This window comes from Triturus cristatus, chromosome 1_2 (genome assembly GCF_964204655.1).
Source record: "Triturus cristatus chromosome 1_2, aTriCri1.1, whole genome shotgun sequence".
Classification (NCBI taxonomy): domain Eukaryota; kingdom Metazoa; phylum Chordata; class Amphibia; order Caudata; family Salamandridae; genus Triturus; species Triturus cristatus.
The window spans coordinates 1,029,208,962-1,029,281,050 of NC_140580.1; positions in this window are offsets into that span (position 1 = coordinate 1,029,208,962).

A 72,089-nucleotide genomic window follows, 5' to 3' on the forward strand; every position below is an offset into this window, starting at 1 on the left:
TTTGCAAAAGTGACTGTTTTACTCTCTGGCAATGTCAAATAAATAAACCTTTCATTATCAACAATAGAGCCACTTATATTATAACAATTATCACAACTATGTTCCCATTTATAAGAGAGACCAAAAAAAATGTCAATGGGAACTCCTTCTTCTTCCACTACCTGAAGAAAATACATCAAAAATTCATGTGCATCTTGCTGTTCATTTTGAGAAAACTGTGTTCGTCCTGAACATACATCTAAAAGTTTTCTAATGTCAGTAGCACTTTCTATTTGAGTTTTATCTTTACTCACCTTTTGAAAAAGGAGACTCAGCTCAGAACAGAATCTTTTTCCCTGATTTACTATTATCTGCTCTTGCAAACTTTCCAGATAAAATGCAACATTCAGCACTACATTTGCATAGCAGTTGACACCAGAGCTATTTTCAAAATGACATCCTACAACCTGTTCTTCATTTTCCTTATTCTTTTTGCTTGCAATTACATCACTCCTCTTTTTTTTCCTCTTCTCTACATCTTCACTACAGATATTCTCATTTTTCCTTTTACGAGAAACTACACGTTTCTCCAACACAGGATACTGACCTAAATGAGGAGCATAGCTTCTTCTTAATCTATTATACTCCTTTACACAATTTGTATCAGCACTAACTTTTGATTCTTCAAAGTCTATCATGAATAAACCTGATAATGTTTTGACTCGTGACAAAGCAACATATGCCATACCTTCTTTGAACACAGTTGAACCAATGTTCACAAATGCACAATCTACAGTCAATCCTTGAGACTTGTGAATAGTTACAGCATATGCTAGAGAAAACGGAAACTGCTTCCTACGTACATATAAGTCTTTCACAAGCATAAAACGAACTGTACAACGACAAATATCTTTAACTTCATCTATCTGATCAAATTTTATTTTTAAACATTCAATTCCTTCTTTTTTCTGATAATTAATAAAACCCACAACTCTTCCCATCGCTCCATTAACTAAACCTTTCTCAACATCCAAATTTCTCCTTAAAAACACTCTACAGTTCATGCAAACATATAGATTTTTTTCTAATCCAGCTGTTTTGGAGATGTTCTTCTCTAGTGAGTCCAATTTATTTTTCAGTTTGCCTGTTACTGTGACAGTAATTCTTCCATCCTCAATTTTGTCCACTGCTTCCAATTTCCTGATCTCTTCCTTTTCCAATTTCAAAAGCTCCTCATTGAATATTGAGCATTCACGTAGAGTTGGCATTAAGCAGATGACACTTTTGTTTTCTGCAATATTCTTGTATATTTTCTCTGCAACTATTTCTTCCTTTGGAAATAAATTATGTAGCAGCCGACTCTGTAATGCTTTTTTGCCAACTTCTGTGAGTAGTCCAATTCTGATATCTTTCAGAATACTTCCATATTCTTCATCGTTTGCTTGCCTCATATTAGTTGTAAGTTCCTTGTACTCAAAGAAGGACCAAATATTTGTATTTCCGATGCTTCCCAATGACTTCTTCGTGTCTTCATGTGTCACAGTATTAAACACTGGTTGTCCTTTAACTGGAGTAAGTTGCAAAAGATCTCCAAAAACTATGACGTGTTTTCCACCAAATAACACGTCATAGTCTGTCTTCAAAATTTGCTGCATTCTTAAATGCACAAAGGCAAGCATTAAGTTTGATACCATGCTCACCTCATCAATAATGAGAACTTGCATCTTCTTCAATACTCGTGAAACTTCCAAGGATGCTTCTCCAGTTAGCTTGTTGAATTGTATTTTGTTCTCATGCTCCACTGGTAACATTAGCAAACGATGTAAGGTGATTCCTTTTATGTTATATGCTGCTAACCCAGTTGGAGCAGTAACCACACAAGACAAAGTAGAATCCGTTTTTTGCTTTAGGTAGCTTCTGATGACTTTAATTAGGAAACTTTTTCCAGTGCCAGCTTGTCCGCTTACATACATCCTGATTGGATGAAATGATGTGCATGAGCACTCTTTTTTTACATGTAGAAATCCGTGATCAATTTTGTTTTTGATCTCTTCATAAATTTGTTGCTGCTCTTGATTCAGTTGTCTTTCCAAATTTTCTAAGTCTATAAATTCTTCTTGAGCTTGATTCATAGCCGTTTCCACTTCATTCATGGCTATTGATGCTTCATTTTCAACGATTGGTTGTCCTAGGGGATCTTGACTGTGTGTTCCTGAACTTTGGCTGTCCTGAGAACTGTCTCTAGCTATTTCTGCTGCAATTGTAGTTTCCTGTTCAATTTCTTCATTTAACATTTGCAGATAAGTTGTGAATGTATTGCATTGTATGCTGTCTTTGCAAGCATTAAATGAATCCTCATAGCTTTGAAATTCTCCCAGTAGTTCATCCTCTGTACGCCATGGTTTAAACAACTGTAAAAGAGCCAAGTAGTAAAATTCTTTCTTGTCGGTAGTGTCGCAACTCAGCTTCCGGTGATTTATCAAACTTCCTTTGGTTTGCTTCACCAAACATCCTTCTTCACCAACAACTTTATATTTTCCATTATTAATGTCTTCTGCAGCTTTCCGTGAATAAATGTAGTTCTGCAACACTTCATAGAGACACATGTTCTCCAGATGATGACTTCTCTTGGGATAATATGTGTCCAACATGTTTGTTTTCAATATATCTGTATTTTCTGGGTCATTCTCGGCCAAATATTCAATTTCTCCAACAGATTTCAGTACCCGATTTCTCATTGCTGCAAGGCCTAAACTTGCCCAAATTATTCTTCTTGACTTCGAGTAGAGACTTGCAGAAGATAACCTATCTGAACATTCGTAGGATCCAATTTCTCGATGCGATAACATCTTCAAACTGAAACTGTACAGCTTCTTACTGACAGTCTTCTCGTGAGAAATCTCTTCCCACATTTCCTTCAATTCTGTTTTTTCTGATTTCGTAATGTAAGACGTTACATATCGTGCAACAGCAATGGAATTGTCAGCTACATACTGTATATCCATGTTAGCGTTCCACATGGATAAAATGACTGGGTTGTAGTCATTTATATTTTTTGATTCTTCTTTTCTTTTAAGGTTGTAGGTATTCTTAGGTGATTTTCTTGTGATAGTATGTCTCACAGCTGACATAAAACTGTTTACTCTTCCATTTGAAAGAACAGGTCTAGGAAATCCAAATCGACATTTAGTGTAGTATTTTTCTTTGCTCTTGTATTTCCGTCGACAGTATTTTCCACACCGATGACTTTGGAAACGTAAAACTTGCTCCTTTAACTTGTTCTCTTCTGTGCTTTTTGGTATACCACATGTTGCATATTCTTCAATGTAAGATAACACTGCTTCATCAGTATCTGTTCCAAACTTTGGGGCATCCTTGATCCACAACAGCATATGAATATGAGGAGCACCTCTTGCCTGGTACTCTTTTCTCCAAAAGAAATCCACTACTTCTCCAAGGGGTGGATTTTTTTTATTGCAGATGAAGGACATCATAGCCTCAAATCTATGATTGAAATATCTGCAAACATTAACCGGATCCAATGAGCACAGTTCTCCTGCTGTCTTGTATTCGATGTTTTTAATGTTTGAATTGGCCTCTCGTAGAAAATCCAGTAAATCATCCCAAGCATACTCGGCACAGCTTAGGGTAAGGAACCATGTTGGTGTTCCTAAATTGCGTAACATGCATTTTAGTTCACCATGGCGTCGGTACCAATATTCATTTGTCCCACGCTGACAAGCCATCAGATTGATCAGTTGTGTTTCCAAATGATCATCTCGGTGCTGCACTTTCTCCATAAAATCCTTAGCAGACACATTTTGTAAATGTACTCCACTTTTTAAAATGTGATTTACTGCATAAGACAGTGCAGACAAGTCGCTTTCAAATAAAAGATGGAACAAATAAGGAATACTTTGTCGAAATCTGGGATCTTCAGCATATAGTCTTGTAGTCCGATACTCTGAAGCTGGAATCTGTTCTGGACGTTCATCGTATCGTCCTCCTTTTCCCGTAGGAAACAGCTGGGGAAAACATCGAGCTTCCAAGCTCTCCTCCCATACACTCACGGGAGTTCCTTTTGCTTTCTTCATCTGAAAGAGATCAATATTGTCTCCCATAACTTCTTTTGAATGAAGAGGATGTATGCTAAAATGTTCATAAATTTCTTCTTCCTTTGTCTTGTCCACTTTTTCAATTTGTCCAGTTGGTGTTTCTGTGTCTTCTTGAAAATCTTCGTCTTCTTCTTCTTCTTCTATATAAATTGATTCATACCATTTGTTATTTTTTTTCAAATACAAATTTGCTCTTTGTACTTTCCGCACATCTACCAGCTCCTGCCAAATCTTCTTATTCTTTGTAGGTACCCCATTAACCAGAATAATTAATGGTTCAGTTTCCAAAGTATCCGCATCAATAGTTTCCATATTTTTTTTCAAATCCAAGGGCAAATACACCACTCTACCTTTTAAACCTCTCAGTAAATCTGAAGGAGGTAATTTACCAGTTTTGGGCTCCATACGTACTATGGTCTGGAACGGATGAACACATTGAATGAGTATAGACTCATATGTATTTAATTCAGAAAGTTCAGCAGGAATAGCATCCAATTCTAAATTATTATGTACAGCTCTGGTCGGCATTCTATTTTCCTCTAACTTGTTGTAACAGTATTTACAAATACGCTGATCTTCACCCAATTCAAAACAATTTTCAAGAAATATATATGTGGCAAAATCCTTCCACTTATAATTATCTTCATTTTCACTCTTTCTGTAGAGATCAACATTCCTAGTTTGTTTTCTATAATGAGTTCTGCGGCAACAAATACAAGTAACATTTGGTCTTTCATTAGAAACTATTGCAAATTTTGTTATGTGATCATTAAATGTCTTACTTACAGAAGGTTCTACATTCTCTTCCACTTCTTCCTCATTTACTGTGTCCTTCTCTGCACTGTTTTGTTCAGGACCAAAGTAACAAAACTGAATTTCATCAACAACCTTCTCTACATCTGATACCGTTCCTCGGAACAGAGCCCTATTCAATTCATTTAACTTTATTGCTGGACTTTTGGCAAAATACAACCGTCTCACAAACTTTCTCATTTCAGTATGATGAACAGCCAGCATCCTAAAATGATGGAAAACACTATTGCACACTTTTCTAGATAGACAAGCCAGAGAATGACCCTGCAAACCAGTATTCTCTCTCACTCTGCATGGATCCAGACTTTGAAGCACCTTAATCTTCTGTTTTACACTTTTTTTACTATATTCTCTTAGAAACTCTCGAAATCTGTCAATAGATTCCTGACGCACAGTGCAAATACTACTACAATTCCAAGTGTACACTGGGGCTTTAGGACGTCTCCCCATTGCCTCATCTGCCATCACTTGTACCTCATCTCTTGGAACCATTATCTCCTTCTCCATTATGCAACCATTTTTTACTTCGTATGAACGACCTCTGGTGTCAACTGCATGCAGCAAACTATTACTTTGAAAATAGCTCTCTTCATTAAAAAAAGGTTCACTACTTGAACTATGCATCCACTTTCCTAAAAACACTTTACAAAAGTTTGTTCTGTTCACTACTCTTTTGCTTTTGCTTTGTGATTTCAGTACATTAACCATTTTATCTAATGTACGCATCCTATTCAAAATTAATATGAATAGTTTCCTTTTTAATTCTAATGCTTTTGCTGCAATGGCTTCAATTTCTTTTTTTCTCTTGTAATATTTTGCCTTTTGCTTATATTTCTTCACATCCTTTATCAAATTGGACATAACTCTTCTCTGAAACATTTTTCTACGTATCTCTTTAAACGCTGTTTTTCTGTTTATGTAAAACTTTTCAGTTGCAGAAGGTATATTTGCATTAACTAAATTCTCAATTTTTTGCTGTTCTCTTCGTTTTGTTACATTCTTTCCAGGACAGACATTTTGTACATTTTTCTTTGTTTTGAATATTTTTTTAAGAAATTGTTTTTTCTGCTTACCAGAAGATTTTTTCTTTTTCCCAACATGAGCATCTTCTACTAACTTTGGTCCTCCAGTTGTCTTCAAATATAGTTTTTTTTTAGCGTTTTTTGAACTCTAGATTTTGTAGGCATCTTAAATTTTGTTCACTGTTCTTCAGCAATACCTGAAAAAAACTAAAAAAAAATCCTTTATTGTATTTAAATATATTACTACATTTCTTTTCACAATAGTCACAAAACGAAATTTCTTTGCCAATTTGAATGCACACAAACTGCTCTTTTTTTTTGGGCAAGTGAAAATCACTTTTACAGACTGTCACATTATGAAACCACTTTTCAGATTTTTTAAAAAGCCCATGTCCAGAGTGCTACAATCCAGCAAGGGCAACCAGCCTTAGTGAAGCTGAATGTATTTGCATTACAGACTGAAACCTGAAAACCCCACTCGCTTGTAAATACTGTGCATGACTATACATGGCAAGCACATGGGTGTGTGCTAAGACTCTGCTTCTTCCCCCAAAAATTCGCTCCCCCTTTCCATCTAATGCAACTGTGAAATCACCAGAGCAAGACGCAATAAATCTCTGCCTATAATTCCTCTATGCACACAGAGTCATGTTTTCACATTAGTCCCAAAACGAAATTTCTTTGCCAATTTGAAAGCACACTTACTGCTCTTTTTTTTTTCCGCGCAAGTGAAAATCACTTTTTACAATTGGAAATCACTTTTACAGACTGACACATTATGAAACCACTTTTTTTGATTTATTTAAATCCACATGTCCAAGCTGTTTATTCAGACCACCACCATGTGTATTCTCGGTGACTGCCTACACTCCAGCAAGGGCAACCAGCCTTAGTGATGCTGAATGTATTTGCATTACAGACTGAAACCTGAAAACCCCACTCGCTTGTAAATACTGTGCATGACTATACATGGCAAGCACATGGGTGTGTGCTAAGACTCTGCTTCTTCCCCCAAAAATTCGCTCCCCCTTTCCATCTAATGCAACTGTGAAATCACCAGAGCAAGACGCAATAAATCTCTGCCTATAATTCCTCTCTGCACACAGAGTCATGTTTTCACATTAGTCCCAAAACGAAACTTCTTTGCCAATTTGAAAGCACACTTACTGCTCTTTTTTTTTCCGGGCCAAGTGAAAATCACTTTTACAGACTGACACATTATGAAACCGTTTTTTTAATGTATTTAAATGCACATGTCCAAACTGTTTTTTCAGACCACCACCATGTGTATTCTCGGTGACTGCCTACACTCCAGCAAGGGCAACCAGCCTTAGTGATGCTGAATGTATTTGCATTACAGACTGAAACCTGAAAACCCCACTCGCTTGTAAATACTGTGCATGACTATACATGGCAAGCACATGGGTGTGTGCTAAGACTCTGCTTCTTCCCCCAAAAATTCGCTCCCCCTTTCCATCTAATGCAACTGTGAAATCACCAGAGCAAGACGCAATAAATCTCTGCCTATAATTCCTCTATGCACACAGAGTCATGTTTTCACATTAGTCACAAAACGAAATTTCTTTGCCAATTTGAAAGCACACTTACTGCTCTTTTTTTTTTCGGGGCAAGTGAAAATCACTTTTTACAATTGGAAATCACTTTTACAGACTGACACATTATGAAACCTTTTTTTTTTATTTATTTCAATGCACATGTCCAAGCTGTTTTTTCAGACCACCACCATGTGTATTCTCGGTGACTGCCTACACTCCAGCAAGGGCAACCAGCCTTAGTGATGCTGAATGTATTTGCATTACAGACTGAAACCTGAAAACCCCACTCGCTTGTAAATACTGTGCATGACTATACATGGCAAGCACATGGGTGTGTGCTAAGACTCTGCTTCTTCCCCCAAAAATTCGCTCCCCCTTTCCATCTAATGCAACTGTGAAATCACCAGAGCAAGACGCAATAAATCTCTGCCTATAATTCCTCTCTGCACACAGAGTCATGTTTTCACATTAGTCCCAAAACGAAATTTCTTTGCCAATTTGAAAGCACACTTACTGCTCTTTTTTTTTCCGGGCCAAGTGAAAATCACTTTTACAGACTGACACATTATGAAACCTTTTTTTTAAATTTATTTAAATGCACATGTCCAAACTGTTTTTTCAGACCACCACCATGTGTATTCTCGGTGACTGCCTACACTCCAGCAAGGGCAACCAGCCTTAGTGATGCTGAATGTATTTGCATTACAGACTGAAACCTGAAAACCCCACTCGCTTGTAAATACTGTGCATGACTATACATGGCAAGCACATGGGTGTGTGCTAAGACTCTGCTTCTTCCCCCAAAAATTCGCTCCCCCTTTCCATCTAATGCAACTGTGAAATCACCAGAGCAAGACGCAATAAATCTCTGCCTATAATTCCTCTATGCACACAGAGTCATGTTTTCACATTAGTCACAAAACGAAATTTCTTTGCCAATTTGAAAGCACACTTACTGCTCTTTTTTTTTTCGGGGCAAGTGAAAATCACTTTTTACAATTGGAAATCACTTTTACAGACTGACACATTATGAAACCTTTTTTTTTTATTTATTTCAATGCACATGTCCAAGCTGTTTTTTCAGACCACCACCATGTGTATTCTCGGTGACTGCCTACACTCCAGCAAGGGCAACCAGCCTTAGTGATGCTGAATGTATTTGCATTACAGACTGAAACCTGAAAACCCCACTCGCTTGTAAATACTGTGCATGACTATACATGGCAAGCACATGGGTGTGTGCTAAGACTCTGCTTCTTCCCCCAAAAATTCGCTCCCCCTTTCCATCTAATGCAACTGTGAAATCACCAGAGCAAGACGCAATAAATCTCTGCCTATAATTCCTCTCTGCACACAGAGTCATGTTTTCACATTAGTCCCAAAACGAAATTTCTTTGCCAATTTGAAAGCACACTTACTGCTCTTTTTTTTTCCGGGCCAAGTGAAAATCACTTTTACAGACTGACACATTATGAAACCTTTTTTTTTAATTTATTTAAATGCACATGTCCAAACTGTTTTTTCAGACCACCACCATGTGTATTCTCGGTGACTGCCTACACTCCAGCAAGGGCAACCAGCCTTAGTGATGCTGAATGTATTTGCATTACAGACTGAAACCTGAAAACCCCACTCGCTTGTAAATACTGTGCATGACTATACATGGCAAGCACATGGGTGTGTGCTAAGACTCTGCTTCTTCCCCCAAAAATTCGCTCCCCCTTTCCATCTAATGCAACTGTGAAATCACCAGAGCAAGACGCAATAAATCTCTGCCTATAATTCCTCTATGCACACAGAGTCATGTTTTCACATTAGTCACAAAACGAAATTTCTTTGCCAATTTGAAAGCACACTTACTGCTCTTTTTTTTTTCGGGGCAAGTGAAAATCACTTTTTACAATTGGAAATCACTTTTACAGACTGACACATTATGAAACCTTTTTTTTTTATTTATTTCAATGCACATGTCCAAGCTGTTTTTTCAGACCACCACCATGTGTATTCTCGGTGACTGCCTACACTCCAGCAAGGGCAACCAGCCTTAGTGATGCTGAATGTATTTGCATTACAGACTGAAACCTGAAAACCCCACTCGCTTGTAAATACTGTGCATGACTATACATGGCAAGCACATGGGTGTGTGCTAAGACTCTGCTTCTTCCCCCAAAAATTCGCTCCCCCTTTCCATCTAATGCAACTGTGAAATCACCAGAGCAAGACGCAATAAATCTCTGCCTATAATTCCTCTATGCACACAGAGTCATGTTTTCACATTAGTCCCAAAACGAAATTTCTTTGCCAATTTGAAAGCACACTTACTGCTCTTTTTTTTTCCGGGCCAAGTGAAAATCACTTTTACAGACTGACACATTATGAAACCTTTTTTTTTAATTTATTTAAATGCACATGTCCAAACTGTTTTTTCAGACCACCACCATGTGTATTCTCGGTGACTGCCTACACTCCAGCAAGGGCAACCAGCCTTAGTGATGCTGAATGTATTTGCATTACAGACTGAAACCTGAAAACCCCACTCGCTTGTAAATACTGTGCATGACTATACATGGCAAGCACATGGGTGTGTGCTAAGACTCTGCTTCTTCCCCCAAAAATTCGCTCCCCCTTTCCATCTAATGCAACTGTGAAATCACCAGAGCAAGACGCAATAAATCTCTGCCTATAATTCCTCTATGCACACAGAGTCATGTTTTCACATTAGTCACAAAACGAAATTTCTTTGCCAATTTGAAAGCACACTTACTGCTCTTTTTTTTTTCGGGGCAAGTGAAAATCACTTTTTACAATTGGAAATCACTTTTACAGACTGACACATTATGAAACCTTTTTTTTTGATTTATTTCAATGCACATGTCCAAGCTGTTTTTTCAGACCACCACCATGTGTATTCTCGGTGACTGCCTACACTCCAGCAAGGGCAACCAGCCTTAGTGATGCTGAATGTATTTGCATTACAGACTGAAACCTGAAAACCCCACTCGCTTGTAAATACTGTGCATGACTATACATGGCAAGCACATGGGTGTGTGCTAAGACTCTGCTTCTTCCCCCAAAAATTCGCTCCCCCTTTCCATCTAATGCAACTGTGAAATCACCAGAGCAAGACGCAATAAATCTCTGCCTATAATTCCTCTATGCACACAGAGTCATGTTTTCACATTAGTCCCAAAACGAAATTTCTTTGCCAATTTGAAAGCACACTTACTGCTCTTTTTTTTTTCGGGGCAAGTGTAAATCACTTTTACAGACTGACACATTATGAAACCACCATGTGTAACTACAACAAAAACAATTCCCATTTCTATTATTCATTTCTTAAGTTACCACATACATCCCCTCTCAAACTGTAAACTCACCTTTAAAATTAGTTAGTTGTGAAAGAAATGTGGCACTCAAACAGCAGATTATCAGAGCCAGGATCTCTGTTGTGTTCACCTCTCTCCTCTCAGCAGAACCAGATAATGGCAAACCTTCCCTCTATTTTTCCACACATATACTTGTAAGTTTCAAATCTCAGTGCTTCCCCCTTTTTTTCAAATGTAATCACACATTTCTATTGGTTGAAAACCAACCCTTTTCCAAAAGTACCCTTCCCCCAACTTGACTTCTGCCTAGTACCCTTCCCCCAACTTGACTTCTGCCTGCTACCATAGCAACAGCTCATGGAACACTGCTGTGTTGAGTTAGGTCAGAAGTTCGCCAAACAATGTTTCAATTCCACAGAGCAAGAGTGCTTAACTTTTCAAACCTAACAGCAAATCCATAGTACTGTTCTTTGGTTACACATTTTTTTTTACCAATACAAAACATGCTTCTATTAGTTTACACATACAGCCTAGTTTTTATTCTAGAATGGTATGAAACAGCCAATCAGTTCTTTTTGTTTTGAAAAAAATATGTATGCCTCCATTTCCAAACTGTCTTTCTTTTCATATTGCCATTCTACTGAAAGACACCTCCTGAGTGCATCCAGTTCTCCTTTGAAGATGTTCACAGTGTGGATTGTAGGGCACAGCTATGTCTTCTGGAGTGAAAAGTTTGCAGAGAAAACAGGTATGGTGAGAGACCTTGCTTTGCCAAATGTAGACATTAAATGGATTGGTCAGAGAGGGTTAAAGTGGCACCAATTGATGCCATTGGTGAAATCCTTCATTCAAATCCAACACCCTGACCTCATAATAGTGCACTGTGGTGGCAATGACCTAGGCACTTTGACTGGGGTAGGTCTGGAAATGCTTATGAAGGACACCTTTGCACAACTGTTTACACTTTTCCCTAAAACTGCCTTTGTGTTTTCCAACATATGCCAAAGGCAAAAATGGAACTGGTCCAATCATTTCTGTCCACAGATTGACAAAGCAAGAAAGCACGTCAACAAATCTGTTTCTGCTTTCCTCCGTGACTATGGTATGGGTGCCATTTACCACAACAACTTGCGTTATGACATGCAAGACATTTATAGAGGAGATGGTGTGCACTTCAATGATGAAGGGAACAGAGTCTTCCTCTTGAACCTTAGACTCTGCATCGGTACTTACTTGTAGGTACCACTAAAAAAATGACTTCATAAACACAACAGCTCTTTTTAGAGCTCCCTAATATCTAAACTCTTAAATCTGCTTTTCATTTATTTTTTTTTATTTTTTTTTACCGTACGCTTACCGTAAGCTTACCGTACGCGTACCCCGTGATTTTTTTTAAAATCAATAAATGTTTTTTTGTACTTTTCTGTCCTTCTTTGACCCCCTTACAAATGTTAGGGGGTCTGTAACTCTCCTCATTGCCCCCTTTCCTTGTTTTCACTCTTTTTTTTCAGAGTGAAATACACAAAATGGCGGCCGCCGCTTCCTGGTTTCGACCGATTCGAATGTTTACTAAGATCTAAGAGCCAATCAGCATCGCGCTCGCGCACGCCACCGTACGCTTACCGTAAGCGTACGGTAAGCGTACGGTAAGCGTACCGTAAGCGGGCTCAGATATATATATTGATTTAAAGGCTATTTTCTCAGAATCTACTGAACAGATTTACACCAAACCTACAAAAGGCACTTCCTTGACCTAGGGACTACCTCTCTGCCAAATTTTGAGTAATTCTGTTCAGCCGTTCGGGCTGTAGCTCGTTCTAAAGGTCCTATGGAAAAATGCATGGGAAAAACGCGTTTTGGGACCCCCCTTTTATCTCAGCCCCCGCTTGACGGATCCCCCCGAGACTTTCAGGGTAGGAGCGGAGCGTAGCGCCCCACCTATTTTGAGAAATTCGCGAGGATTCGTCGACCGGCGCCAAAGTTATTCAAAATAGAATGTTGAGGTTTTCCTATGGAAACGTGGTCCTAACTATAACTACCTACTGGCGACCGCCAGTAGGTAATGTGTGTGTGTGTATGTGTGTGAATATATATGTATGTGTGTATATATTTATGTATGTGTATATATATATATATATATATATATATATATATATATATATATATATATATCCACTGAAAAAAACAAAGGTTACAGGGACTTTAATTTTAGGCTCACATTCCACTCATATAAAACCAGTGAAATTCAGCTATACTTTCCTGAGCTAACCATAACTTACATCTCTACAATCCACTGCTTATGACCTCACATGTTACATCACTCATGACATGGTCAGTGACATCACTGATGACATCACTGATTGTATCTCACTTGACATCACTGATGCCAAAATCCACAAACCCACTCACACACCCATTCACACCCCTATACAACCTCAAATCTACCCATTCTCACTCCCACACAACCACTCACAAACCCATTTACAGACTCATACAAGTACTCACACACCCACTCACTAATTCATAAAGCCACTCACACATCCCCTCACTCATGCAGCCACTCACATAATCACTAACTCACCCGTGCATCCAATCATGCACCCACTCACTCAACAACAATGCTGCTTGCATATCCAGCTACACAGATATACAGACACTAACACACCCACTCAAACACTTATATACCCACTCACTCACCCACAGTTACTCACACATCCACTCACTTACTCTTACAGCCACTCTCATATTCACTCACTCACTGATACTGTCACTCACACAGCCACGCACTCATGTATACACCACTTATGCACCTATATACTCACTCATACAGCCACTCACACATACCCTCACTCACCTATACAGCCTCTCACATACCCACTAACGTACCTATACACCACTGACACACCCACTCACTCACCCACACAGGCGCACACACACAGTCACTCACAAACCCATACAGCCACTCATACAGTCACTCACTCACTCATACAACTACTCATACAGCCATAGAGCCACTCAAACACCTACTCACACATAGATACACACAGTCACACAACAACTCACATAATATGTATTACAAATAGTATTACTCTATAGTAGTACACTTATTTAAGTTTTGTAATATCTTAGTATATATCTTTAGCACTTAGAAACTTTTAGAAAACACTCAGACTCACTGGATGATGTCATCAGTGATGCCATTTAGGATGTCATCAGTGATGTCACTGACCATGTCATCAGTGATGTAATATGTGGGGTAATAAGCAGTGCATTGTGGGAGCATAGGTTATAGTTAGCTCAGGTAACTATAACTGCTGATTTTCACTGGTTTTGTATGAATGACATCTAAGCGTAAATATAACGTCCCTGTAACCTTTGATTTTTGCAGTGAATTTCTATATTTTTTTTAATTCTATTTCCTAACTATTACGTCCATGTAACCTTTGTTTTTTTTCAGTGAATTCCTAAGGTTTTTTTAAACTCTATTTCCTACTTGTAACCTTTGAAAATGAGTGTGTGAGTGAGTGCAAGAGTGCCTCAGTAGGTGTGTGACTGAGTGTTTGAGTGTCTCAATGGGTATGTGACTGGATGTATGTGTGTCTGACTAGGTCTGGGACTACCTGCATATGTGTCTCACTGAGTGTGTGAGTGGGTGCATCACTGTCTGAGCGAGTCTCTGACTGTTTATTGAATAGATGTCTAAGTTGGTGCATGAGAGTATGAGTGGGTCAGTGACTGGTTACATGAGTCTCTGAGTGAATTTGACACTTTAGAAAGACCTATAACATGCCAAGTAAAGCTTGCAGTCACAGAGCACAGACAGAGTCTGCAATTGTAGCCATCACCCATGTTTAAAGGACTATGTTGTATATGATTGAGAAGATAATGTCAGTAGTTGCCTACATATCTGAAACAGTGTAGGAGTACACCTCTAACATTGACATGAGATGTTTAAGTAAATGTGCTGGTATGTAACTGCCTGCTATAATGCCTCTATGGCTGCACAAATACATCAGTGCCTGTCTTAGGCAGTTGAGAGCTATGTAGGTGTTACTGCAACTACCTTTGAGTCTGCTGCCTGCATAAATAGTTTCTGATGAGTGACTGGATTTATAGGTGCTTCTGTAGCTGTCTCTGTAACTGAAAGAGAGACTCTGGTTTTATGAACATCTATGTCAATTGCTTTAGGGATGGCATACTCTATATAGTACTAGCATAGATGCCTGCAAATGCACACATAATGTATTCAACTCAAAAGGACATCTGTCAATGTCTTAAGCACAAAACAGCATCCTTTGTGGCATACCTACAGCATATCTTAGAAGTGTGTTGTATGCACTAAAATGTTGGTTTGACATTTCAGAAAGACCCATGCCATGCCAACTGAAGCTGTGTTGAGGGTGCACCTACAGGGTCTGCATTAGTAGCCATCACCCATGTTTGAAGGACCATTTCTGTACGTGGTGGACAAGGTTGTGTCAGTACATGCCTACAAATTGGAGAGAGTGTAGCAATACATCTCTATCAGTGCCATGAGATGTTTAAGTAAATGTTCTGATATGTAACTGCCTGCTATCATACCTATATGGCTGTCTAAATATGTAAGTAAGTAGCTGCACAAATACTTTGGTAACTTTATTAGGCAGAGGAGACCTATGTAGGTGTCCCTGCAACTACCTATGAGTCTGATGCAAGCATAAAGTTTCTCGTGAGTGACTGAATGTGTAAGTGCTTCTGTAGCTGTCTTTGTAACTGAAAGACAAGCTCGATGCTTTTGTGAACATATATGTCAATTGTTTTAGGGATGGCATACTCTATGTATACGTAGCATAGAGGCCTGCAAGTGCACAAGTAACTTATTTAACTCAAAAGGGAATCTGAAAATCTTTAAGCACAAAACATCATCCTTTAATGCAAACTTACAGGACTTATTAGAAGTGTTTTATGTGAACTAAAACGTGGGTTTGATACTTCAGAAAGACCTATAAAATGCCAAGCGAAGCTTGGAATAAGAATACACAGATAGAGTGTGCACTAATTGCTTTACCCATGATTCACAAACAATTTTCTGCATGGTTACATAAAAATGCTGGTATGTGACTGTGTGTCTTAGTAGCTCTATGGCTGTCTAAATGTGTATGTAAGTGGCTGCACAAATACTTCAGTGCCTCTGTAAGGGAATAGAGATCTATGAACGTGTGCCTGCAAATACCTTTGAGTCTGCTGCAGGCATAAGTAGTTCCTTGTAAGTGACTGAATGTATATGTGCTTCGGTAGCTGTCTGATTAGGTTGCAGAGAGGGCCTATGCTTTTGGGAACATGTACATCAGTTTCTTTAGGGGTGCATACTCTATGTAGTACCTCGCATAGGGGCCTACAAGTGATCAAGTAACGTATTCAACTCAAAAGGACATTTGTCAATCTATTGAGCAAGAAACAACATCCTTTGTGGCATACACACAGCATATGTTAGAAGTGTGGTAATTGTACTAAAACATGGGTTTGCCACTTCAGAAACACAGATAACATGCCAAGTGAAGCTTGCAGTGACAGTAAACAGACAGGGTCTGCACACATAGGCATCAACCATTTTGAAGTACCATTTCTCTGCATGGTTTAGAAGATTGTGTCAGTAGTTGCCTGTGTACCTAAGAGAGTGGAGAAGAACACCTCTATCTGTGCCATTAGATGTTTATGTAAAAGTGCTGGTACATAACTGCCTGCTATAATACCCATATGGCTGTCTAAATGTGCATGTAAGTAGCTGCAGGAATACTTCAGTGCCTGTGATAGGTAATACAGATCTATGTAGGTGTGACTGTAACTACCTTTGAGTCTGTCACATATATTAAACGTTTCTGGTGAGTGACTGAATCTATATGTGCTTCTGTAGCTGTCTCAATAGCTGAAACAGAGGCTTTATGTTTTTCTGAACATGTATGTCAGTTGCCTTAGGGATGGCATAGTCAATGTAGTACTTGGCATAGGGGCATGCAATTGCACACATAACTTAGTGAACTGAAAATAATGTCTCTCATCTTGTAAGCACAACCCAGCATGCTTTATAGCACACCAACAGCATCTCTCCCATGTGACTTTTGCATACTGAAACTTGGATTTAAGACTTGACAAACAGCTTTTACATGGCAAATCCAGCTACAAGTGAAAGTGCACACACAGGACCTGTACTACCAGGCATCATCCATTTTTGAAAGAGTATTCTTCTACATTAATGAAAAGGTTGTGTCAGTACTTGCCAACATATCGGAGAAATTTTAGGAGTACACCTGTAGCAGTGTCATAGACATTGAAGTAAATGTGCAGGAATGTGACTGTCTCTCTTAGTAAAGTGAGCAGCCATTAAACCTCACAGAGCCACTGGCAGGTTGGCCCAGAGAAAATGTGGTGACTGGCTGCATTTATGAGTGGGAAGCAACCCAGTGCAATAAGATGGAGATTTTGTTACTGGCACTCCCACTGCATTAACCTTTTTGACGCTCTTGTCACGAAGTTGGTGAACTGGATATTGAGCATCGGGTTCTCTGGATTCATGGCTGCTAAAATGGCTTGGCAGCAGGAGTGCACATCGAGTTTATTTCATTCACCCCATAGCAGCATCCTTCGATCGTTGAGTAAGGCAGGGCACGCACACACCACGTCCTCAATAGGCTCTGAAGTACATCCACACCTCCTGCACATTGTATTGTAGTTTGAGAGGTGCCAATCTGGTAGATGGTGCTGTAAAGCGCTCCGATACCCTCGGGTGCTATATAAAACCTCTTAAATAAATAAATCATTGACAATTTCTTCTCTGGTTGACGTCACATTGTGTGGGTCCTTCGCAGTAATGGCACAGTACGTTGACTGCCACAGGCACTGCATGTGCTATTAAAAACATTCCGATACACATTCCCTGCGTGCATGTCACTCATCTGTACAGGCCCTTCACTCGGACAAGTGTGGGTGGGACATGTTGTGCTGTCAATTGAGGGTTTTGTTGATGAATGGTGGGTGTGTCACCTCTTGTGCAGCGATGCTGTTTATGGTGTCACGTATTCGAACTGCCAGATCTGTGTGTCACACTTGTGACGGTATCCCACTCTTCGGCGTTTCACATGTGTTCCAAATCATTCCATTTTGGCTGTCATTTGTGGCCTACAGGTGACAACAGGGATTCTTTTGTGCTCTGATATGTACCGCCATGATGCAGGGATGCACCCTGTGACTCAAGTCCCATGACATGGGCAACATGTATGTAAGGGGGAGTCACTGCCCCTACATTAGTCTGTGCTTTCAGTTTTGTTTTGTCATGGACATGGCACTTCGTGTGCAGGGGGTGTTGCTTGTCCCTCTGCAATGTGAGGGGGAGATGCGGTTTCACAGTGTGTACCATGTTTGTTTCCGCAGTGGCGCAGGTTGTTTACTGAATGCATGTCAATGTGCATTGTGGCTGTTTGTGTGGGACTGCCAATCTGATTTGGACAATGGTTATTTGTTCTGCGTCACAGCTGTGGGGTTGTGCCTGCACATTGTCATCTCACCGTTTATTTACTCTGCTTTTATGGTGCATTTTCCTGCCAGACGCGTGGGATTTGCAGGACGGTCGCTGGTTTTCAGTGCTTTTTGTACCGCGATTGGCCTCATCGCAGGATTTATTGCATTAGTTTTTTGCATTTTTGCGGCATGGCATTGATTTTGACGTGGTCAGTTGATGCGTTATCTGGAGAATACCGCATGGTGCAGCAGTGTTGAGAATGCTTCGTTAACACGGTGTAATTTTCCAAAAATAGACTGCGATGTTGAAGGTTGCCTTAAGTAACTTTTGCAATGGTTATCACACGTTCTTGAGAATATCCCCCTAGGTTTTAATTCTAAGTACCTAGAGCCCGATTCACAAAGGTAAACTTCTAAGTTTATGACTTTTGGAATTCACAAAGGGCATATACGAGTAGTATCTTTATGTCTGTACTCGTGACATATAAATATACATATATATATATATCTATATTATCTACTGGCGGTCGCCAGTAGATAGTTTAAGTTAGGACAGTGTTTCCATAGGAAATCTGAAAATTCTATTTTGAATAACTTTGGCGCCGGTTGATGAATCCGCCAGTAGATAATATATATATATATATATATATATATATATATGGGTGTGTGAGTGTGTGTGAGTGTGTGTGCATATATATATATATATATATATATATATATATATATATATATGTGTATGTGTGTTAATATATAGGTATGTGTGTATATATTTATTCACTGAAAAAACCATAGGTTTCACACATGTTATAGTTAGCGGAAATTTTACTGATAAAAAACCAGGGAAATTGCCCCGTTATAGTTAGTGCTGGCAACTATAACTCACGCGACCGCAATCCTCTGCTGATGCTAATACTGTATTTAGACACTTATTTGCCCATGTCTTCTTCCATACATTTTTAGCTATACATATATTACAAATATTTTTTTTTCATAAAGACACATATGTCATCAGCAGAAGATTGCGGTCGCGTGAGTTATAGTTGCCAGCACTAACTATAACGGGGCAATTTCCCTGGTTTTTTATCAGTAAAATTTCCGCTAACTATAACATGTGTGAAACCTATGGTTTTTTCAGTGAATTTGCAAGGTTTTTTAAATGTTAATTCCTAACTATAACGTGTGTGAAACCTATGGTTTTTTCAGTGAATTTGTACGGTTTTTTAAATGCTAAGTTACTTTACGCCATTCGAGGCGTGCGCGCCCACTTAACGCAGTTCGTTCCGTGCACGGTTTTTATCAACTTTAATAAGCCCTGTACATTTGGTGGCCTTCGGCCACCAAAAGCACAGGGGGTGGGGTCAATGTGGATAGTGTTTTTTTTATTTCGATTTTATAATTTCATGTTGCCAAAATTTAGTTTTTTTTACCTATTAATAAGCCCTGTACATTTGGTGGCCTATGGCCACCAAAAGCACAGGGGGTGGGGTAAGTGTGGATAGTGTTTTTTTTGTTTTTTTTTTTACCGTACGCTTACGGTAAGCGTACGGTAAACGTACTCGGCGAAATTGCCGAAAAAAAAATAAAACCGTTTTTGCTCTTGGGGGATGTTTGGGGACTCCCTCAACATGACTATGTGGGAGGGAGTTGTCAAAACAGCCCCGTAACATGTTTTTGGCCATCTTGTTTGATAAACAACACTCAGTGCGAGAGACAAAATGGCGGCCGCCGCTTCCTGGTTTCGGCCGATTCGAATGTTTACTAAGATCTAAGAGCCAATCAGAATCGCGCTCGCGCACGCCACCGTACGCTTACGGTAAGCGTACGGTAAGCGTACCGTAAGCGGGCTCAGATATATATATTGATTTAAAGGCTATTTTCTCAGAATCTACTGAACAGATTTACACCAAACCTACAAAAGGCACTTCCTTGACCTAGGGACTACCTCTCTGCCAAATTTCTAGTAATTCTGTTCAGCCGTTCGGGCTGTAGCTCGTTCTAAAGGTCCTATGGAAAAATGCCTGGGAAAAACGTGTTTTGGGACCCCCCTTTTATCTCAGCCCCCGCTTGACGAATCCCCCCGAGACTTTCAGGGTAGGAGCGGAGCGTAGCGCCCCACCTATTTTGAGAAATTCGCGAGGATTCATCGACTGGCGCCAAAGTTATTCAAAATAGAATGTTGAGGTTTTCCTATGGAAAAGGGGTCCTAACTATAACTACCTACTGGCGACCGCCAGTAGGTAATGTATGTGTATATATATATATATATGTATATATATATATATATATATATATATATATATATATATATATATCTCCACTGAAAAAAACAAAGGTTACAGGGACTTTAATTTTAGGCTCACATTCCACTCATATAAAACCAGTGAAATTCAGCTATACATTCCTGAGCTAACCATAACTTACATCTCTACAATCCACTGCTTATGACCTCACATATTACATCACTCATGACATGGTCAGTGACATCACTGATGACATCACTGATTGTATCTCACATGACATCACTGATGCCAATATCCACAAACCCACTCACACACCCATTCACACCCCTATACAACCTCACATCTACCCATTCTCACTCCCACACAACCACTCACAAACCCATTTACAGACTCATACAAGTACTCACACACCCACTCACTGATTCATAAAGCCACTCACACATCCCCTCACTCATGCAGCCACTCACATAATCACTAACTCACCCGTGCATCCAATCATGCACCCACTCACTCAACAACAATGCTGCTTGCATATCCAGCTACACAGATATACAGACACTAACACACCCACTCAAACACTTATATATCCACTCACTCACCCACAGTTACTCACACATCCACTCACTTACTCTTACAGCCACTCTCATATTCACTCACTCACTGATACTGTCACTCACACAGCCACGCACTCATGTATACACCACTTATGCACCTATATACTCACTCATACAGCCACTCACACATACCCTCACTCACCTATACAGCCTCTCACATACCCACTAACGTACCTATACACCACTGACACACCCACTCACTCACCCACACAGGCACACACACAGTCACTCACAAACCCATACAGCCACTCATACAGTCACTCACTCACTCATACAACTACTCATACAGCCATAGAGCCACTCAAACACCTACTCACACAGAGATACACACAGTCACACAACAACTCACATAATATGTATTACAAATAGTATTACTCTATAGTAGTACACAAAATATACTTATTTAAGTTTTGTAATATCTTAGTATATATCTTTAGCACTTAGAAACTTTTAGAAAACACTCAGACTCACTGGATGATGTCATCAGTGATGCCATTTAGGATGTCATCGGTGATGTCACTGACCATGTCATCAGTGATGTAATATGTGGGGTAATAAGCAGTGCATTGTGGGAGCATAGGTTATAGTTAGCTCAGGTAACTATAACTGCTGATTTTCACTGGTTTTGTATGAATGACATCTAAGCGTAAATATAACGTCCCTGTAACCTTTGATTTTGGCAGTGAATTTCTATATTTTTTTTAATTCTATTTCCTAACTATTACGTCCATGTAACCTTTGGTTTTTTTCAGTGAATTCCTAAGGTTTTTTTAAACTCTATTTCCTACTTGTAACCTTTGAAAATTAGTGTGTGAGTGAGTGTAAGAGTGCCTCAGTAGGTGTGTGACTGAGTGTGTGAGTGTCTCAATGGGTATGTGACTGGATGTATGTGTGTCTGACTAGGTCTGGGACTACCTGCATATGTGTCTCACTGAGTGTGTGAGTGGGTGCATCACTGTCTGAGTGAGTCTCTGACTGTTTATTGAATAGATGTCTAAGTTGGTGCATGAGAGTATGAGTGGGTCAGTGACTGGTTACATGAGTCTCTGAGTGAATTTGACACTTTAGAAAGACCTATAACATGCCAAGTAAAGCTTGCAGTCACAGAGCACAGACAGAGTCTGCAATTGTAGCCATCACCCATGTTTAAAGGACTATGTTGTATATGATTGAGAAGATAATGTCAGTAGTTGCCTACATATCTGAAACAGTGTAGGAGTACACCTCTAACATTGACATGAGATGTTTAAGTAAATGTGCTGGTATGTAACTGCCTGCTATAATGCCTCTATGGCTGCACAAATACATCAGTGCCTGTCTTAGGCAGTTGAGAGCTATGTAGGTGTTAATGCAACTACCTTTGAGTCTGCTGCCTGCATAAATAGTTTCTGATGAGTGACTGGATTTATAGGTGCTTCTGTAGCTGTCTCTCTAACTGAAAGAGAGACTCTTTGGTTTTGTGAACATCTATGTCAATTGCTTTAGGGATGGCATACTCTATATAGTACTAGCATAGATGCCTGCAAATGCACACATAATGTATTCAACTCAAAAGGACATCTGTCAATGTCTTAAGCACAAAACAGCATCCTTTGTGGCATACCTACAGCATATCTTAGAAGTGTGTTGTATGCACTAAAATGTTGGTTTGACATTTCAGAAAGACCCATGCCATGCCAACTGAAGCTGTGTTGAGAGTGCACCTACAGGGTCTGCATTAGTAGCCATCACCCATGTTTGAAGGACCATTTCTGTACGTGGTGGACAAGGTTGTGTCAGTACATGCCTACAAATTGGAGAGAGTGTAGCAATACATCTCTATCAGTGCCATGAGATGTTTAAGTAAATGTTCTGATATGTAACTGCCTGCTATAATACCTATATGGCTGTCTAAATATGTAAGTAAGTAGCTGCACAAATACTTTGGTAACTTTATTAGGCAGAGGAGACCTATGGAGGTGTCCCTGCAACTACCTATGAGTCTGATGCAAGCATAAAGTTTCTCGTGAGTGACTGAATGTGTAAGTGCTTCTGTAGCTGTCTTTGTAACTGAAAGACAAGCTTGATGCTTTTGTGAACATATATGTCAATTGTTTTAGGGATGGCATACTCTATGTATACGTAGCATTGAGGCCTGCAAGTGCACAAGTAACTTATTTAACTCAAAAGGGAATCTGAAAATCTTTAAGCACAAAACATCATCCTTTAATGCAAACTTACAGGACTTCTTAGAAGTGTTTTATGTGAACTAAAATGTGGGTTTGATACTTCAGAAAGACCTATAAAATGCCAAGCGAAGCTTGGAGTAAGAATACACAGACAGAGTGTGCACTAATTGCATTACCCATGATTCACAAACAATTTTCTGCATGGTTACATAAAAATGCTGGTATGTGACTGTGTGTCTTAGTAGCTCTATGGCTGTCTAAATGTGTATGTAAGTGGCTGCACAAATACTTCAGTGCCTCTGTAAGGGAATAGAGATCTATGAACGTGTGCCTGCAAATACCTTTGAGTCTGCTGCAGGCATAAGTAGTTCCTTGTAAGTGACTGAATGTATATGTGCTTCGGTAGCTGTCTGATTAGGTTGCAGAGAGGGTCTATGCTTTTGGGAACATGTACATCAGTTTCTTTAGGGGTGCATACTCTATGTAGTACCTCGCATAGGGGCCTACAAGTGATCAAGTAACGTATTCAACTCAAAAGGACATTTGTCAATCTATTGAGCAAGAAACAACATCCTTTGTGGCATACACACAGCATATCTTAGAAGTGTGGTAATTGTACTAAAACATGGGTTTGCCACTTCAGAAACACAGATAACATGCCAAGTGAAGCTTGCAGTGACAGTAAACAGACAGGGTCTGCACACATAGGCATTAACCATTTTGAAGTACCATTTCTCTGCATGGTTTAGAAGATTGTGTCAGTAGTTGCCTGTGTACCTAAGAGAGTGAAGAACAACACCTCTATCTGTGCCATTAGATGTTTATGTAAAAGTGCTGGTACATAACTGCCTGCTATAATACCCATATGGCTGTCTAAATGTGCATGTAAGTAGCTGCAGGAATACTTCAGTGCCTGTGATAAGTAATACAGAGCTATGTAGGTGTGACTGTAACTACCTTTGAGTCTGTCACATATATTAATAGTTTCTAGTGAGTGACTGAATCTATATGTGCTTCTGTAGCTGTCTCAATAGCTGAAACAGAGGCTTTATGTTTTTCTGAACATGTATGTCAGTTGCCTTAGGGATGGCATAGTCAATGTAGTACTTGGCATAGGGGCATGCAAGTGCACACATAACTTAGTGAACTGAAAATAATGTCTCTCATCTTGTAAGCACAACCCAGCATGCTTTATAGCACACCAACAGCATCTCTCCCATGTGACTTTTGCATACTGAAACTTGGATTTAAGACTTGACAAACAGCTTTTACATGGCAAATCCAGCTACAAGTGAAAGTGCACACACAGGACCTGTACTACCAGGCATCATCCATTTTTGAAAGAATATTCTTCTACATTAATGAAAAGGTTGTGTCAGTACATGCCAACATATCGGAGACATTTTAGGAGTACACCTGTAGCAGTGTCATAGACATTGAAGTAAATGTGCCGGAATGTGACTGTCTCTCTTAGTATTGCTATGAATTCAAAAATATCTGTGTAAGTGGCTATAAATAAACACCTCAGTGCCTGTGTTACGGAAAAGAGAGCAATATAGATGTGACTACAAGTATGTTAAAATCTGCTTCATGCACACGAAGTTTCTGGGTAAGTGATTGAATGTTTATGTGCTTCTGTAGCTGTCTGACAAAGCATTGTAACAGCGACTACAACACCCAGAATTCAAAGAAAAACACAATTTGAGAACAGCACATCATATATACACATGTAAATATTTCCGAATCTTGCTAACTAAAATGTTAAATCTTAATCTACATATTTTTTATTACCAATCACACCATGTAGTAAGCAAATCAGCAAATGTACAACATACTAGTTCAAAGCAACAGATTGTGAACCAACTTCTCACATACCTAGTTCTGCAAATCAGACCAACTGTCACATTCTCATGCACGCATAATGCATCTTACTCACCTGTTTTTAGGAAGAAGAAAAACTTTATTGTTTTATTAATTAAAACCTTTACAATAGAATAACACTCTGATAATAAAATGTTATAAAAAGAGATTTGATGATACAAAAGTTAAAATGTTTGATGGTGCATAAGTACATAAAGTCAAGAGGGTACCGGATTTGATTTTTCATGATTTTCCTGACGGCATGCCTTTTCTGTAAAAAATATGTGCCATGAGGGGCAGAATAACTTTTTGCTAAAAAGGAGCCATACCATTAAAACACAGTAAAAGAAACGGACAAGGCACAAGTCAAGAAAAGTCCAACTGTCCGATCCTCTCAATTTAAGGCTCTATCTAAAAGGAGAATGGTTCCTACAGGGAGAAGGAAATGGACTCTGGTGTCTTGGCGAAACTCGGGCCATGAAGTAAAGTGAGCAGCCATTAAACCTCACAGAGCCACTAGCAGGTTGGCCCAGAGAAAATGTGGTGACTGGCTGCATTTATGAGTGGGAAGCAACCCAGTGCAATAAGATGGAGATTTTGTTACTGGCACTCCCACTGCATTAACCTTTTTGACGCTCTTGTGACGAACTTGGTGAACTGGATATTGAGCATCGGGTTCTCTGGATTCATGGCTGCTAAAATGGCTTGGCAGCAGGAGTGCACATCGAGTTTATTTCATTCACCCCATAGCAGCATCCTTCGATCGTTGAGTAAGGCAGGGCACGCACACACCACGTCCTCAATAGACTCTGAAGTACATCCACACCTCCTGCATATTGTATTGTAGTTTGAGAGGTGCCAATCTGGTAGATGGTGCAAGAAAGGCCATTTACCCATCTTGAGGGCCAAAAATATTTTATCCATGCTACTTCATAGGTGCACACCAGATATGGTGCTGCAGTTCCTGGCTTAAACCCCTATAAAATCGTCCAGGCATGTTTGCGTTTTACCGCTTGTGCCCTATCAGAGTGAAAAGACCAGGACCGGACTCTTTTTTTAATGTATGTTTTGAGGTTCTGCTGCAATGGGTTAATTCCCCAGATTTCAGTCGTGTCCAGCATTTGCAATGAGTGTTCTAGATGGCAGCGGTGTTTTCAACCCACTAGGCTGGTTGATATTTCTTGCCACAGCATAGCTTCCAGGCTTCTTTCGCTTGATGTGTGCAGTTTGTTGCACAGCTTGATAAAAGCGCTGACCCCAACCCCTCGATGCTCTAGATGGCCAAACTCAAGTCTTATCTGAGCTGAGGATGAGGATTTCGGTAGACTCCATACTCGCTTGCAGATTCTTGTTATTATCTTGTTCACCAAACAGGAGCCTTTCCCAAGCATAATCTCCTGGCCATAATATCAATAATTGGAGGTTTTGGCTTTAAAGACGGTTCAAAGAGGGGAAAGACTTGAGCAAAATAACTGCCTCGGAAGGTTTGTTAGTGCTACCTCGATTGAAAGAGCCTTTGTCTTCCTTCTGTTTGGAGAAAGTGCCATAAGTCCATATAGACCCCCGGATATTTGTAAGAGGTGGTGCTTTCAATGCTTTTGCCTTTGAATTGCCACCCTCCACTTAGCAGCGTCCTTTTCCCAAAAGGTAATTGTCTTTGTCTTTTATAGATTTAATTCCAGCTCATTGCAGGTTGTGTAGGGGAGCAGCTGGTCAAGAAGCCTCTGCAAGCCGACCCTTGTGTGGCTAAGCAAGACAAGATCATCTGCATGTAGCAGGTTGCTTACGCGAGTACTGCCAAGTTTTCGAGGGTGGGAATTAACATCATCAAGTAGCTGTGGTAAATTTGAGATGAAAAGGTTAAAAAGAACTGGTGCCAACATGCACCCTTGTTATACACCACAGAATGTTTGTATTTTCCTTGAGATGTGGGATCTGTCTCCCAATGTTCACGGATCCAGGTGTTGGCGAGAAGCATGATCATGGCCTTTAGGAAGGCAGAGAGGATCCACCATTTCTGCAGTTTAAGCCATAGAAGACCCCTGGACACTCGAAGGACGCCTTGAAGTGAACAAAGCAACAATGGAGTGGCATTCTTGAGGTCCATGTTTTCTCCGTCAGTACTGATAATGCAAGCAGGTTTGTTGTGGTTTCCTTTTTTGCCACAAAGCCAGTCTGGTTTAAGGATAAGAGGAGATTGTCAGTGGCCCAGGGCAACAGCTCCTCAAGCAACAGGCTAGTGTAGTATTTGGATTTAACGCACAAAAGGGCTATCATCCTGTAGGTTTTAAGGTCAGCTCTCCTGCCCTCTTTACAGATGGATGGATGATGACTCCATGCCAGGTCTCTGGAATATGCTGACTAGACCAAAAATAGGAGAATAGGGGTGCCAGATGTTTGGCCTACAACTCGATGTCCACCTTGTACAGTGTTGTTCAAATTATCCGTGCTTCGGGTGTCATTGCTGCATGAGACAGAAGCTCATCTTGGTGGTACGGGGTTTCAATAAGTTTGCAAATTGTATCTGGGCGGCCATGTCTGTTAGTTGCTCTGGCATTCGGGGCGTGTTGTGACCAAGGGGAGCTGCGAATAGTTAGGGATGGCCGAGAAGGCAGACGGTATAGGTTTGGCAGATCAACCCTCTTTTTTGGTCACTTTGAAATGATCTGTTAAAAATGATACCCATTCGTTTTCACGTATATTGGCACTACTTTGCCCTCTAGGGCCTTGTGTCCTCCTAATTACAAGAGACCAGAATACCTTTGGATTAGGGATTTTACTTGCATGGATTAATTTTAACCAAAACAGGCCAGAGCTTTTTTGTTGATCTCGGATTATTGTTTGCCTGAATGCTTTTTGAGCTTGCTTGTAGTTGGTGAATAGCTGTGCGTACCCCGGGCGCTTCTGGGCATGTCGTATAGCTGAGTTACACCAGGTTTTTAGTTTTTGGGTCTCTGCAGAAGTGAATAATAGGTTCCCGGTTAAGATTTTTCATGAGATGGACAGGAATTTATTGAGTAATTGACTTGAAAAGGCTTCCCATGCTGCAGCAGGCACAATATTGATAGAGCTCCTTGCATCTAGCATACCTCTGCACGTTATCATTATACTCTGCATGGAAGAGTCCAACCATTTTAACCTTTTGAGGTTCTCTGCATAGATTTCACTTGTTGTAGAACTTGTTTTCATGTGCCAGGCGATACTGCAAGACAGAATAATTACTTGGGAGCAATGGTCGCTCTCTACTTGTGCCACAGTAGTGTAATTTTCTATCAAAGAAAACATGTTGCTGTTATATAAAGTGTAAACTAAAAATGGTTGAGGGTGCCCATTTGGTCTTGTCCAGTTTGGGGGGGTATCCAAGGAAAAACGGCCATTCAGTGTTTTGTAACCCAAGCTGCTGAATTGTAGGATCATGTATTCTCCTAGTTTACTATATCTATTGCCGGTGGGTTTTATTTGAATCAGAATATGTTCTCTACCACGGGAATGTACATCGTACAGCTCTTCAAGGGCATCTTGAAAGAGGTTTGTGTTGAATTCGCATGAAATTAGACAAGGTGTGCTTCCGTGTTCACTTATTAGGTTGCACATGATCCGGACCAGGTGTTCCAATTTAGCATTTTTCTCCCTGAAATTTGGTGAGATATATACATTAATCAGGAACACGTGTTTGATGGAATTGAAGCTCCTGATCCTGATGCCAGTGATCCAGTCTTCTTCAAATTCAAGCTGTTTGATGTTTATGTTAACATATATCGAAAGACCACCCCTGGGTCTACCATGCTTGTTCTGTCTTAAGGCAGGAGACCGGAATTCTAAATAACCTTCTATTGGGATACTTGCCTCTGACCATATTTCCTGGAGGAGTATGAACTCATAGTTTTTTATAAACTTTATTGTGTCAGGAGAACGGGATTGCACAGTAAAGCTGTAAATGTTCCAGGAACATACTGTGAGGCCAATATGGGTGCTATTTCAATCGTGGGTAGCCTTAGACAGTGCAGCTGACAGCCAGGCCCAGTCGTCCGTCATCATGGCTAAATTTACTGTTGCTAGTTGATTGTTTCCTTCATGGGTTCGACTTTGGGCCGATTTTAGTATTGAGAAGGGTGGATCCGCCTCACGACCAGCACCGACAACACCCTGACCAGCGCCGAACACCTGCATTTCCAGATCCACACCAACCCGAACACCACCCTCAGAGGCACCCTGATCTACCGACCCCCTGGACCACGCACGCAATTCAGCGACGACATCGCCGACTTCGTCAGCCCGCACGCCCTCCCCTCCGCTGACTACATCCTCCTGGGAGACCTCAACTTCCATCTGGAGAACAACAACGACCACAACACCAGCACCCTGCTCGACAACCTCGCCAACCTGGGACTCAAGCAACTGGTGTCCACCCCCACCCACCTCGCCGGACACACACTCGACGCCGTCTTCTCATCCAGCACAGACATCGACTTCAGCCACGCCACAGAGCTTCAATGGACGGACCACAGCTGCGTCCACTTCACCTTCAAGAGAACAACGACCCACCAACACCAGCAACACACCGCCCACAGAAGCTGGAACAAGATCACAGCAGACCAGCTCGCCACCTCCCTGAGCCAACACCCTCCTGCCAGCTCAGCGAACCCCAGCCAGGCCGCCGATAACATCACGAAGTGGATCAGCAACTGCGCGGACGAACTCGCCCCGCTGAGGACCCCGCCTAGCAGACCCGGCAGCAAGAAGGCCCCATGGTTCACCGACGAACTCAAGAGCTCCAAGAAGAACTGCCGAGCCCTCGAGAAAGTCTGGAAAAGGGATCCGACACCGGACAACAGGACCTCCTACAAACTTGCCACCCGGAAACACCACCAGCTGATCCGCGCCGCCAAGAGAACAGCATTCAAGGACCGGTTGGACAACAACGCACACAACAGCAAGGAACTCTTCAACATCGTGAAAGAGCTTTCCAACCCCAACGCGGGAAACAACGACATCACCCCTTCGCAAGACCTCTGCAACTCCCTGGCTTCATACTTCCACAACAAGATCGCGGACATACACAGCAGTTTCAACAACCAACCAACGCACACCACGACCGACCAGCCAGCCCCCCCCACCACCACCCTCCACGCCTGGACCCCGATCAGCACAGAAGACACCATCCGCACGATGAACTCCATCCACTCCGGATCACCAACCGACCCCTGCCCCCACCACATCTTCAACAAGGCCGACGCTGTCATCGCACCCCACCTGCGAGACATCATCAACACATCCTTCGACACCGCCATCTTCCCCGAGAGCTGGAAACACGCCGAACTCAGCGCTCTACTCAAGAAACCAACAGCGGACCCCACCGACCTCAAGAATTACCGCCCCATCTCGCTTCTCCCGTTTCCAGCCAAAGTCATCGAGAAGACCGTCAACAAGCAGATGGCCGCCTTCCTCGAGACGAACGGATCCCTCGACCCCTCACAGTCCGGCTTCCGAGCCAAACACAGCACCGAGACCGCCCTCATCGCCGCCACCGATGACATCCGAGCCCTGATGGACAATGGAGAAACAGCGGCCCTCATCCTCCTAGACCTCTCCGCGGCATTCGACACGGTCTGCCACCGCACCCTAATACGGCGCCTCAGCAACATCGGAATCCAGGACAAGGCGCTGGAATGGATCATCTCCTTCCTCGACGGAAGAACACAGCGAGTCCGCCTACCACCTTACAAGTCAGAGGCCTCCGAAGTCATCTGCGGCGTCCCCCAAGGATCATCCCTGAGCCCCACCCTCTTCAACGTCTACATGAGCCCCCTCGCGGCCATCGTACGCAAACACCACCTCAGCATCATCTCCTACGCCGACGACACCCAGCTGATCCTCTCCCTGACCAACAACCCCGCCGCCGCCAGAGCCAACCTACACGAAGGGATGAAAGAGGTAGCCGAATGGATGACGACCAGCCGCCTGAAACTGAACTCGGACAAGACGGAGGTCCTCATCCTGGGCTCCTCTCCCTCCGCCTGGGACGACTCCTGGTGGCCTCCCGCCCTGGGCACCGCACCCAAACCGACAGACCATGCACGTAACCTGGGCTTCATCCTGGACTCCTCCCTCTCCATGACCAGGCAAGTCAACAGCGTCTCCTCGGCGTGCTTCAACATCCTACGCATGCTACGGAAGATCTTCTGGTGGATCCCCACAGAGACCAGGAAGACCGTCACCCAGGCCCTCGTCACCAGCCGACTGGACTACGGCAACGCCCTCTACGCCGGGACCACCGCCAAGCTCCAGAAGAGACTCCAGCGGATCCAAAACGCCTCAGCCAGACTCATCCTCGACATCCCACGATCCAGCCACATCTCCGGACATCTGAGAGACCTTCACTGGCTCCCCATCAACAAGAGAATCACCTTCCGCCTCCTCACCCACGCACACAAAGCCCTACACGACCAAGGCCCGAGCTACCTCAACAACCGAGTCAACTTCTACGCTCCCAAACGCCACCTCCGATCAGCCAACCACGCCCTCGCCGCCGTCCCCCGCATCCGCAGAGCAACTACAGGAGGAAGGTCCTTCTCCTACCTGGCCGCCAAGACCTGGAACTCCCTCCCGTCCGACCTGCGCCTGACCCAAGACCACCTCTCCTTCAGGAAGAAGCTGAAGACCTGGCTGTTCGAGCAGTAGCGGCACCCCCCCCCCCCCCCCCAGCGCCTTGAGACCCTACGGGTATGTAGCGCGCTTTACAAGTGTCACTGATTGATTGATTGATTGATTACCAGGATTTTGGGGGAGAGCCGGGGATTTTACGAGTCCTGACGGGTATCGTGTTCCAATTGGGAGGGATATTTTAATACCCCAACTATAAAATTGATCAGCTTTTGATAGTACCAGCTCCTTTATTGCCTCTGATACTAATGTGATTTGTGTCGTTCCGGTTATTTGATTGCCTTTACTGGGTATAAATTCCATAGATGTTTTGTCATTGGATTCCATGTTGCGCAATTCCGGAACTAATTTAAACAGTTTGAGCATATTCCCTCTATTTAGGATGTCATGCAGACCTTGGGAGACGTACTCTGGAGTGAATAACATCCTTCTGGTTCACCATGAAGATGAGGGACCGCCTTTTTAAGGACAGTTTTACGCATGTTTGCTATATCTGGGTTCTTTATGAGTGTCATACGAAGTCTTCCCTTGGCTCCTGGATATAATTAGTCGCTTGGTTGTTCTGTGACAGCCGTTCTCTGTTTTAACTTAGTTTGGCTTATTGAAGTCAGGGAAAGTGGAACTTCAAATCCTATTGCTAGGGTTTTCAAAGCAAAAACTGGCTTGGGGTCTATTTCTTGCTCGGCTGAGGGCTGAAGTTGTGGTTTTTGTAATGTGGCTTCCTGTCTGCTCCCGGAAGATTGCCTGGGCTCGTTGTGGGAACATGCTGCGGCTGACACGTTGCTTGTCAACACGACTGCTGGTTATGGAGATAGTTGTAGCAGAGACGGACTGCTGTCGGTGCTAGCTGCACTTATCGAGCCAGATCGTTGATTGCTTTTATGTCTTAAAAAGTAATTGCTGATTGTGTTTTGAGTCTGGGCACTGCGCTTTTTACACTTTTTGGGGAATTTTCTTCTTCCCTTTTGTCCAGCTGTTGTGTTTGTGTTGTGTTTGTGGTGGATAATTCATTGTACCATTGCCTGGGCTAATACACGCTAAATCCCCATTGCCCAATGAGAGTGTTGTCTTTGACGTGGTCAACAGATCTATCCTTGGTACCATTGGGTCTCTATTATCTAGTTTATCTTGATGATTAGATCTACTCTTTGAAATGGCAGTTTGATTATCGGGCAATGGGTCGGTTTCGGGGGTGACTGTTTACAGGGCAGCTGTGGTCACACCAGGGTTTATGTTGCCTGTGTATATTCTTTGTTTCATGTTGTGCTCTTTGAAGACTATCGGTGCAGCTGAGGCTGTTGGCTGGGGTCGGTCCTGACTGGATGCTGGTGATTTCCTAATTTCTGTTAGAACTTTAGTAAGAACCTGAGGAAGACCGGACAGACTGTCAATTATTGCTGAACAGCAACATACTGCTTGTACTAGTTTGGAGTTGGATTGTGGCTTTTGTAATCAGTCTTTTAAGAGCTCCCAGTTTGAGGTCAATCCCTGCAGTGTACATAGCAAGTGTGTTTAGAAGGTCGACATAAGGGTCAGGTTTGTCCAAGTGATAGTTTAGCACACTTACTGTGGATTGGAGAGTTTGCAAAAGTTGAGGCCAAAGTGTGTTAAGTTCTGTCGCAGCCAGGTTGTGGCCATCATGTGGATCCGGGATCCTATTAAGGTCATCCTGAAAGAAGGATAGCTCAAGTGGGGAGTCGTCATTATGCTCATCACACATTGTTTCGGGATGGTCTTGACTAACAGGGTCTGAAGGAGTTATTGAGATCAGTAATTTGATGTAACCTGGCGAAGACCAGATCTATTGTGCTGCTTGGGGGCTGGGGATATTCTTGCTCCCAGCTAGTTCAGTGGTATTAGTGTGAGTGTTGAATAAATGACACGGAGATGAGTTGGATTTGGAGTGAGACTCCCCACTTTATTTGGTGATTGAGGAGGTACCTTTTATGTTATGGGTTTGTAGAGTTACTGATTTGTTTTCATCACTTGTCTGAGGGGTGGGCTGACTTGAGGGTTTTTGGTGTGGAATGTTCTTCTGTTTCTGGGAGACCATCTAAGAGCAGGCAGGGGCCCTGCACGCTGGGTCTCTCGTGGACCATGACCTGTTCTCTTATTTGCGCCGGTTCTACTTTTGGGCATGGTCGGATGGGGTGGATAAGCGGTATGGTCACTTCACTGTGGTCGTTTGGTGCCGGCGGGTTTGTGCCATTTTAGTCTATCAGGGATCTCTTTTGAGCAGCGACTGCTGTTGTGCCATGACTCTTGTCTTGGGTATTTTGTTCATCCAATGATGTTAGGGTTTCCACTGCTGTTTCCACAAGCGTTGTACAGCCAAGGGTACGAGGGGTCCTGTCTTGGTCTGAAAGCTGGGGTGGAGATACCGAGTGCCCGGGTGGCGAGGTGTGTTGTACTGAGGTAGAGGGCATTAAAACCTCCCTCAAATCCGTAGGGTCTGTGATGGGTTCTGTACTGGGTTTCTTGCAGTGTTTTACTGATTCTTTCCTTAGTCTTCTTGACCTCATCATGCAGTAGTTCTGGCTGTAACTGAGGCTGGGTGTGCCTACTTCTCCCATTTGCTCTCACTCTTGCTCTTGCTTGAAGCTTTCTGGTGCTATAATAAGGCCCTTTCAAGTTGTCATCATAGGGCCAACCCCTTTTGATAAATGAAAGAAAGATAACAGAGAGCGGGAGCTGTGCGGACCCGGGCGCCCTGGTTGCTATCCTTAGTGCTGCCCTTGATACAGCCTTTGCCTTTGCCCGCTGGTAGGGTAGCTCTTAATGAAAACAAAAGTATTCAGCTCAGTAGACTGTGGGAGCTATAGAGGTGACTGACTGGTGACTGATTGGGACTGGGGTGAGTCTTAAGTGATAAAGGATTACCTTGGTTGAGTTGGCGTAGTTTTACCCTGGTGCGGAACAATGGTGTAAATTGTGTCCGGGGGCCTGTCACTCCCTGTGCTGACAGCAGGGACTGGTGTGGGTGCAAGATTACGGTCCCTCCGATTGCCAACAGCCGTGCAGAGCAGGGGTGGGGGTAAGTTCAGCAAGCTGGAGACTAGTATGAGTTTGCTCCTTAGGGACCTTGTATTTTGGTGAAGCCTCAGTCTGCCACATGGTGCCCCAGATGGTGCTGCCAATAGGTGTGGAGAGATAGTTAGCTAGCTGGGGAAGAAGCAGGGGGTGGCATGAAGAGTGAACCTAACCTCCTGGCTCCTATGGGGGTTTTGATGATGTGACTCTCGGGGGAGGCCAAACAGCTGCCCCAGTCATCAATCGCTCCTCTCCTTCACAGCACCACTGCACCCCGCCTCCAGGATCAGCGCAACAATGCCTCAATGTGCTCGGTGTGCTTCTCTGCTCCTCTATTTCCCTCTGCTTTTAGGGCTCCTGTTCTGATGGTACTGAGACTGGAGCTCAAGGGGGTCTGGTTGGGTAGCTGATGCCGTCTGGTGCTACCTACTGGTGGCCAGGTATGCCCGCCTAATGCTCCACGAGTTTTCAGGCCCTTTGCAAATGGGGGCACTCCAGGTGACTGCAGGCCGCATTCGGTCTTAGCGAGCCGCCATTCACGGGCACCCAGGGCCCACTCTCCACGCTTGCTGTCAGCAGTCAGCAAGCTGTGATAGGGCCTGGGAGCTACGGGCTTCAAGGATACACTTGACTATGCTGGTGGCTAATGGCTGGGCTCCATGTTTCTGGCTCCTGGGCACCAGAGCTCCGGGCTGGAGGATACGCCTCACTTAACTCGGCTGCAGTTGTGCTGGTGTCTGTGCTGGCGTCAGGTGTGAGTATTAGACATGAGCAGTCGATCCCCGATTCACAACATAGAAGAACATTAAATACACAAAGCCACTCGTAAACCACTCATACATTACCTCATATAGTTCTGATATTTTCTCAAAAATATTTGATACTCTGTTATAACTTTCTCACATACACATATACCTTTTCAAGCATGTATTTCTCAAAATTAAATCTGATTCACATACCTGCCTGAAAATTGAGTTTGTTGATCAAATATTGTTTTTTGGTCTTATAAGATAGCTACAACACTGTCAGGAAATGTAAAAACTAATCATGAGAATGGCACACCAATTTCACACAAAGCAACCATTACTGGCAACATTTTCAACTTTGCACCGTCTGATAGTGTGGAAGACAGCAAATAAAAATCTATATTTTGTTTTCTATTTTGTCACTCTGTTCCTGAATGGTTATTACGTTTTAACCCTTTTTTACGTACTTTAACAAAAAAATAACCAATATGTGTGGGTGTGTAGCACACTTCTGACTTTGGGCTTTACTTAGGATACATTAGGGTGATATTTGTGATACAATTTGGTTCTTTTTTCTCTGGTGGCCATCTTGGGACACTTATTTGTTTTTGAAGCTCGCTAATCTCCTCATTTACTGCAGTATCCTCACTAGAAAATGCATTTAGTTTCCCACTTCGATTCCCATCTAGATGGCAGTCAGATGTGGCACACTTTTGGCATAAATTCAGAATGTTAACACTCTAGTTGCTCTTCAGAACACTGTAGAAAACGTCGGATCATCAGGGAGTTAACTGGCAGTCTGCTTCTGGTGTTGAAAGTGCATGTTTCAGTCTACATGCAAAAATGTTTTAATAAGAAAGAAGAGGGAAATTTTTAAGATCTCACTTAAAACATGCCCTAATTTCTATTTCTACCACACTAACCATAATTTCTATGACAAAATGAAACCCTTCATTCTGTTCCTTTCTAAATTAAATGTTTTAAGTTATACCCATTTGATTAAATAAAGATGGCTTCAGGTGTGCTATACATTTGTCATAAGTAAGACTGTTAGCACTCTAGTTGTTCTTTAGAACACTCTGGAAGGCTGCAGGAGAACACAAGGGAATCGACTGACAGATAGCTCCTGTTGAAGTACAACAGTGAGATATTTGAGATCTCACTTAAAACATGTCATAATTTTTTTTCTACAGCACTAACCATATTTTCTGTAACAAAATCAACCCCCTCATTGGGTTTCTTTCTAAATTAAATGTTTTAAGTTTTACCAGTTTGATTCAATCAAGATGGCTTCAGTAGTGCCATACTTTTATCATGAGTATAACTGTTAGCTCTCTTGTTGTTCTTTATAACACTCTGGGAGGTTGCAGTAGAATACACAGGAATTAACTGACAGGCTCCTCCTCTTGTAAACCCGTGTTGCTTCTGTTGTAAGTATGTGTTTTACTGAGAATGTCAGACTTCATTCTCATATGGCATAGTGTGAATTTATAGAAAATATGGTCTCATTTTAGCTTCTGAGGCACCTTTTATAACCTCTATGGGAAATTCATGAAAAAACAGTTTTCTCTCAAACATGATTGGTGTATTCCCAGCAGAAGACTTTTTCACAGGCTAAAACCATCTTATAACACACCACAAGTCCTAAAATTAGTATGGTACCATCAACAAATGATTTCTACTTTTTATGCCCTTCAAAACCTGTCATTCCTTACAATGCATTTCAATGAGGTGCTATCATGTATATTGGTCCCAAGATGGCTGCTAGCACTTTCTAGTTGAAATGCTGACATCCAATCAGATCTCACCATGAGATCTGTGCTTAGGGTCCACCCAGATATCCTTACTTGCTTTTCCTTCGATTTCTCAACAACTACCAAACAGATTTACACCAAATAACTGTAAGTGTGATCTGTGACCCAAAAGCTACCTTCTTGCCATATTTGGTGCAATTCCATCCAGCGGTTCAGCTGTAGTTGCGTTCAAAGCTCCTTTGGGAATTACCATGAGACATCGTATTTTTTTGGACAATTCTATTTCACGGACCTCGCTTGATGGATCACTCTGGAACTTTCCTACCTACAACAATATTCACTATGACACCTCTTTTGGAAAATTTTGTGAAGAGTCATCAAACGACACCAGATATATAGGCAAGTCAAAAATGCCTTTTCTATGGAAACATGGTCCTAACTATAACCACTATCAATATATATCAATATATCAATATATATATATATATATAGAATTGTGTTCCATAGGAAATTTGTTTTTTTTGTTGCTAATAACTTTGGCTCCGTTTAACGAATCTCCATGAAACTTTCCAAAAAGTGCTGTTTTGTCCCTACTTTGTGCATGGAGAGTTTTGGAGTGATTCATCTATCAGGGGCCAAGAAAAAAAGGGGGGTCCCAGAACACAAAATCTTTATGCATATTGCATAGACTTCCTTAGGTAGCACTACCAAAAAAACTGCTGAACGTAATTGCACCAAATTTGGCAGGAAGCTAGATCTTGGTTCCCAGATTGTGCTTTTTTGATTTGGTGTAAATCCGTTCAGCTGAATTTGAGAAATTAAGGTTACAAAATATTTGTTTATCTGGACCTTTGGGTCTGTGAGATTCTTGTGTGCGTCCCTCAAATAAATCTTTTTTTAAATGGAGCCTTCTGATTGGCTCAGATGTTAGTGCTCTAATTGTCTGCAATAACAGTAGAAAAATGTTGCTAGCAGCCATGACAGGACTTGGGGACTCAGTCCCCTATCCTGAAGTTTCAAAATAACAATAATATAAAATGTCAGGATAGGATAACCAGCCCCCTAGGCCCGGGGGATGGGGGGGAACATTGCCGGATCACAGCAAAAACAAATAAGAAAAAATGTCAACCTGCCATCTTTTTTCAATATGTGCGGGTGTGTGAGTGGCCTCCCCTCCCTGAGTTAATTTAGGACCTGGGGACCTCATCCCCCAGGACCGGGAACATTTAGTAAAGGGAAGGGAAATGCAGCCACTTCCCCAAGGCTTTGTAGGCCCTGGTGACCCTATTCTGGGGGTGATTGGTTAAAAAAAGGGAGGGTGAGGCAGCGCCCCTCTCCTTGAACCTTTGTAGGCTCAAGGGACCCCATTCCTCATGCCTGGCTCAGTTACTGTGACCCAGAGAGTCCACCCCATAGGGCACAGTAGTCTCCCTGGCTGCAGTGATGCTAACAGGGAAACAGATGTTTGGTCAAGCCTGGTGGGGGCATTTTTAAATCTCCCACCGAACGGGAGCAAGCATGCCTTCCTTGTCTTGAGTAGTGTGGGCAGTTAAGGTAAGTCTGCTCCCAGTTGATGGAAGAATTAAAAATGCTCCGGGTGGCTCGGAGCAGACTTCTGTTTTGTTTCCCTGCCTGCACTATTGAGGGTAGGAAAACAGAACAGATATTGCTCCAGCATGGAGAGCGCACGCAAAAATTCTGGGCGGGAGCAATGCTGGCTCCCGCACCATGCAGGAAGATGGCAGGGGAAATGGGGCTCCCCCGCGTCCCCCTTTGTGGTGGTTGGTGAGTGTGCCAAAATAGGCTCAGGTAGGGGGGCCATGCCGCCTCTCCCGCCTTTATTAGGTTTTACCTGTACAGCACTTGGGCTGCGCTTGTGAAATCTGTTGTATTTGATAAAAATCTTAAAAGGGGCTTAAATCCCCCCCTTGCTTTCCTTACTTTTCATTGGTTCATGTGCTTGTCACTTACTTTTCCTCCGTTTCTATTGGCTGTAGCATACTGTTTCATGGTGTTTTCCTCGAATGATTCTCTTATCAGATTCCCATCAACCAACTACCGTTTCCATTCGCTTTTGTGGAACTATTTTTTTAAGGTTTTGCATGCAAAGCATTTGTCTTGGGTTCTTCTCCCTCACGGCTGCTTCCTCTGTCATCAGCTTGATCTGTTGTTACTTTGCTCATTTTTCTTGACCCCCTTTCTCACTTTTGGCCATATTGTCAAGGAACGGCGATAACATTATCGCCACTTTAGAGGCAGGAAACTGCCGCTAAAGCGGCTATAATGGGCTTGATAATATGCCCTTGTGAATTCCCATAGAAGCCCAGGTTCTGGTGTGAAGATGGGCTTCTATGGGAATTCACAAGGGCATATTATGAAGCCCATTATAGCTGCTTTAGCGTCAGATTCCTGCCGCTAAAGCGGCGATAATGTTATCGCCGTTCCTTGATAATATGGCCCATGGTTTGTGACTTGTTATCTTCCAGTGCTCTCACGCATTCCTCTATCACCTCCTGTGTTACCGCACACCAGGCGCGCAACACCCATTGGACTCACAGGGCTTCAGCCCCCCCCCCCCCCGTCGTGTGTGGCAGCCCGGGATGAGACAGCTTCCCGGCGCACACACAGCCGCACCCGAGCACTTCACAGGTCTTTAAAAGACCATTTGCATGTTAATGAGGCCTCGCTGTTGTTTCACCCCTTCTAAGAGCCCCTGCAGCTCCACTCTGCCTATGGCTTAAAAGATTCAGCCGCCCCCGAAATTTTTTCTTAGCCCCCCCCAAAATTTGGCTCTAGTTGCGCCTCTGCCGCACACTATCCAGCCTTCCCCCTTTCCCTCTCTGCTCAATCTCTGAGCACCACTCTGTAAACATGAGCTGGTAATTTGTGAACGTTAACAGCCTTAAAGCGCACACAATTGTGACAATTGTAGGCAGTGGTGTGGAAATCACTGTTAAAGATTCAATTCAGGGATTGCTTTTTCGCAGCAAACATCAACGTGCACTAGAAACGCCACTATGTAACGCCTTAGTGTAATTAATCTGGTGTGCAAATCACCGCTAATGACTTGCAGACATCGCAGCTTACCAGCAAGATGACTTTGAAAATGCCACCGAAAGAATGCCGATGAAATTGCTACTTCAGTGCAGGACTTGTCTTTTGCTGCACAGTTTGAATGTACAGCCTCAGAAACACTGAGCGCTCCAGGTGCTGTAGCCGCCTCATCATCACTCCGTTGAGCTCTGACATGTTACGGATTCCTCAACCTAAGTCACTGCATACGCCTCGCTTCTTCAGCTTCAGTGCCTTTTTGTCCATGTCCATGCTTTAGTAAAATGATGTTTATACACTTCCGAAGAGGCTCACTCAATCCTATGGTGCCCTGCAAATGACGCAATGTCCCAAATGCAGGCACACATTCTATATTACAGAAGAGGACTTCTGCCCGCTTCTAAAATATAAAAACATGATGAGCGCATTCCACATAACATTGTGTGTCACATCTGCAGTGTTTGCATTTTCTTTAATGGCCTCAAGGACTCTCCGTGGATAGCAAGTCATATGCATCTTAGGATGGGGGCACATTGTCACGTGTGAAAGATGAATAGAGACATTGATGGCACTGGCTTCACATCTGCGTAGCCACAGCTCCCACAAAGCAAGAGTTCTTTCTCAACATCATTACAAATATGAAATGTTGATTTTAAAGTTCATTCAGTATTGTAACTTTCTTCATGATCTTTCCTGTGCTGCACCCAATGTCAGGGAGAAACATTTTACTAAATTAAGTATATTTATATATGAATGCATATAGGTACTAGATATATAGTACTGTTAACTGCACCCTTCCACACATTTCATGTCATCTATGTGTTCCTCTTTTCTCACTGCTGTTTCTTTCTCCTTTCAATGCAACTCATAAACCACTCTCAAACCACTCTCCTATGTTAACCCTTGTGGTCTTATGCACAGGGGGCCACGCAGCACTGAACCCCTTTTCTATTGCTTTTGCCACTGATGGATAGGGTCCCTGGGGTCTAATAAGGCTTAGGAAGGGGGCCATGTGGTCCCCCTACAATTTTTATTGCATTTGCCCCTGTGGGATGGGGTCCCCAGGTCCTGATAAGGCTTGGGGTGGGGGTGGCATGCCCTGCTCCCTTAGAATTCAGCCCTGGGGGATAAGGTCCCCGAGACCCAAGAAAGCTTGGCGTGGGGGCCTAATGCCATTCTCCTCTTATTTATGGAATTCATCCCCAGGGGATGAAGTACCCTGGCCTTATAAGGCTTCGGGAGGAGGGACGCATGCTCACCTCCCCTCAAAACTCAACCCCGGGGACGGGTCCCTGGGCCCTAATAAGGCTTGGGGAATGGGAGGCATGCAGCTTCTCTCCCCTTTTTTTATGACTTGTGGCCCCAGGGTAAAGAGTCCTTGGGGGCACAATGGGCTCAGGAAGGGGGGACAGGCAACCTCTTCCCTATAGGTTAAATATGGTCCTGGGGAAGAAGTCCTTGGGACCCCTTATGGCTCGGAAGGGGGGGGGCAGCATGCCCTCCTGCCATATAACAAAAAAATGGCCCTGAGGGATAGAGTCCTTGGGCCCATTTGGGCTTGGTGAGGAGGGCACTCGCCCTCCCCTAACATAAAAGTATTTGGCACTGGGGAAGGGGGCCCCAGGGCCTCTTAAGGAATGGGCAGGTGGGGCACATTCCCCCTTCCCTATACGTAAAGTATGGCCCCGGAGGGTGGGAGCCCCAAGGCCCATTTGGCTGGGGAGGAGAGCCAAAGACCATTCCCTTCCTCACTTTTAATGTAGTTGGTCCTGCAGGATGGTTTCTTCAAGTCCTCTTGAGGCTTGGAGAGGGGTTCACGTGACCTCCTCCTCTAATAATATATTTTTTACCCCAAAGGATGGGGTCCCCAAGGCCAATAGTGGTTGGGGGGGCCTGCGTGCACTCCCTATCATTTAAAAAAACGAAGGGTCTGGGGTCCCACGAGCCAATAGTGGCTTAGGGAGGGATCTGTTTAACCCCCTTCCCCGGCAGGGGGGTTGACTGCTTGTGGGGGTTGGAAGCAGGGCCCATTTTTAACAGAATCATCTCAGCATGACCATTTCTACATAATATAGAAGACTACGTGCGCTGGCTACTAACCTATATACATGCACTTGATTATCTTCAGAATCTGGGCTATCTGTAAAGTTTTCACCACAGTATGAAGGCTGCAGGTAGTATGATCTTTAGCACCTGCAGACCTCTGGATTTCTTAATGATTAGTTTTTCTTTGGACAAGTTTGGCGTTGAGTGAACACTGTCGTTAGTAGATACTTTTTAGTATTCTATGGTATACTTTTCATGAGAGTTTCACTGGCTGCAAACAGTGTGGTACAGGGTAAACTCTCTCCAAAGAGTAAACACTGCTTAGAGTACATACCTTTCTACTGATATCCACTTCATTTCTGCCTGTATGTTTAAAGACTATGAGGGGTTTGCTACAGGCAAAGACTGTCTGTAGTAGGTTGTCAGTTATGTAACAGATGTTGAGTATTCGGAGAAACTTGCTTTTCTCTGAACAGTTGCATACAGATTTAACATTGTGTACAGTAGGGGTTACCGATTTATTTGTGGTTGATTTTTAATATGAACTCGGCTACCCATGAAGTGTATTGTATAGGATCAATGTTGCACATAACACAAGCTTGCATCACGCAAGAAAGTTGCATGTGGCATTATTGATGAATCATATATAATTATTTTGTACTTACTTTCAGACCTCTAATGCTATACTCATTTACAGAGTAATGTGAACAAAAGAAGCTTGGATGATTTCATCAGTGATGCAATCAATGATGCCATTTGAGATGTCATCCGTGATGTATTAAATGATGTCATTAGTAATATAATATATGTGGTATAAGCAGTGCATTGCGGTGGCACAAATTATAGTTAGCTCTGCTAAATATAACTTGTGAATTTATGTTTTTTTCAGTTCAAAACATTATGATGACACAGACATATTCGCCTAACTATAACACCAATTTAACCTTTGTTTTTTTCACTGAATATAAATAAATATATATCCTTCACATCTCCTGTCCAGTTATAGGCAGCACCCATCCTGTGCTTTTTTCTTGAATTATGCATTTTGTTTGCGGTGCTCAACTGCATATAATATCAACAAAAAGAAAAATACAAAAACACACTTGTGTTCTCTGAAAAATGTTTCATTGTCAAAAGCACACATAAACAAGCCAATGCATTTTCACCATAAAAAGGTCTTGGCCACGGTTGAATATCAGTCCCTCAACACTGTTTTCTACTTTAGTGAATAGGTCACTTGTGCAAATACTGTTTATTCAATGCATTCTGGACGTGTATTCTCTTCACTTAAAATCACCACAGCGTCTACAGTCACATTCTTAATACAAACTTAGTACGATGGCCTGCAGTTAGGCTGTGTCCCCAACAATATATTTCACACCATTTCTGGTTATGTTCATTATCATAGTTCCTCATTTTATACCAATTCCACACTATTCTTTATAACATTCCTGTAACCCATTTATGGTCTATCATCCACAAGGTTAATGATACTCACAATTATCCAACATTCCTGTCCTTCCATGGACAATGTGATCTCTTATATTGCTGTGCACTATCTGCCCCTCCTATTTAATGAACAACCATTGGCATAGCCAATAGGTCTCGCCTTTGGGACCTTATAAGTGTTTAGCCAGAGATATTGGCAATGTTTTTAAGGTATGTTGTAGAGTAATGTAGCTGCTGTGTTTAGTACTGAAACGTTTGTGTGCAAGTTGTGCTTACTGTTGTGATGTAAGGGCAGTGGCATGGAGTGGAATGTAGTGGTGAGTTGTTACATGATGTCTGTTGGTGGGATGTATGTGTGTAGTGTGTTTTGCTGGTGTGTATGTTGGTGGTATTCAAAACAACACAAGGAAAAGTACAGACGCCCCTTTCTTTGGACCAGCAGTGTCTAAAGAAAGGTCCATTGCCGTGAAAACGTGGTATGGGGAGCTTTTACTCAAAAAAACATTTGTTTGTCAAGTTGACAAACAAATGGCTTTTTTTGTAAAAGCGCCAAGTGGAAGCATGCATGGCGCGCTGAATGTTGCAGGAAAGCATGTAGTGCCTGCCGTAGGAGAAACTTGTTAAAGAAAATAGTGCTTACAGACTAAATAAGACGTACTGTATAACAACAGAAGTAAAAGGGTCAGTCCTCATGGGAGGTTACAAATGAAGACAAGGCGGTACTAAGGAGGGACTAACAAGCCTGTTAACGAATCAGAAGCCATTTACGAAGGACAATGGCACAAGCCAATGACATATGGGTGGAGACTGGGCAGGGCTTCAAGTCCATACTCCAATACAGCATGGCTCTTTAAAAACATTTTACTAAGTATATATCGGTGTTGGACCTGTCAGCCCTAGGGTGGTCTCCCCGTCTATTTTTGATCGTGCCTCATTTTTTCCACCCTCATTTTTATGTTGGACTTAGGTCTCCGGGCGCCTTTTCATTGCCAATCAGTGTTAAGGTGCAGGTGCTCTCTTCTCCCAAGATGGCTGCCACAGGCCCCTGCTACTGCAGAGTGGTCTTCATTAGTAGCACCCTAGCTGCCAGGAGCTGGCTGGGACCCCACAACAATGTTGCGACACCAGACCGCCTTTTTTGTCCCATAGGTAGAATGGGGAAGCTCCTGGAATGTGCTGGAATCTTCTAGAAGGGAGGTGTGGTTTTTACTTTTGCCGCCTTGGATAGAGGTCACCTGACCTAGGGATACTTAACAGAGGGAGGGAACTTTTTCTAGTCTGTTGGCCAGTGGGGTAGAGCAGAGCTGGAGAATCCATGCAGGAGTTTTAGGCGGTAGGGCCTAGCCGGGGACTTATGCCTCTGAGAGTGACAGGATTTAGGTGCTGCCTCTTAAGTGAGTGAGGGATCCTGTAAAGCCCACTGATCTTGCCCAGCAGTAGGAGGACCCAGGGACCCTCTGCCTACCTGACTAGAAAGGACCTAGTCGCCAACTCAATCCCTACCCCCCAGGAACAGAGCCCCCCAAGGGCGCCGGAAATATCTGCGCCATCAGGACTTCAGGTCACCCCTGAATGCTGAAACTGAATGCTGAGACCTCATGTCACTACTGCATGCTGAACCTGAATGCTGACACTGAATGCTGAGACCTCATGTCAAACCGGAACACTGAAACTTTCCGCTAAAGCTGATTGCGGAACGGCTGGGGATCAACCAGGTACCAGCGTTGAGACCCCTGCGCTCCCTGACCTGGCCTGGGATCCCCTGCATCCATCCCCGTTGAGCGCGGAGCGCTCCCGCTTAATTTGACCCCCCCCCTTGGTGTGCGGGGACCAGAGCGCGCTCACTGCTGCGGCCCGGAAGCCTGAAGCGTGCATCATCACCCCAGCGTGGCCCGCGGAGAAGACCGGGGCCCCGTCGCTGCCGTGGCAGTTGCATGCAGAGGTGTGTAAGGCAGTGGCCTGCCCCGTCGCGGAAGGACCTACTGCGGAGTGCGGAGCTGAGTCGGACGCCTCCAGACGTCGAGATCAAGGTAAGCCGGGCGAGACTTGGGACGGACCCGGTGCGCCCCCTACAGACCGGGAGTGGCACCGCACCCTTACACCCGGATTCCCCCTCCGTGGGAGTTCCCCCCGCTCACCCAAGACTGTGACACCCCGCCGAGGGATCGCCCCTCTCCTCCGAGACTGTCGAGCAGCGTTGTGCCAAACAGCGTCTCAAGGAAAGACGTCCTCATGATAGCACCCAAACTGCGGGTAACCCGCTTTTGAAGAAGGTACAAACGTTGTTGTTGAGTTTATAACAAGTTTAATTCATGTAACTGATCATTAGTATGATACGGCTCATACTTTTAAAGATTGATTCAAACAGCGATGAGGTTCGCAGATACATTTTCATTCGTTAAACAAGCAATTTTTTCAGATGTCCCCGATGCATTTCGGGACTCGCCCTTCGTCAGGGGTTGATTCTACAACAGAAAGAAATAGGACAATAGGCAAAGGTCCAGGATGTAAAACCGTAAAAACATGGTGAAAGGTGATTAGCACGTGATGAGAAACTAGTCTCAATGCTTGAAAAAAATGTCGGTGGTGCTCATATTTAAAGCATGCGAGCGAAAGAAAGTGAGGAACGCGGTTGTAGGTGTGTTAATTAAGAAATGAAACCAATTAATTTCTTTTTCGAAGTTGCGGAAAAAAGTGCTCTAAATTGTGACCGGGTGCACGGAAGGAAAACTTTAACTTAAACAGTTTATCCTTGTCAGTGTCGATCAGAAAAGATTCAATAGCCTGTATGCCTAGATCATGAGGGATGGAAGTATACAAGGACTTGACGTCTATGGTACATAGGAGAAGTTGAGCGTGGTCTTGGACTTTTAAGTGATTTAGTTTAATTAAGAAATCCGTGGTATCTTTCAAATATGTAGACATACTTTGGACAAGAGGTTGCAAATGTTTGTCTAAGTATTTACCAATGGGCTCATGAATGGAATTTCTAGTGCTTACAATAGGTCTGAATGGTGGTTTCTCCAAATTTTTATGAATCTTTGGTATCATGTATAGATACGGAACGTTGGGATTTTCTACAATGAGAAAGCGTTTATCTCTATCATTGATGGTGCCTTGTAGTAGGGCGTTGTTTATAATGGTCAGTAGAACAGGGGAAAATTCCTTAGTAGGATCTGTCGCCAATTTTAAATATGTGTCCTGATCATTCACGTGTGCTTCCACGTTTTCTATGTAAAAAGAAGTGTCTAATATTACAAGAGCTCCTCCTTTATCTGCCTTGCAAAATGTAATGTCTTTATCCATTGCTAGTTGTTTGATGATGTTGCGTTCATTTAAAGTCAAGTTACTGGTTTTGGATGGTTGTTCTAGAAATAAGTTGGTTATCTCTTTTCCTACGATTACTTCAAAGGTGTCCAGAACTTTGTGACTTGTTGGAGCCATAAATTTGCTTTTAGGACATAAGTCCATTAATCAATCAATCAATCAATCAATCAGGACATTTATAGAGCGCACTACTTACCCGTTGGGTCTCAAGGTGCTTCGGGGGGGGGTGCCGTTACTGCTCGAACAGCCAGGTCTTGAGCTTCTTCCTGAAGGAGAGGTGGTCTTGGGTCAGGCGCAGGTCGGCCGGGAGGGAGTTCCAGGTCTTGGCGGCCAGGTAGGAGAAGGACCTTCCTCCTGTTGTCGCTTTACGGATGCGTGGGACGGTGGCGAGGGCGCGGCTGGCTGAACGGAGGTGGCGTTTGGGAGCGTAGAAGTTGATTCGGTTGTTGAGGTAGCTCGGGCCTTGGTCGTGTAGGGCTTTGTGTGCGTGGGTGAGGAGACGGAAGGTGATTCTTTTGTTGACGGGGAGCCAATGCAGGTCTCTCAGGTGTCCGGAGATGTGGCTGTTTCGTGGGATGTTGAGGATGAGTCTGGCTGAGGCGTTCTGGATCCGCTGGAGTCTCTTCTGGAGCTTGGCGGTGGTTCCGGCGTAGAGGGCGTTGCCGTAGTCCAGTTGGCTGGTGACGAGGGCCTGGGTGACGGTCTTCCTGGTCTCCGCGGGGATCCACCAGAAGATCTTCCGTAGCATGCGCAGGATGTTGAAGCACGCCGAGGAGACGGCGTTGACTTGTCTGGTCATGGAGAGGGAGGAGTCCAGGATGAAGCCCAGGTTGCGTGCGTGGTTTGTCGGTTTGGGTGCGGTGCCCAGGGCGGGGGGCCACCAGGAGTCGTCCCAGGCGGTGGGTGTGGAGCCCAGGATGAGGACCTCCGTCTTGTCTGAGTTCAGTTTCAGGCGGCTGGTCGTCATCCACTCGGCTACCTCCTTCATCCCTTCGTGCAGGTTGGCTCTGGCGGCGGCGGGGTCGTTGGTCAGGGAGAGGATCAGCTGGGTGTCGTCGGCGTAGGAGATTATGTTGAGGTTGTGTTGGTGTGCGATGGCCGCGAGGGGGCTCATGTAGACGTTGAAGAGGGTAGGGCTCAGCGAGGATCCTTGAGGGACGCCGCAGATGACTTCGGTGGCCTCTGACTTGTACGGTGGCAGGCGGACTCTCTGTGTTCTTCCGTCGAGGAAGGAGACGATCCATTCCAGTGCCTTCTCCTGGACTCCGACGTTGCTGAGGCGTTGCACTAGGGTGCGGTGGCAGACAGTGTCGAAGGCCGCGGAGAGGTCTAGGAGGATGAGGGCCGCTGTTTCTCCGTTGTCCATCAGGGCTCGGATGTCGTCGGTGGCGGCAATGAGGGCGGTTTCGGTGCTGTGGTTGGCTCGGAAGCCGGACTGCGAGGGGTCGAGGGATCCGTTCGTCTCGAGGAAGGCGGCCAGCTGTTTGTTGACGGTCTTCTCGATGACTTTGGCTGGAAACGGGCGTAGCGAGATGGGGCGGTAGTTCTTGAGTTCGGTGGGGTCTGCTGTTCCTTTGTCCTGAGTCGTGGATGGATCGATGACGTTGGTAAAGAAGTGTTTAAGTCGGAGGTTACGCATGAACTTGAACAAACATATTTGAGTTTCCAAATCGTTCGTGTTGTAAGTAGGTACAAAAGAAGTTCCTTTCTGTAATGTGTGAATTTGTTGAGGTGTCAAAAAGTTTTGAGAGATGTTAATAACTAGGTTTTCTGGCTCCTTGTTGACTTTGCAATGGGTGTAACCCTTGTTCTTAAATTTTGACCTCCTGGTTCGTCTCGTATATTTGCACCTCTTCCTAAAAAAGGAATCGATTCATTGGAAATATCTGCAGAGGTTGAGGGTTGACTGTCAACCAGACCGCCAGGTTGTTTAGGTGCAGGTCTTCGGGGTTGCGCTTGTGAGTCTTCAGATGAAGATGTTTCACCTTCAGTAGATCGATTGTATGGTCTCTGTTGTCTTCGTGTGGCATATATTTCAGCCCATGTATATACCTCCTCTAGTTTATAATCAACAGTGTCTCTTTTAAATTTGCGTAATTTTCTTTCATTGATTTCTTTTTGATATTTATCAAGTTGACTGTTGATATCATCGAGTGTTTTAGTCATTTCTTCTGGGGTGATTATATGGACAGCTGCTTGCCAGGAGGCATTTGACACGCTGAAACATGCGATGTGTACCGCTCCAGTACTGGCAACTCCAGATTTCAGTAAGGAATTAATTGTACAGACAGACGCCTCAGAGCACGGCATAGGTGCGGTGCTCTCGCAACTCAACACCGAGGGCCAAGATCAACCTGTGGCCTTCATCTCCAGAAGACTCCTCCCTCGGGAACGGCGATGGAGCACCATTGAGAGAGAAGCCTTCGCGGTGGCCTGGGCTCTGAAGAAGTTGAGGCCATATCTCTTTGGAACTCACTTCCTAATCCAGACTGACCACCGCCCCCTTCGCTGGCTCATGCAGATGAGAGGCGAAAACCCCAAGTTGTTGAGGTGGTCCATTTCCCTACAGGGGTTGGACTTTCAGGGGGAACATCGGCCCAGAGTTGACCACGCCAATGCTGACGGTCTCTCCAGGTTTTTCCACCTTAGCGATGAGAACTCCCTAGAGGTTGGGTAGCTCTCCCCTCTTTCGGCTGGGGGGGACGCGTGTTGGACCTGTCAGCCCTAGGGTGGTCTCCCCGTCTATTTTTGATCGTGCCTCATTTTTTCCACCCTCATTTTTATGTTGGACTTAGGTCTCCGGGCGCCTTTTCATTGCCAATCAGTGTTAAGGTGCAGGTGCTCCCTTCTCCCAAGATGGCTGCCACAGGCCCCTGCTACTGCAGAGTGGTCTTCATTAGTAGCACCCTAGCTGCCAGGAGCTGGCTGGGACCCCACAACAATGTTGCGACACCAGCCCGCCTTTTTTGTCCCATAGGTAGAATGGGGAAGCTCCTGGAATGTGCTGGAACCTTCTAGAAGGGAGGTGTGGTTTTTACTTTTGCCGCCTTGGATAGAGGTCACCTGACCTAGGGATACTTAACAGAGGGGGGGAACTTTTTCTAGTCAGTTGGCCAGTGGGGTAGAGCAGAGCTGGAGAATCCACGCAGGAGTTTTAGGCGGTAGGGTGTAGCCAGGGACTTATGCCTCTGAGAGTGACAGGATTTAGGTGCTGCCTCTTAAGTGAGTGAGGGATCCTGTAAAGCCCACTGATCTTGCCCAGCAGTAGGAGGACCCAGGGACCCTCTGCCTACCTGACTAGAAAGGACCTAGTCGCCAACTCCATCCCTACCCCCCAGGAACAGAACCCCCCAACGGCGCCGGAAATATCTGCGCCAAAAGGACTTCAGGTCACACCTGAATGCTGAAACTGAATGCTGAGACCTCGTGTCATGACTGCATGCTGAACCTGAATGCTGACACTGAATGCTGAGACCTCATGTCAAACCGGAACACTGAAACTTTCCGCTAAAGCTGATTGCGGAACGGCTGGGGATCAACCAGGTACCAGCGCTGAGACCCCTGCGCTCCCTGACCTGGCCTGGGATCCCCTGCATCCATCCCCGTTGAGTGCGGAGCTCTCCCGCTTATTTTGACCCCCACCCTGGTGTGCGGGGACCAGAGCGTGCTCACCGCTGCGGCCCGGAAGCCTGAAGCGTGCATCATCACCATGAGGTTCTGGACTTTTAAGAGTCCAGAGGTGTCAGGGAAACAACACCCGAAGACCCCTGAGTTCCTTCCTGTCTCGGTGCACAAATAAACAGAGACACGGGTTTCTCGATGGTGGCGTCAGAGACCAAGATTTATTCACTGCAGGGACACAGAAGTCATAGGAACCACACAGAGGCAGAATCTACGAGACTGTTCAAATTGCATTAAGTGGGTTGTTCCTTAAATACACGAAAAATGTCTTTAGGCAACATTACACGAATATTTCTCATGCCCAACCCGGTATCCCAAACAAACAGTAAATAGATATCAAACAATAACTAATCATAGGTTTTCGGTATTCGATCAGGTCCCCTTGTCAGTTTTCCATTCTTTGCCCGATCCTCCCCATCATAAAAATCGTTACCTCCCCATTGTAAAAGCCCAGAAGGAGAGGAGCAGAGCCAGGTGCAAAGGATTGAAAGAGTAGGATAAGAGGTGTTTATGGATCATAAACGGGCATGGCTACCGTCTTCGGCCTTTCAGTAAGGACAACGGACACGGGAACCAGTATAGCAGGACTGGCCTCAGGCAAGGGAGGCAGCTTGATTCTGCCTAGTCATGCAGCGTCAGCCTTTTTCGGGGCTTGAGCTTACGTGTCCTTAACAAGGTGACTCTGCCGGGGTCATCACCCGTTCATTGACTATGTGAGGGCAAGAAACAAAATGGATGCCGTAACTAAAATGGATGCCATGACTTTACAACAGAATGCCCTATTTCTCAGTGAATTCATGCTAGTTGCGTAGCGAAAACACTGTCATGCATATAATGGATCATTTGCGGTTCATTGGTACCGAAATCGTGTCAGTACTACGATACCGAAATCACGGGTTCGGATCGCTACAGAACCTCAGACCGTCCTTTTGCCCTTACATAGGCAATAACTTACTCTATGTCAGAGTCCATTTCTATGTTCATCAGGTCACTGATATGTTGTTGAAGCATTACTCTATCCCGTGGCGTATCTCTAAAGACAGGTGGTCTTCTTACGCATGTTGAAACGCAGAGATTACATAAGGCAGGACCACACTGAACAATGAGACAGCACGAAAATAAAAATACCAACGCAACACCAGTGACTATTAGAACCTTCCATCCCCACGCAGATAACAGGCTCCAGAACCATCCCATTAATGACCAGTCACCTTCCTCTACGTGAATAGAGTCAGAGATTTTGTGTAACTTAGAGATGGCCTTGTATACCGTTGGCGCATTATCTGGGATAAAAACACAGCAACTCGATTGGATCATCTTACATACTCCACCTCGATCTGCAAGTAAATCATCAAGGACCATACGGTTCTGTAACGTCATGAGGCGATCCGCTTGAAGCTCAGCTGTCAGGTTACTAAGGGCACCCGCAGTTTCAGTGATAGTGGATTCAACTACCCGTGTTAGTTGGCGTAAGTTTCTACTGTTGGCCATAGGCCCCCAGAATGGAAGGAAACCTTTGAAGAAGTCTCCTGCTTCTTGGCCAGCAGTATCTTCTTTACTGAAAACACCTCTCACAACTCTAGTTTTGTGATAATCCGGTGCAGCAGTGTATGTCGGAGGCAACAGTTGAGCGATATAACATGAGCCTGAAAAGTCAGCAGGCAGCCATGTATATGCTCTGTCTTGGCAAACAAAATAGGTACCCTTAGCAGCTAAGAATGCAGGGGAAGATTGTGACGGGAAAACATATGTTTCGATACAGTCACTCTTCCCTAGTCGAGCTTTCGGATTCCTCCCATTTCCTTGCAAACAGACCTGACCTTGGTGGGGTACGACCCAGATCGGAGTCGAGCTTTTACGTTTGTTCTCACCCAAAGTAATGCCATATTCCGTAACATTCCAACCCATGTAAACTCGCAATTCATCCTTGGGAATGAACGGAGTGTTATTGACATCTCTAACCATGTCGGTGATTCCTTTTACCAAGGCTCTATTAGCAGAGTTATACCTAGTGGAACGCGGAGGTCGTGGAGGATAGGTCTCTAGGGCATAAGCGAACATGGTCTGAAATGCCCAGAATGATCCATTATAACTAAAGGGCAGAACCAGATAAGGGATGCCCTTGTCCATGGTATGTGATATCAAGCCACACACCCAGCAGTTTGTTGTGTTAACCACTAGTTGATGTTGGTGCAAGAGCTGAATGAAAGTGTTATTTATAAACTCAGAGCGTCGAGCTTGCTCGTGGGCAGGAAAAGGATGGAAGGAATGAAGAGAAACAACAGTCGGAGAAACAGGAGCATGGGGGGATACTGTAGATGTAACAGGTGTAAAGATCAACTGAATACCAAAAATAATTCCGCCTACCAAAGTTATAAAAACAATTAGAAGTGTCAGAGTACATTGCATTAGAAAACATTTGCTATACAATATGTCATATAGATTTGTCTTGTGCACATTTATGACGTTAACCCGTCGCAGTTCAGGAAGCTCCATCTTCTACAACCGTTCGCAACGGATGGTTTGTACCTGTTAAAAACTTGCCTCTGTTTACCCTGGGAGTTCCCAAAATAAACAGAAGAAACCGACCTTGTGTCTGGTTCCCTGCAAATTAAAACAAGGCACACGTTACGACCCTACGGTAACCCAGATGGCAAGGCGAGAGAAACAACAAAAACAACAAAAATATAAAATTTAGAGCAAACTTCCTGACTGAATGGAATGCAATAAGATCAAAACAGTTTTCAAACAGAAAGGTAATTATGCAATGTCATTAGTTCATAACATGAGAACGTAGATTATATCTGTACTTTCCGGGTCTTGTCTGGTCTTGAAATAGCTGGTCTACAGGTGCGGAAATGTTCGACTCCACAGGTGACAAATGTTCACTTTGTACAACACTCGGTCCAGGATTCAAAAGAGCGGTTCCTGCTGAGGTGTCAAAGTTCTGCGTTTCAGTTCGTGGGTCCGTCATGTACTCTGCATCACTGAAAGGGATGTGCCTAGGAACAGGTTCTGTCTCGGATACACCAAATCCCTGTCTAACCCAGTTGTCATAGGGGAGTGGGAGAGGGACACGCTTCGTATGGCTAGCGTGCACCCAATTCTTCCTTCCAGCTAGGCGTACAGCAGTTCTCGTTGTTAGGAGTACCTGGAACGGACCCACGAATCTTGGCTGGAGATTCCGAGTTCGCTCAAAATTCCGCACCACAACTTGGTCGCCTGGTTTCAACGTGTGGCCTGGACTCTCTGGCAGTTTAGGCAAGGATTCGAATACCTGTTGATGAATAAGGCTTAGTTTAGCAGTCAGGTCATAAAGGTAATCAATCAACATTGGGTATTCGATCTGTTTGAATTCCTTTGGCCTAGGGACTCCCCAAACATTAGCAGGACGACCGAACACAATCTCATATGGGCTAAGCCCTACTCGAGAGTGTACAGTCGCTCTGGTGGACAATAGAGCTAAAGGCAGTGCATCTGGCCAAGATAGACCAGTGGAAGCTTGAATTTTAGCAAGTTTCAGCTTCAGGGTGCCATTGTACCCTTCAACCAAACCCGCTGACTGTGGGTGATTCGCACTGTGGAATTTTTGGGTAATACCCAGACCCGTACACACACACTTCATGACTTTCCCTACAAACTCACTTCCATTGTCCGACCAAACGATCCGTGGCATACCATACCTGGGGAAATATTCTTTGAGGAGGATTTTGGCAGTGGACATAGCAGTGTTATCCTTTAACGGATATGCCTCAATCCATCTTGAAAAGGCACAGACTACCACTAGGACATATTTAAGATTATTACACCTGTCCATGTGGATAAAATCCAACTGAATCACTTCAAAGGGGCAAGAAGGGGGAGCAAAATGACCAGTTGGGGTTGGGGTTCCCTTGCCAGGATTATGCATCAGGCATATCATGCAGTTTTTCACCAGTCTTTCCGCACACTTAGTAATTCCATCATTCTTCCATACTGGAGCTAACATTTTACAGATCCCTTTCGAACTGATGTGCGCCGCTCCATGCGCCATCGTGACTACTGCGAGCACATACGCATCAGGTAACATCCAACGCTGCTGCTCAGACAAATCAACCCAACATCCACTTGAATCCATTTTACCCGTTTTCCCCTTCCATTCATTCTTCTCATTTTCAGTTGCTTCATTCTGGATTGCCTTCACACTTTCAATCGTATTCTCACACATCCCTGATTCAGCAATCCATCTTGCAGACGTTGCAACGTACATTCGGCTCGTCATGTTCTTGGCCGTTTCTTTAGCGACCTCATCAGCAAACGCATTCCCTCGGCCAACATCATCCGTAATCTTTCGATGTGCACTGCATTTTACAATCGCAACTTCATTCGGTAGGGTCAGGGATTCCAATAGATCGCTGACTAACTGTCCATGTTGGATCCTAGTCCCATGGGACGTGAGAAAACCTGTTTCTTTCCAGAGACGTCCAAAGCTATGTGCTACGCCGAAGGCGTATTGGCTATCAGTAAACACATTCACTCTCTTTCCCTCAGCTAAAACACACGCTCTTGTTAATGCAATTAATTCTGCAGCTTGGGCAGAATTCTGACTCACTCTTGCGGTCTCCACAATCGTACTCAAAGTCGTAACTGCATACGCGGCCGTCACATCACCATTCTGTAGTTTGAAACACGACCCATCGACATATAAAGTGCCGTCTGGATCTAGTAACGGAGTATCTTTTAAATCAATCCTACCTTTTGTCTCTTCCTCAGTTCTGAAACAACAGTCATGGGGCTCTGAATCACTCGACTCCTGAGTAGTCGGCAACAGCGTTGCTGGATTCAATATGTTGCATCGCTTGATCTGAATGTGACTTGCCAAAAGCGTCAGCTCATAGCCTGATAGTCTAGCACTGGTGAGGTGCTGAGTTTTCGTTCGATTCATGAGTGTATCCACAGCATGTGGAACCATGACTACTAACATGTTGTTCATGACTAGTCCAACAGACTGTCGGATAGACACTGCAGCTGCTGCTGTAGCTCTCAAACAACTTGGCAATGCTCTGGCTACCGGATCTAATGTGGATGAGAAATATGCACAAGGCCGCTGTTTGTCACCAAATTGTTGTGTTAATACACTCAACGCACAACCTTCTCTTTCATGGACATATAAAGTAAACGGCTTACTGTAGTCAGGAGTACCCAACACAGGAGCTGAACACAGCGCATTACGTAAGTCGGAGAAGCTCTGTTGACATTCATCAGACCATGGCAAAGGGCTCGCAACACCTTTTCCAGTCAGGGCTACCAATGGTTTCGCCATGAGAGAAAAATTTGGGATCCATTGCCTGCAGTATGACGTAATACCCAAAAACGCACGTACTTCTCTCTGTGTGCTTGGTACAGTCATCTGCGAAATTGCTTTGATTCTCTCTGGGGTCAACCTTCTTCCCTCCTTTGACAAAAGATGACCTAAGTAGGTCACTTCTTGGCAACAATATTGCAGTTTAGAAGGTGAAACCTTGTGATGTAAGTCTGACAAATGACGTAATAAAGAAATTGTAGCTATTTTGCAGGTTTCTTTGTCATCAGCAGCCAGTAAAAGATCGTCTACGTATTGGATCAGAGCAACACCAGGAGGAAGCACAAGAGCATCTAATTGACTCTTCAATGCTTGGCTGTAAATTGAAGGGCTCTCACAATAACCTTGTGGAGCGCGTTTGAATCTGAAACTGCGACCTCCTAAGGAGAAACCAAAAATGTCTCTACTTTCCTCAGCTATCGGAATGCTGAAAAAGGCATTCTTCAAATCGATCACTGTAAACCATGAGGCTGAGGCAGGAATCAACGTCAATGATGCAGTGATATCTGGTACCACAGGAAACTGCGGAATCACTATTTTGTTAACTTCTCTGAGGTCAATCACAAATCTGTAGATTGGAGGTTTGGACGGGTCAGTGCGTTTCAAAATCGGCAGAACACGACTATTGCAGACATTTCCTCTAGTTTCCTCTATCACATCTTTCTGTATTAAGTCTTTCACAATCAGCAAGAGTGCACGTTCACCTTCATTCGAAATCCGATACTGTGGGATTCGTGGGAATTTAACATTTGCTTTCAGACTTACCACATAAGGGGGAATTTCCAAGAGGCCTACATCGTTAGGACCAGTCGCCCAAAGAGTATCAGGGAGAGAACGCAGCTCCGGTGGGAGCTTATCCATCGACATATACATTGGAGAGATGACTCTTTTGCCTAGTGTGAACTGTACTCCTGAAGGAGAACAGTACAGTGTCGCATGCAGGCGTTTCAACAGATCTAAACCAAGCAGATTCTCATTACAACCGGTTGTTAGAATAAGGGGTGCTTCTAGTTCGCATGGCCCAACAGATATTGATAAAGGACTAGAAACAGGATTGTGAACAGGGGCGCCTGAGAAACCTACTGAAGTGTTCGTTAAGCCAGACAAAGGTGCGCCAGGGAGTTTCGCATGCATAATTGAACTTTTTGCCGCACCAGTATCCAACAGAAACGGTTCGACCACACCTGATGTAACTACTGCGACATAAGGTCCATTCTGATCAACTGGAACTGATACTACTCCCTCTCTTTGCCTGTGGCTGTCCTAGTACTCGCTTCTCTGAATCTCTTCATTATGATCATAATAATCTTCAACATGATACTGTGGAGATCTACCTGGTTGCGCAGGTTGTACATTTCGCTGATCGAAATAATTTGAAGGGCGATAAGCCTGTGGTGTCATTGTACCACGTCCTCTACCTCTAGGAGCTTGCATAAACCCAACATTACCTCTCTGAGCTGGGACACCACTAGTCTGTGCGTGCAGTACCGGACACTCATTCTTATAATGACCCTCCTTTTTACAATAGGCACACTGATTCCATGCTAACTGTTGTCGGGAAAAACCATAATTAAATCTTTGGGACGTCCCTTGCTGAAATTGTGGCTGTTGCTGAAACTGGGGTCGCTGCTGTGAATCTGACTGATTCGAGCGAGGCGGATACGCCTGTTGCAATAGAACTTTAGTCTTTAAATCTCTCGTTTTCTTTTCTGACTTTTCCTTCTCTTCTTTCTCTCTATTCTCGTAATACTGAGCAGTTGCAAGTATCTTTGCTGTCGTCGACACTGCCCATGCACTTTCAGAATCCTTAAACTTGTTACTAAGCTCGGGTAGTAAATTAAACACGAACTTGTCGACGAATAACCTCTGGCCTCCCTCAGTACTCATATCTTGCCCACTGTGGTCTACGAAGGTCTCTTCAAATCTAGTGAAAAAGTCAGAGACGCTTTTGTCCTTCTTTTGCTTGCATGCCGATAGTTTATCCCAATTTACTCGTAACGCTGGCATCAGCGTTTTCATCAGATTAATTATTCTGGCAGGTAAGGCAGCAATCAGAGGTTCAGGTTTAGCACCGCCAACTTGTTGCGCATCTGCTGCTACAATAGCTGGCCAATCACCTCCTAAGGCGACTGGGTGGTTCTCTTGACGAATCTTGGCCCATATAGGCTGTGGCACTACATTGCCAAATAACATTTCAATGTCTGCCAGATTCATGATACAAGCTTGAACTGTCTGCGTTAACTCTTTATAATAACCAGCAGGATTTTTACGCGGGTCCGGCAACGCCTGTTTTACTGCTAATACTTCGGCCCGCTTCCAAGGGATGTGTATCCACACTTTCTGGAATTGTGCCGGAGCAGCTAAAATACCCTGAGCCGCATCAGCTTGAACTGCATCACGCCATATCGGTGGAACTTCCCTCATCGGATATTGACCTCGTCTTTTCCTAGTAATCGGTGAACCATCATGGTCCCTTAGCGTTCAAAGAGGGGAATCATCCCTATAAGCTAAAATCAGTTCTATCGCTCCTTTTACCTCTGAACGTATCACCATTCCTGCGGCGAATTTCTGCTGAACATTTATCAGATCAGAGGGGACGGAATCTAAGTCATCATCTTCCCATTCTTCACGCACAAGAGAACACATCACGTCAAAAACGTAACGTTGAGTTGGTTCATTCCATTGCATAAAGGTATCTAACACTCTTCGTGCATCATACTTCACAGCTTTCGACATCCACCTAAGAGCTGTCGAATCTAACATTTCTCGTTCCTGGGGACCAGGAAGCTGGCTACGTCTCTGTATAGAGTCAGAAACGGGGGTCCCAATTAAAGACCTGTAGAGAGGAGTTAAGATATTAGTTACAGAGTCGGTTATTTTCCGACGAACGGAAAGCGGAGTCAGAATGTTCACAGGGTTCGGGGACAGGGCAGCTGAAGCAGATGAAATAGTAAGGGTGGGAGTAGCAGGTAAAGCAGTTTGCGAAACGACAGGCAAAGGCGGAACAGGCGACCCAGGAAGAGGGGGTGCCGAAGGATCATTAACCACAGGAAGGACAGGAGCTGGAATCAAAGGAAGTGGAGCAACTATTCCAGGCTGACCAGCAGCTGGCTGTACAACAGGTAGTAACTGTGGTGTTGTAATACCCTGTGCATACGGTGGAGGTGAATTCAATAGGTAAGACAACAGAGGATCTTTTTCATGATCCGCCTTCGGCTTAGTAGGACAAGATGGCAATACGGGGTAACATTTATCAATTGCCAAATTATATTTTCTATTCGCCATCTCCATTGCTTTCTCAGTCTCGTTGACATGCAGCTGCCTAGCAGACTCCATTAAAGTCAACCCTTTCTCTTTCTGTTCTTTCTTCGTCTTCCTAATTTCTTTCTGTTGGGCTTCTTTGCGCCATACGCGAAAAGAATCAAACATTGCCGGCCGGGCTTTTTTCTTAAACAACTTCATTTCTAGATTGTCTAGTATTTCGGTTTCGAAGCTACCATGCGGTGGCCAACTAAGGACACCATCTTTCCTGGTATAACGGACCCATACTTCATTATACGTAATAGGACCCACACCATGTTTACAATAGAGCTCATATGTAGGAGTTCCAATCGGAGGAACCGAACACGAATCCTCCAATCCCCGTTGCAACGTAACCAGGACAGGAAACAATTACTACTGGTAGTCATGACGAACAAAAAAATTCCAACAAAATGCGCAGAGAACTTAGGCCTATCAAAATAAACTAATACCAAAACAAAGATTATCTAAACAAGAGCAACCAATGATAATCTACGAATTAAACCAGAGCAACAAAGAACAACCAAACTGAGCGTAACCCACTTAACACTTAACTGAAATGTGGAAGACGTCACCAAGGAGAACCCGTCTACGTCTCGCCGTACTAAGGTCTGCACCTCGGGTCCAAGACAGGGCGACAGTCAGGGCAGCGGTCCTCTGTAGCCGTCTGGGAACGGGAACCCTCGTGGAAGAGATTGTCGGGCCACTTTTACGACATGCAGGGATCGATGAAGCGGGGTACCTCCCTCCGGAATCTTCACACGAAACTTCTCGAACTTTTCAGGCTTTGGACCGGTACCGGATGACGTCGCCCAACGTTGGGCGCCAATTTGAGGTTCTGGACTTTTAAGAGTCCAGAGGTGTCAGGGAAACAACACCCGAAGACCCCTGAGTTCCTTCCTGTCTCGGTGCACAAATAAACAGAGACACGGGTTTCTCGATGGTGGCGTCAGAGACCAAGATTTATTCACTGCAGGGACACAGAAGTCATGGGAACCACACAGAGGCAGAATCTACGAGACTGTTCAAATTGCATTAAGTGGGTTGTTCTTAAATACACGAAAAATGTCTTTAGGCAACATTACACGAATATTTCTCATGCCCAACCCGGTATCCCAAACAAACAGTAAATAGATATCAAACAATAACTAATCATAGGTTTTCGGTATTCGATCAGGTCCCCTTGTCAGTTTTCCATTCTTTGCCCGATCCTCCCCATCATAAAAATCGTTACCTCCCCATTGTAAAAGCCCAGAAGGAGAGGAGCAGAGCCAGGTGCAAAGGATTGAAAGAGTAGGATAAGAGGTGTTTATGGATCATAAACGGGCATGGCTACCGTCTTCGGCCTTTCAGTAAGGACAACGGATACGGGAACCAGTATAGCAGGACTGGCATCAGGCAAGGGAGGCAGCTTGATTCTGCCTAGTCATGCAGCGTCAGCCTTTTTCGGGGCTCGAGCTTACGTGTCCTTAACAAGGTGACTCTGCCGGGGTCATCACCCGTTCATTGACTATGTGAGGGCAAGAAACAAAATGGATGCCGTAACTAAAATGGATGCCATGACTTTACAACAGAATGCCCTATTTCTCAGTGAATTCATGCTCGTTGTGTAGCGAAAACACTGTCATGCATATAATGGATCATTTGCGGTTCATTGGTACCGAAATCGTGTCAGTACTACGATACCGAAATCACGGGTTCGGATTGCTACAGAACCTCAACCACAGCGTGGCCCGCGGAGAAGCCCGGGGCCCCGTCGCTGCCGTGGCAGTTGCATGCAGAGGTGTGTAAGGCCGTGGCCTGCCCCGTCGCGGAAGGACCTACTGCGGAGTGCGGAGCTGAGTCGGACGCCTCCAGACGTCGAGATCAAGGTAAGCCGGGAGGCTTGGGACGGACCCGGTGCGCCCCCTACAGACTGGGAGCGGCACCGCACCCTGACACCCGGATTCCCCCTCCGTGGGAGTTCCCCCCACTCACCCAAGACTGTGACACCCCGCCGAGGGATTGCCCCTCTCCTCCGAGACTGTCGAGCAGAGTTGTGCCCCACGAACTGCACAGAAGTATTTGAAGCTTGATTAGTGCGAGTAGCGCTATGTTCGCAGGCTTTGCTCTGAAGTGTTCAATGCTCCATTATTACGAGTAACGCTGTGGTGGTAGGCTTTGCGCTAAAGTGTTCAATGCTCAATTATTACGAGTAACGCTATGTTTGCAGGCTTTGCTCTGAAGTGTTCAAGGCTCAATTATTACGAGTAACGCTGTGTTGGTAAGCTTTGCTCTGAAGTGTCCAATGCTCAATTATTACGAATAACGCTATGTTTACAGGCTTTGCTCTGAAGTGTTCAAGGCTCAATTATTACGAGTAACGCTGTGTTGGTAAGCTTTGCTCTGAAGTGTTCAATGCTCATTTATTACGAGTAACGCTACGTTTGCAGGCTTTGCTCTGAAGTGTTCAATGCTCCATTATTACGAGTAACGCTGTGTTGGTAGGCTTTGCTTTGAAGTGTTCGATGCTCAAGTATTACGAGTAACGCTATGTTTGCAGGCGCTGCTCACAAGGATTCACGGTGCAATTATTGCGAGTAGTGCCGGAACCGCCCACTGAGGTGCTAAGGGTACCAGAGAGGCGGGAAGTCCGCTAAGTCGGCCCTGAGCCTCCACTAGACCCCAGGTGTGGCGCTACGATTCCCAGTCCGTACAGCGGATGTTAAGATATACGAGTGTGGCCTAGGGCCTCAGAGGGAATTGCTGGTGAATATAGCCCTGAGGTCACCAGGTACTGCCTACAGCACCGTTATGTATGATTGATGCAACAGATGCTAACCTATGTAATGAACTGCATTTCCATCTAATGAACTGCGTACATCTAATGAATTGCATTTACATATAAGGAACTGTATTGACGTATAACTGCGTAGATAAACTTGAGTTGTTTACATAAACCCTACAGTGTGGCGTCCCTTATTGTGTGCGTTCCCTGCTTCAGAGGGGGTGTGTGTGGTATGGTCGCTTTACACAAAAGCCTTTGGGTGCCCAGCCGCTCGAGTCACGTTACCCCCTTAGGGCTTGGGGACCCCAGGTCTTACATTGTTGGCGAGCGGTGGGATTAGGACCTGTGACCATACAGCACCCTTCCGGGAAGCGGAGGGCTCCACAATTAAACGCCTATTGTATTTGAGCTCTGCAACTGTTATTGCTGCACTGATTACATTCCACTGTCCAGACTGAGGGTGTAGAAATCCTGGTTAGCTTGCAACTGTCACCCATTCCCTAGAAATGTTTCTTCTTCCTTAGTATCTAGGTCCCCACCTGTCACGATGGAGTTCCGGTTAGCCGACCTCGAGGGGTACACTGTAAGGCAACTGAGGGACTTCGGGCAGGGGATGGGGGTGCCTGGGGTGCAGGGGACCAAAGGACCGGAGCTCCGTACTGCCTTAAGGGCATGGGTAGAGGCCCACCCAGAAGGGAGAGAGGAGGAGGGACAGGAGGCGCCAGATGCACCTCAGGAGGAGAGCGCCCAGGAAGTACTAGACATACTAAATGTAGATGTGTCTGAAAATGAGCCCCCAGGGAGACGTTCTGGGGCCAGTAGTAGGGCAGGGTCTAGGAGGAGCGCGTCTCCAGAGGAGTACGAGGACAGGAGGGAGGAGAGGCAGTTAAAGTGGGAGCTAGCGAAATTGGAACATGAGAGAGAAAGAGGAAGAGAAAGCAAGAGATGGGCAATGGAGGAAAAGAAGCTGGCGCACAAGCTTCAGCTGAAGGAGTTGGAGCTGCGCGCCCTCCAGTTAAACACGTCCAATAAGGACAATGGTGGCAGCGTAACAAGAGAGTCAAAATTTTACCTACCCAAAGAAGTCATTGCCAGCTACACAATGCGGGATGATATTGCCAAGTGGTTGGAAGCATACGAGGTGGCCTTGACCGCCCATGGGGTTCCCGAGAGCAATTGGGGAGGGGGCCTGTATCGCTATATACCTCCCAATGTCAGGGACACCCTGCTATACTTAACCAAGGCGGATCAGGTCAGGTATGCCCCGATGAAAGAGGCCTTACTCAAGAAATTTGGTCTCAACCCCGAGAGGTACAGGCAGAAGTTTCGTGGCAGCCATAAGCTGTCCACACAGACGTGGGTGGATTTTTTTGACTATGCCCGGAAGGCACTAGATGGTTGGGTGCATGGCAGCGAGGTGCAGGACTATCAAGGGGTGCACAATCTTTTTTACGGGAGCACCTCTTGGATAAGTGCTTTCCGGAGCTGCGCTAACATCTGGTGGACCGCAAGTTAACGGATCCCCGTGAGCTTGTCGGGGAGGCAGATATTTGGGTGAGCACCCGGGTGTCTCACAAGGGCCCCGGGGGAGATGGCTCGAAGGGCGGTCAGGGTTTCCCCCAGAAGAGAGAGGGGGGAGAGAAAAAGGTGGAGTTCTCAAAAGGCCCCCAAAATAAGTTTGGGAAAGGAGTAGGAACCCCACCCCCGTCCAATTCCCCAAAACCCACTTACCCTGACAGGAGTCAGCAGCCAAGGATTGTGAGGTGCTATGAATGTGGGGAGATTGGACACTACAAAGGAGATCCCAAGTGTCGCAAGCGACCCCCAGCCCCACCGGGCGGGAAGAGCCCCGGGGTAAGTAGTGTAGTGCTTGGGGTGGAGTTGCCCTTAGATAGGGAAGGGGAGTGGACAGGCCTGACCCTGGTTTCACTCGGGGATAGAGAGGTGGTCCCCATAGTGTCCCTGCCCCCGAACACTGCTAAATATCAGCAGAGGGTGAAAGTTAACGGGGAGGAGGTGGAGGCTCTGAGGGACACAGGAGCCAGCATGACCACTGTAGTGAGGCGGCTGGTGTCCCCAGACCAAGTAGTCCCCGAGGAGTTCCATCCGGCCGTATTGGCTGACGGCAGTGTGAGTCACTATCCAGTGGCTCGTGTTCCATTTGAGTGGGGAGGAGTCAAAGGCCTACTGAGAGTTGCGGTGAGCCCTGCCTTGCCTGTGGGGTGCTTGCTAGGGAACGACCTGGAGCACACCAAGTGGAGAGATGTCGAGATTCGAGCGCATACCGAGATGCTGGGATTACCAGGGTGGACTTGTGTAGTCACGCAGTCCATGGCTGCCCGGCATGGAACTCACCCCGGGTTGGAGCCTGGAATCATGGCCCAACCCAATGCCAAGAGTGGAAAGAAGAAGGTGGTAGAGGACACACCCCGTGAGATGGATGGGGAGGCCGCAGAGGTGCCCCCAGAGTCCGCGGAGGTGGATGTCGTTCCCGTGGGGGATTTGCCAATCCTTGTTGACTGGCATGTGGAAGGAGGGCCTACCCGGGAGGAATTTTGTCAGGCACAAAGGGCGTGCCCCACGCTTGAAGGCATGCGGCGACAGGCCGAAGCCCAAGTGGCCAGTCAGGAGGCGGGCGGATATCATGTGTATTGGGAGGATGGTCTCCAGTACAGTGAGCCTAAGGTGCCGGTACATGGATCTTTGAGGGCCATAGTGGTCCCCCAATGTTACCGGGCCTTCCTGCAGGAGTTAGCGCACGAGATACCCTTAGCCGGACATCTGGGCCAGGACAAAACCTTTGCGCGGTTGGTCCCACATTTTTATTGGCCCAGGATGAGGATCGCCTCAGACACCTTTTGTAAGACCTGTAAGTCTTGTCAGGCAAGTGGCAAGATTGGGACTAAATTGAAGGTCCCTTTGGAACCGCTCCCGGTGGTCGGGACCCCTTTTGAGGGGGTGGGCATAGACATTGTTGGGCCATTGGACCCTCCGACCGCAGCGGGACACCGGTTCATTCTGGTCTTGGTGGACCACGCCACTCGGTACCCAGAGGCTATTCCTCCGAGGACCATCACTGCACCGGTGGTGGCGCAGGCACTGTTGGGGATTTTTACCCGAGTGGGATTCCCCAAGGACGTGGTGTCGGACAGAGGCACGAACTTCATGTCAGCCTATATGCAGGCCATGTGGAAGGAGTGTGGAGTGACCTACAGGTTCTCCACTCCTTACCACCCCCAGACTAACAGGCTCGTAGAGCGCTTCAACAAGACCTTGAAGGGAATGATCCGAAGCCTGCCAGAGGGCTTGAGGCGTAAATGGGACGTCTTCCTCCCCTGCTTGTTGTTCTCCTACCGGGAGGTCCCACAGAAGGGAGTCGGGTTCAGCCCGTTTGAGTTGCTCTATGGCCATCCCGTTAGGGGTCCCCTCAGTTTAGTGAAAGAGGGGTGGGAGAAGACTTCGCAGAAGCTTCCCCGTGACATTGTCAGCTACATGCTGGCGTTCCGCAGCCAGATGGCCAAGCTGTGGAAGGCGGCCTCAGAGAACCTAGAGGCTAGCCAGACCGTTATGAAGGAGTGGTACGACTGCAACGCTCGGACGGTCGAGTTGGACGTTGGACAGAAGGTGTGGGTCATGGAACCTGGGGAGCTTTGTGCCCTCCAGGACCGGTGGACTGGCCCGTATGACATTGTGGAGCGACGAGGCCAGACCACATACGTAGTGGATCTAAAGACCCCCCCGACAGTCCCTGAGGGTATTCCACGTCAACCGCCTGAAGCCGCACCATGAGCGATCAGAGCTTGCTCTCCTTATGATGACGGATGGGAGCGAAGAGGAAGAGAGTGAAGCTCTTCCTGACCTTCTAGCGGTACAGGAGAAGGATGGCTCGGTAGAAGGTGTAGTCCTTTCCCCATCCTTGACCCCAGAGCAACAGAGAGACTGCCGCCATGTCCTGGGACAGTTCGCCTCGTTGTTCTCCCTCACGCCTGGAATCACTCATCTGTGTACCCATGATGTGGACACAGGGGACAACCCCCCGGTGAAGAACAAGTCTTACCGGCTCTCTGACCGAGTGAAGGATAGCATCCAGCGTGAGGTAGCCAAGATGTTGGAGCTGGGGGTGATAGAACCTTCCAGCAGCCTGTGGGCTAGTCTGGTGGTGTTGGTGCCGAAAGCGGCCCCACCGGGTACCACACCAGAACTTCGGTTTTGTGTGGACTACAGGGGGTTGAACTCTGTCACGAAGACAGCTGCTCACCCCATCCCACGAGCGGACGAGCTGGTGGACCGGCTGGGAGCAGCCCGGTACCTCAGCACCATTGATCTAACATCCGGATATTGGCCAATTGCCATGGCCGATGGAGCAAGGGAGAAGACAGCATTCTCCACCCCCGAGGGCCACTTTCAGTTCCGAGTAATGCCCTTTGGGCTCAAAAATGCTCCGGCCACATTCCAGCGGTTAGTGAATCAGGTACTATCTGGCCTGGGGTCCTTCTCAGCGGCATACCTGGATGACATAGCTGTCTTCCGCAGCACCTGGGAGGACCATCTGCAGCACCTCCAGGATGTATTGCAGGCGCTGCAACGCGCTGGCCTAACCATTAAAGCCAGCAAGTGCCAGATTGGACAGGGATCTGTCGTGTACCTGGGACACCTGGTGGGCGGAGGTAAGGTGCAACCCCTCCAGGCCAAAATAGATACCATCTTGGCTTGGGAGCCCCCCAAGACCCAAACAGAGGTCCGAGCTTCCCACGAACAGCGCTACTCGCTGCAACGATTCCCTTCCTTCCCTTCCTTCAGCCGCCATTCCCGAGGGCGAGGCGAGACACGCCCCCTCGGCTGGCCACGCCCCCCCGCCATACCTACAAATAGAGCGCGCCGGTGCCTGGCGTCGCATCTGCGATCGGCTCCTGAGGCGAAAAGCCGGGAGCAGGGGCTAACCACTTTTAAAATTATTGTGTTGTGTTTTTAACTTGCATATTCACCTACCAGCATCTCTTGGCTTCCCACGAACAGCGCTACTCGCTGCAACGATTCCCTTCCTTCAGCCGCCATACCCGAGGGCGAGGCGAGACACGCCCCCTCGGCTGGCCACGCCCCCTCCAACCTCCCGACCCACCGGCATAAAACATGTGTCTTAGTAGGAAGCGCAGCGGACGAGCGCAGCGGGCGCGACTTTTGCGCGCCGAAGGCGCGCCTAAGGCAAGCCCGTCTGCGCCCGTCCGCGGCCGGACGGGGCTAGGGGCACGACATTATGCCAAAATGATGTCTTATTCCTCAAAAGAACTCATCACCCTTCAAGGTCACTGGCCACTTCCCGATCCCACCCGCAGGCTCGTCTCCGCTTTAGGCCTCGCTTCTTCCTCCCCCACGACACCACACCCTCCGTTGCATACCCCCCCGTCACCATGTCCCCTCCCACCCGCCCCTCACCCCACTACCCCGCCTTTGTCTGTACTCCTACTCAACACCAGGTCAGCGGTCAAGCACCACCACGAGCTGTTCGTCCTACTCGATTCAGAGAAACCTGACCTACTGCTCCTGACCGAAACCTGGTATTGTGATTCCTCCCTTCCTGTTCTCCTGGCCACCCTACCCCCCTCTTATGTGGCCTTACGTGCCGACCGCCCAGCAGGCAGGGCCGGTGGTGGGGTCGCCTTAATCGCCCGGTCGGAATTGAACTTTCAATCACTTCCCTTTTCCCCTATCCCCTCTGTTGACTTTTTGGTTGTCCGTTCTCTTCTATCCTCCCCTCCTATTACTTGCCTTTTAATGTACCGTCCTCCTCAGCCTTCGCCCTCATTCCTACCGGCATTTCAAGACCTGTTGGCCAACTTGGTGGTCAACTACGCCTCGGTCTTGGTGCTGGGAGACTTTAATTATTGGCCCTCTGACCCACATGAGTGTACGGCCTCTAAAGAATTCACAGAATCTCTCCTGTCTCTCAACTTTACTCCGCATATAACTGTCCCTACTCACTCCCATGGGCATATACTCGACCAGGTCTGGTCCCTCAACCTCCCAGTGGCTTCGGCAGCAGTCTTTCCCTGCCCCTGGTCTGACCATGCCCTCATTTCCCTCTCCATTCTCCGCAACCCGGTATCAAAAACTCCGCATGCCAAAAACACCTGGGCGCGGAACTGGAACAAACTGGATTTCCCCTCCCTGACCTCCCTGCTTCGAAACTCCACTCCCACCCTCTCCGGCTTATCATCTACCTCTCAAGCCAAGGCCATAAACACCTGGCTGGCTGGTGGCTGTGATTCAGTGGCTCCCTTACGTCGCATTTCCATCCGTCGACCTAAGGATTCCAACAGATGGTTTAACGACCATCTGAAAGAGCTTAAACTGAGCGTCCGACGGGCGGAGAGGCAATGGAGGAAAAATTACTGTCCTTTATCAAAAACTCAGTTCCTCACATCACTGGCCAAATATAAAACAGCAATTCTCGCCGCAAAAACCACCCATTTCTCTGCAAAAATAACGTCCGCTGAAAATAAACCCAGGGAAATTTTTGGCATAGTAAATGACCTGGCATTCTCAGATCGAACCTTACCCCAAATCCCCCCCTCCCAGCCTCTTTGTGATCAACTTAACACCTACTTCCTGGATAAGATTGTTACCATCAAGGCCAACATTCCACTACCCTCACCTGCATTCGTTGATCCTTCCCCTCCCACCGTTCAATGCCCTCTCACCTCCATTCCCCCCCTTTCTCAGGAATCATTTCTGGAGATCCTTCCCAAAGTAAAGTCGGGGTCTCCGGCGGATGTCTGCCCGGCACGTATTCTGCAGCAAATTTACTCCTGCTGTTCTGAACCCCCCATCGCCTTCCTCAATAGCTCCCTAGCAGAGGGTGTAGTGCCCCCCGCGCTAAAGGCAGCTACTATAGTACCCATTTTGAAGAAACCTGGCGCGGACCCTTCCATCTCGGCCAACTATCGCCCCATCTCCTTGCTGCCCTTCTTGGGCAAGGTGATGGAACGCCACGTCACCGCGGTACTCAGCGCCCATATTGAGACCAATGGGGGGCTGGCATCTCGCCAGGCCGGTTTCCGTCCCAGACATTCGACTGAATCGGTTGTGGTCTCAGTCCTAGACAACCTCAGAAAGGGTATGGATGATAACAAACACCAGGCACTGGTCCTCCTTGATTTGTCCGCCGCCTTTGACACGGTGGACCATACCATCCTACTGTCCCGCGTCAGGGCGTCTGGAATCGGGGGATCAGCCCTGGTTTGGCTCTCCTCCTTTCTGAGGGACCGCACCCAGGCAGTGCGGCTAGGCGTCTTCACTGCCACTCCCCTCCCGGTCACTTGCGGCGTTCCCCAGGGATCCTCTCTTTCCCCCCTGCTCTTTAATCTCTATATCTTCCCTCTTATCTTCGCGCTTCAGCAACTGGAGGTCACCGTGTATAACTACGCGGATGATCTCCAGCTCATCTTTGATCTGTCCTTTTCTCCCCTTTCTATCTCTAATTTCCAGTCTACCATGACATTCATCAGGGACTGGATGAACCACAACCACCTTAAGCTGAACCCGGATAAAACCAAGTTGGTTCTCACCGGTGGTTCATCCAGCCCCTGGAACTCTCTTTTTTGGTCCCCCTCTCTTGGGCCCGCACCTTCCCCCTCAACCACGGTCAAAACACTGGGTGTCAAAATGAATAATCAACTCACCCTTCACCCACAAATCAGTTCCGTGGTCTCCTCTTGTTTCCTCACTCTCCGCACCATCCGCTCTGTTTCCCGCTTCTTTTCCCCTCAGGCACTCAAGATCATCATGGCCGCCCTGGTGATATCAAAACTGGATTATGCCAACGCCCTCTATCATGGCATTCCAGCTTACAGCCTGCGAAGACTTCAGTCGATCCAGAACCAGGCGGCCCGGCTGGTTTACGGCCTCCCACGCTATCACCATTCCACCCCCCTTCTTAGGGAGCTTCATTGGCTTCCCGTAAAAGAACGCTCCCTTTTTAAGACGGGCTGCATGGTTTTCCAGGCCCGCCAAGGCACTGCCCCCGCCTTTATCTCTTCTTTAATAAAACCCTACGTTCCCACAAGAGAGCTCCGGTCTTCCTCTAAGTCCCTTCTTCAGATCCCCCGCTTCACACGTAAAAAGTGGGGTGGGGCCAACTTTTCCACCTTGGCTCCAACATTCTGGAACTCCCTTCCTGACCATCTCCGTTCTGCTACCCAGTACCTCTCTTTTCGCAAAGATTTAAAAACCTTCCTCTTCAATCAGGCTTTCCCCGCTTAGCTCTTCATTCTTATCACTCTTGTCTCTCCCCTCAGTTGCCGATCCTGCCCACTAGCGCCAAGAAACCGCATGGTGTACGCTGCGCTTTAGAAATGTTTTAAATTAGAAATTAAATTAGAGCTTTCCTCGGCCTCACTGGGTATTACCGCCGGTTCGTCAAGGGATATGGTACCATCGTAACCCCCTTGACAGAATTAACCTCGAAGAAGCAACCTTGCAAGGTTATATGGACAGCTGCTTGCCAGGAGGCATTTGACAAGCTGAAACATGTGATGTGTACCGCTCCAGTACTCGCAACTCCAGATTTCAGTAAGGAATTAATTGTACAGACAGACGCCTCAGAGCACGGCATAGGTGCGGTGCTCTCGCAACTCAACACAGAGGGCCAAGATCAACCTGTGGCCTTCATCTCCAGAAGACTCCTCCCTCGGGAACGGCGATGGAGCACCATTCAGAGAGAAGCCTTCACGGTGGTCTGGGCTCTGAAGAAGTTGAGGCCATATCTCTTTGGAACTCACTTCCTAATCCAGACTGACCACCGCCCCCTTCGCTGGCTCATGCAGATGAGAGGCGAAAACCCCAAGTTGTTGAGGTGGTCCATTTCCCTACAGGGGATGGACTTTCGGGTGGAACATCGGCCCAGAGTTGACCTCGCCAATGCTGACGGTCTCTCCAGGTTTTTCCGCCTTAGCGATGAGAACTCCCTAGAGGTTGGGTAGCTCTCCCCTCTTTCGGCTGGGGGGGACGCGTGTTGGACCTGTCAGCCCTAGGGTGGTCTCCCAGTCTATTTTTGATCGTGCCTCATTTTTTCCACCCTCATTTTTATGTTGGACTTAGGTCTCCGGGCGCCTTTTCATTGCCAATCAGTGTTAAGGTGCAGGTGCTCTCTTCTCCCAAGATGGCTGCCACAGGCCCCTGCTACTGCAGAGTGGTCTTCATTAGTAGCACCCTAGCTGCCAGGAGCTGGCTGGGACCCCACAACAATGTTGCGACACCAGCCCGCCTTTTTTGTCCCATAGGTAGAATGGGGAAGCTCCTGGAATGTGCTGGAACCTTCTAGAAGGGAGGTGTGGTTTTTACTTTTGCCGCCTTGGATAGAGATCACCTGACCTAGGGATACTTAACAGAGGGAGGGAACTTTTTCTAGTCAGTTGGCCAGTGGGGTAGAGCAGAGCTGGAGAATCCACGCAGGAGTTTTAGGCGGTAGGGCCTAGCCAGGGACTTATGCCTCTGAGAGTGACAGGATTTAGGTGCTGCCTCTTAAGTGAGTGAGGGATCCTGTAAAGCCCACTGATCTTGCCCAGCAGTAGGAGGACCCAGGGACCCTCTGCCTACCTGACTAGAAAGAACCTAGTCGCCAACTCCATCCCTACCCCCCAGGAACAGAACCCCCCAAGGGCGCTGGAAATATCTGAGCCATCAGGACTTCAGGTCACCCTGAATGCTGAAACTGAATGCTGAGACCGCGTGTCACGACTGCATGCTGAA